Source organism: Manacus candei, unplaced genomic scaffold (assembly GCF_025592945.1).
Source record: "Manacus candei isolate 608988 ecotype Guabito, Panama unplaced genomic scaffold, ASM2559294v1 h1tg000193l, whole genome shotgun sequence".
Lineage (NCBI taxonomy): Eukaryota > Metazoa > Chordata > Aves > Passeriformes > Pipridae > Manacus > Manacus candei.
The window spans coordinates 4,994-66,134 of record NW_026138241.1 but is presented as its reverse complement, the minus strand read 5'-3'; the positions used below and the strand labels follow the sequence as shown (position 1 = coordinate 66,134).

Sequence of the window (61,141 nt, the reverse complement as noted above, 5' to 3'; positions counted from 1 at the left end):
CTCCCCAGCCCAAAGGCAGGGCTGGAGGAGGCCATGGGATGGGATAACTGGGGGGAGCTTCTCTTGGTAATTTAGGGAGTTTTTGGAAGCACAGTCCTGCCCTAAAGGTTCCTCAGCAGAGCCTGTAGGTGCTGAGCTGGTGTGTGACAACCCCCCCAGCACTGGGACATCATCACCAGGCTCCTTCCACTGCCCAGGACTGACCCAGTGACTGGGTCTGCCCAAGATACTGTTGGCTCCCATTCCCTTGGTTCCTAAACCAGAAGAGGGTTCTTCAATGTGATCCAGCTAAATCAGGTTAAAAATCCTTCTCCATCCCTTTAAACAGTTCAAATTCCACCTCTAATTAAACTCCCATTAACAATGCTCTGGGCTGTTTAGTTCCTGCAGCAGGATAAATCATTCCCTGAGCCTCCTGGTTTACTGGACTCTGCTAATCCAGCTAAAGCAGTCCAAGGATGTTCAACACAGTCTTTGCAGAGCTGGGATTTGTCTCAAGATGTACCAGGAGCTTTCTCTACCCAACCCAATGTTCTCTGGCTCGGACCAAGCCAGTCCATCCTTCTGCTGTGCAGTGTTTTCTCTCCAAGGGCTCAGAATAGTTTCCCAAGAAAGCCTGGCTCCAAACCCCCTGAAATGTGATAAAATGTATAGATTTATTGTGAGCTTCCAGCCAGGTCAGGGGCTGAGCTCGAGACGGGAAGTGGTTTTGGTTTTCTGAAATGCTGGGGGACTTGGCCAACACAAACTGAGCACAAGCTGTCCCAAACCTCTCAATAAGTCAGACCATGGCACTATCAATGCTGGGTTTGAGCCTGATAAAAGACTCTTTTTAATATGCCTCTGTTGCACTGCTTTTTCTTCTCCAAACTGATTTACTGAGGTGAGCCTCAAATACAGGCTGAGAACCAGCTCACACAAATACGTGCAGTGCTGCTCCACGTGTTGTTTTTAGTTTTCCAGTGCAGAGGAGAAATGAGCAGCAATTCTTTGATGGAGAGAGCAGATTGAGGTGATGGAGAGAGCAGATTGAGCTGATGATCTTTCATTGATGGAGAGAGGAGTTGAGGTGATGGAGAGAGGAGATTGAGCTGATGATCTTTCATGGAGGGAGTAGATTGATCTGATGATCTCAGCAATGACAGGACAGATAAGTAAGAAGGTCTTGACCAAACCAGCAACATCTCATGGAGGTGGAGATGCTCCAGGACTCCAGAGGTGTCCATCAGATGACCTGACTGACCTTGGAGCTTTCCCCCCACCTGACCCAGAGCAAAAGCTCCAGTGGAAAAGGGGCTTTTTGCTTTACAATTACAGAATCATTAAAGTTGGAAAAGAACCTCTGAGATCACCAAGTCCAACCATCAACGTGGAACCACCACCAAGTTCACCACTGTGCTTTATGTTGGATGCTGGAGGTGCTCCCATGCCCCATTCCCAGCCCTTTGGTCCAACGTTTGATAAACCTGTGCCCTGGTGGGAAATGTTTCCTTCTGATGGAAGCAGCACATGTTGCTCCAGCAATCCAAGCCACCCCTTTTTCTGTAAGAAACTCTTTGACATGGAAAACTGATTCTACATTTCTAAAGTGGAAAACAGTCAAGCTGATTCTACAAATCCTGCTGGAAGCTGAACAGCGCCAAAGCTGGCAGAGAATCCAGTGCCAGTAAAGCCTGGGGAGGATTGGAGGCATTTTTCTGGTGCTGGCTTCTTTCAGACTTGGAAATGGCATCTGGGAATGTGAGGGAGCTGCTGGAAACCTGGGGAAAATGATGTGTAATGCACCATGGGCAGAGCTGGGCAGGTCAAGCCAGAGTGATGGAAAGACCTCCCCAGCCTGAGTGGGTATAAACAGACCTTGAGGAGGGCAGAGACAGCAGCTTGGCAGCATTCCCTGGTACCTCCTGGAGCTGCCATAGCCCGTGGGCTGCCTGGCCAGGAGCGGGGGAATCCCTCCTGATGGATGTGTGGAATGTCTCCAGGAGGCTGATGGATGTGTGGAATGTCTCCAGGAGGCTGTCACAGCAGTGTCCTGCACCACAGGGGCTGTGTGTCTTGGTTTCAGGCTGCCTTGGTTCCTGATGGTTGGAATGACCCCTCTAAAGCTCCCAGGGTCCAAACCTGGCACAGGCACCGCTGTAATTGTTTCAATCAGAGCACATGCGAGGGCTTCACTCCTTGCAGACAGTTCATTAAGATAATTACTCACTTGTGGCAGTCAAATGGAGTCACTGCAAGTGCTGTCCCCAGTGGTGGGCCCAGGGTGACACAAACTGGCAGTGTGGTGATGCATCAACCAAAGCCTTTTCTTTTGCTTTCCATCTTCACACTCACCCATCAGCCCAGGAGCCCCCACGGGCTCCAGCTGAGGAACTCCCTCACCCATGTGTCTGCTCACAGGGGGGCTGGGACATTTCTGTCAGTGAAAGTTATTTTATAATGATGCTCCTCTTCCTGGGTGATCCCAGAGTCTTTATTACTACATCTCACTGGAAGTGTCCAAGGCCAGGCTGGATGGGACTTGGAGCAACCTGGATAGTGGGAGGTGTCCCTGACCATGGCAGGGGGTGGAATGGGATGAGCTTTAAGGTCCCTGCCAACCCAAACTATTCGAGGACTTTATGATTTCTACCCTGATCCTTTGGTGTGGTTTGCTTTAATCCAGCAGCTATTTTGGCTCATTCACCTCAGAGAAAACGAGCTGCCCACACAGAGACCACCTTCAGAACTGGCCAGTGTTATAGAGCTGTTCCATTCACAGAATCCCAGGATATGCTGAGCTGGAAGGGACCCCCAAGGACCATCCAGTCCAACCCTCAGCCCTGCACAGGCCCAGCCCCAAGAGTCACCCCCTGTGCCCCAGAGGATCAGCCAAACCCTCCTGCAGCTCTGGCAGCCTTGGGGCTGTGCCCACTGCCCTGGGGAGCCTGGGCAGTGCCCAACCAGCCTCTGGGGGAAGAACCTTTGCCTGAGATCCAACCTGAGCCTGCCCTGACACAGCTCCAGCCGTTCCCTGGGTGCTGTCCCTGCTCCCCCAGAGCAGAGCTCAGTCCCTGCCCCTCCTCTGCCCCTGCCCAGGAATTGGAACTGCACTGAGGTCTCCCCTCAGTCTCCTCTGCTCCAGCTGAACACACCAAGTGCCCTCCATCACTCCTTGTGTGGCCTCTCCAGACCCTTCCCCATCCTCATGTCCCTCCTTTGGTTGCTCTCTGACAGCTTTAGGCCTTTCTTATACCGTGGTGCCCAAAACTGGCCCTTCAAGCCACTTGTAGGACAGAAACCACCTCGGGGGCTCCTGGGCCAGCCCAGAACTGTGTCCCTGCACAGGTGGAGAATTCCAGGCCCAGAGGGAGGACCTGAGCTGCAGGTGCTCAGCAGGAGAGCCAGGAATAGTGCCCAGGAGGCAACTCAGTCCCAGGACGGGGGGTGGAATATGTGAGCATGGTTAACATGGCAAATAAAACTGATCCCTCTGAAATAAGTGTGACCCATAAAATACATAAACATGCCCCAGCCATAAACAGCATTTACTATTTACAGCATCAGAGCACGAGGATATTTGCCAGCTATTTGCAGCTTAAAGGATAAACAGCAGTTCCTTTGATCCTGGGCTGTTGGAAGGGTTATATTTAAAACCATTCATGTCTCCCCAGCCCTTCACCCTTTACATCATTTGTTTTATGCTTTGCACTCACCCCACTGCTGGAAATATCACATTCCCAGTACAGGGGTGCAGTAAATACCCTTTATGGGAATGAAACAGGTTGGGAGAGACCCCCCCTCCACTGTGCCAAACCAAAATAGAAAATAAATAAAATACAACAATCAGAGCTTGGACTAAAAGGCACCTTTTGTCACCGTTTCTCTGAGTAGGTGGGAAATGGAGCTGGGAATGCAGCTCAGGAACACTCAACCTGGGAACATCAAAGGGAGCCTGAAATGGGCAAGAAATGATTGAGAATTTTGCTACACCTTGGAGTTTTCTGATGGCTGGAGGGCAGGAAAGTTGTGTTTACTACGACCAACAGGTTTGTTTGGAAGGAAATAAGAATCAACAGCAAACCACTCAGAATTTGGCTGCTTGTCCTTCCCAACCAGAGGGACTCAGCCACCCTCCAGATCCCTTCTGAGAAAGGTTGGTGGGCCAGGGCTACAAACACTGGGCTTTTGGGGAAAAAAAAAAAGAAAATAAAGAAAAATGCAATATTTTAAAAGATTGGGAAAGACCTCTAAGATCATCGAGTCCAACCAGTCATCCCCCCCCACCATGTTCATCACTAAACCACGGCCTGAAGTGCCACCTCCACGGGGTTTTTTTGAACACTTCCAGGGATGGGGACTCCACCACTGCCCTGGGCAGCTGGGCCAGTGTTTGACCACCCTTTCCAAGAAGAAATTTTTCTTAATATCCCATCTAAACCTCCCCTGGCACAACTGGAGGTGATTTCCTCTCATCCTGCCTTGTGCTTGAGCCCTGTTGGAAGTCTGGAAACATCTTGAGATCACCAAATTTTGATTTCCTCCCCACCCCCCCTGAAAACTTTCCCATTCTTCTGGGTCATTTCCATGGAAGCCCCTCAGGGTTTTGATTTGTTGCAGTGTGAAATTTGTGCCGAGGTATTAAATGGAATGGCGAGGTGTTTATTGGAAATATGGAAATACAGCAGTAAAATACAGGTTTCAAAATAAAAACGTGAGCAAAACAAACGGCACGAGTGAAATGCCAAATCAAAACAAGGCACTGAAAATAAAATGTCATTTTTCTCGGCTTTGCCCATCTGAGCAATATTCCTGTGAAGTGTTTTGCATACAGTGATAAAGAATCTGCATTTATAGAGTTTTATGCCATCAGACTTGTTTGTCTGATGACAAATGAGAAGTTACCACCTCTCCCAGCTCTAATATTGTCTGTATTAAGATGTACTTGGGTTTCAGTACTTTCAGGACTTAAACTGGGCTTTGCTCTTTCCTGGCCTGGCCCAAGGCTGGCAGATTTGACACTTCAAAGAGTGAAGTGTCAAAGACACTTCAAAGAATGAATTTTGTCATTGGGATTTTCCAAACTAGGAAAAGGTTGTTAGTAAAATAAAGGATCCGAAGGAAGGTGCAGCACAGTGGAATTTTGGGGCATCACCCAGAGCTCTGAGGAGCAGCCAGGGAAGGAAAACCAAACCTCTCTCTTGGCTGGGTGCAGAGGATGGTGTTGGTCATGCTGGGGAGGACAAGCTGCATCTCCTGACCCCACCCTGGAATTGTTAAGGTTGGGAAAGACCTCAGAGATCAAGTCCAGCTGTCAACCCAGCACCATCACTGAGTTCACCACTGAACTATGTCCTCAAGTGCCACATCCACGCTTTTGTGAACTCCTTCAGGGCTGGGGACTCCAGCACTTCCCTGAGCAGCCTGTTCTGGTGCTTTACAGCCCCTTCCCTGAAGAAATTTTCCCAATATCCAATCTGACCCTCCCCTGGCACAGCCTGAGGCCGTTCCCTCTCCTCCTGTCCCTTGTTCCCTGGGAGCAGAGCCCGACCCCCCCCGGCTCCCCCCTCCTGTCAGGGGGTTGCAGAGCCAGAAGGTCCCCCCTGAGCCTCCTTTGCTCCAGGCTGAGCCCCCCCAGCTCCCTCAGCTGCTCCTGCTGCTCCAGCCCCTTCCCTGGACACCTCCAGCCCCTCAATGTCTTCCTTGTCATGAGGGGCCCAAAACTGCCCCCAGAATTTGAGGTGTGGCCCCACCAGTGCCCAGCACAAGGAGAGTCTGAACCACTTGACTTCAGCATGAGCAAGGTGGGACCAGGACCTCCTGGAAGAAGGGAGGAAAGAGGGGATCTGATATTTAAAAATCAGTCCTTTTTAAATCAGGAGCCCTGGCTGTGTTGGAGGAGAGGCAAACCCTCCTTGTGCCAGGACACGTGAAACCCCCAAGAGCAGCTCTGCCACTCTGGGGCCAGCACTGGCCATTAATGGTTTGTCTGTTTATGTTTCAACCAGGCTGGGGAAGAGCTTTTAAATGCATATTTTCCTCTCGAAAATATTGGACCCCGTGTTTGCATTTTTCGGGGGCCAGGGGGAAAAATTATGTTTCATATTTTCCAAACAAACAGTGCTTTTACAGAGGCAGAAACGCAGGCCCTGAGTACCCAGCACACCTTTGCCCTTCACAGGACTTTCAAAGCTTTAATGCTGCTTGTGTGCCATGAGCTCTGCTAGTGAAAATATTCACCTGAAATGTATTTATCTTCCTTTGCTAATTAACAGCAAAATGACACAGAGAAACTTTATATTTTCCTCGGCAAGAACAGCCATAGAGGCTTCATTTATGGAGGGCTCTGAATGATCCCTATTCATGGCCAGTAAGTACTGTCTGCACCAAGAGATCCTTGTCTGCAGGGCAGAGTGACAGAGAAACCTCATCATGGAGAGCTCAGGGGCAAAGCTTCCCAAATTTTAGGCTGTTATTTCACTTTGTCTCCTAATAGTTGTAAATGTGAGGGTGTAGGTGTTCTATATATCTGGGGAGAAAATGCAGCTCTGCAAGTGAAAACACACAAGGATAGCAGTGAATGGTGTATATATATATATTTATATATATTAGCACTCATCAAAATTCATGATTTTATAAACACATCCGTGAAAGGCTTGAATAGAGGAGTCATGTGCCTGCATGTGTGTGTATATATACATAGTTATATATATATATATATATGTAAACACATAAATGTAATCATGTTCATCACAGAATCACAGACTGGTTGGGGTTGGAAGGGACTTTGAAAAGTAATTCCAATCCCCTGCCACGGGCAGGGACACCTTCCACTAGCCCACGTTGCTCCAAGCTGGCCTTGGACACTTCCAGGGATCCAGGAGCAGCCACAGCTTCTCTGGGACACCTGGGCCAGGGCCTCCCCACCCTCCCAGCCAAGAATTTCTTCCCAATATCCCACCTAACTCTGTTTTCCTTCAGTGTGAAGCCATTCCCCCTTGTCCTGGCACTCCAAGTCCATCTAAAATTTCCCTCCATCTTCCTTGCAGCTCCTTCAGGCCCTGGAAGGGCACAACTAGGTCACCTTGAAGCCTCCTTTCTCCAGGCTGAACAATCCCAATTCTCCCAGCCTTTCCTTCCAGCAGAGCTGCCCCGTCCCTCCTCTGAAACATTTGTTCCTTCTGGCTAAAATTCTCCATCCAGAGATTGCTGAAAGCCTGTGATTGATGGTTTGTACCTGGGAAGACAGTGGGACAAACCCATGCTGGTTTTGCATGAGGACCTCACCATCTTTCAGTATTTTAATTAACACTTTTCATGTTGAAAGGGTTCAGAGCAGCCTGGCAGCTTCACTAAGGACAGGTCCTTTTTCTCCCTAATCAAAGAGCTTTTCTCCACAGGAGCTCTTGGGCTCTGTTGAAGAGCTTTTGGAGTAAAGAGAGACTTTGGATAAGGGAAGAGAAGCTGGGCTTTGAGTTAAAGGTGGTTTGCCTGGCACTGCACTAACACAACTCAGATTAAATGGCTGATTGATCCAAGGGTGTGTGGCTGGAAAGGTGAGCAAAGACTAATCCATCAGAGGAGAAGGGCTTTAATCAGCTGATGGTGTAAAACAGTAGTTAAAAAGAAGAAAACAGATGCACTGCTTTGTGACCAACCCATCATTAAATTCCTCTTACCCTGGTACAAAATCTCCCTGCTGCTCTCCCACAAAGAAAACACTGGATTTCAGCTCAACTTGCAGCATCATCAATCTTGTTTGTTAACTCAGATTATTGGCTTTTTGTGGCAGGAGCTGCATCTCCCTCCTGTGTACAGACCTGAACGCTGCACTGGAAAACTAAATCCAGCTCCTGATCTGTTTGTCTGTCCCGAGTTCCCTCTCTATTTATCCAGTTTGGGCTCCTGAGCCCTTTCCCCTCCCTGCTCTGCTGCACAGGGGCACAACCTCACAGAGAAGGAACTGTTCCCTGCAGGAAGAAACTTATTCTGCATCACACACTTTCTCCTGTGCCTGCCCAAGCCTTCCTCTCCTCTTCCTCTGCCCCTGAGCATTCCCCCTCAGACAAAGCCAAGGCAAAGCCCCCCAGTCCCACGGGCTGGTTTCCAGCACATGTAGGGACTGAGAGGTGATTTGTGTGATGCTGATCCCATTCCCCCCCTTCCCTGGGCTTTGCCAGAGGAAGGACACCAGCCCAGGGTTTGTGGCCAGGAGCTGCTGACTGACAGGTCAAGCCCAGTTCCCCAGGGCTGGGCTCACTGGTCCCACTGTTACGGTCCCAGATTCCCCACATACCATCCCGCTGCGGCTCTTTTATAGCCTCCCATCCCCTTCCAGCAGCAATGACGCCCTTGTGGAGGGGATGGGGGCAGGCAGGGCTGGACATCCCCCCCTCCCCACCTTGGGGCAGGGTTTTCTCCCTCGTCCCTCTCCCCTCGGAGCCCCCCCGGCGCTTCACACGTGTCAGGGGCTGGCTCGATGAAGGGCAGGTTAATACCTCTGGGCCAAGGCTCCTGCTCTCCACTCCCCATCCCGCCTCCAGCTCCTCCACAGCCATGGCCAGGATTTTCTCTGCCTTGCTGCTCTCTTTGCTGCTCCTCCTCCAGAGCTACACCGTGTGCGGGGCCCCTCCGCAGCCCAGAGGTGAGTGGGGGGCGCGTTGGGTCCTCGGCCTCTGCCACTCGTCCCGGCACTGGGAAGGAGGAGAAGGGAGAGGGAACGCCCAACATCAGCCAGGGAAGAGAAGGAACTTTCCCAACTGCGCTCCCAAGGCAGCAGGAGCTGGAGCTGGGTTTGTTTATGGCTGGTCCATGACCTCAGTGTGCTCTGAGGGACAGCGAGCTGGCACCGGCTCACCCCGAGCCCCCGGGGCGGCAGCCACGGGACTCCTGGGCCCGGCTGGAGAAGGCCCAGGTGGGAGAAGGGCTGTCCTCTGCCTCCCAAAACTTCTCCTGCGCCTTCCAGAACCGCTCCACTCCACAGCTCCACGAGGAGGGTCTGGCCAGGAGCTGGAGGAGGAGCTGGCCAGATCCCCCCGCTCAGCCGGGGTCACCTCCCCGGGCAGCAAGGTCTGGCTGAGGTCGATGAGGTTGATGAGAGCAGGACTTTCCTATGTTTTCCTTCATCCTGAGCAAAATCCTGCTCTGTTTGACTTTCCAAGTGGGGAGCCAGGGAGGGGAGCTGCCTGCTCTGTAGCTCACAGGGCTCTAACTCCCAGTTCATGTCAGCGAGTGCTGGACACCAAGGCAAGGGCTGCAGGGTCTGCTCCTGGGGAGCACCTTCCAGGGGCTCCAGCAAGCCTGGAGAACTCATGCCAGAGAGGCAGCCAAGGCCAAACTTACTTTGGGGCATTAAAAAAACGTTGGAATGGCCTTGTGCTGCTGCAGAGCACACATTTGGGGGCAGGCTGAGGGTTGTCAAGCAGGTGTGACAGGGACCTCAGTGTTATCTGCTGCTCACGGAGGGAGATTTCTGCTACACTGACCCGTTTCTCCTCAGCAGTTTGGGAAGGGAGAGTTATCTCTGCTGTGCTACTGAAGTCAGGAAATTAAACAGAGCAGGCATTCAGCTCAGCCCTTCTGCCACTTCTAAAATAAACTCCTTGTAGGTCTGGGTTACTCAGCAGCTTTCCTGCTCTTGGAATGAATATGGCAAAGATGCCATAAAAGATATTTTCTGCTAAATCAGGGCATAAAGTTCAGCTATTCCTGCATAATTCCTAGTGTGGATATTTTTTTTTTTAAAAAGGACATTTTATTTCTGGTTTAATTGAACTTTTAAATAAACTATGCCAAGATGTCAATCAGAGCAAGTGTCCTGTCTGTCACCTCCTGGAAAGGATCAAGGCCTGTGAGCAGACAGGTTGAAATCCCAAAGCTCCCACCTGATATCCCTTCTTTTCCCTTCCTTTCTCTGAAATATATTTTGCTCTCAAAAAAAAAAAAGAAGTTGAAAATGTTATTTAGGACAAAATCACAGAGCTTTCATGCAAAAAGAAATAGATATATTTCAAAATTTCTGTTGGATCCAACTATTCCTAAGGGAAAAAAAAATAACTTTTCCTCCTTGGTTTGTCAGTAAATCCAGAGGTGATTCATCAGCTACATGGGCAAAGGGGAATCTGGGCTTTATTTCTGCAGGGACTGATTGCAAAACTTTGAGCCTTTCTCTGTACCTTCATTTCTCACCTGTAAAATGGCCACAACCAAGTGAATTTTTCCTTCCTGTGCAACAAATTACAGTGGGAAAAATGAAAGTCATCCATATGGGAAAAGGTTATATTGCATTTTAGAGGAAATTAGAGCATCTGACAAAGTGACCACTGCCTGCTTCCCTTCTTTAGCATCTTTAGCAAGACCTTCCTGGGAGCCAGAGGCAGATTCAGCATTAGTGTCTCTCAGGAAACAAACCTGATTATATTCTTTATGGATATATCACAGGGTATTTATTTTTATCTGCCCAAAAGACTGAAAGCTCCATTAGATTTCACGCTGAGGACTTGCTATAATATTTATGTCATCATTTGGAACAGATTTGTTGGCCCCAAAAAGCTCCCATTTAAAAATCTGTCCACAGAAATTTCCTTTATGCCATAACTTCTGTAGTCCCTGGCTGCAGAAATCAAATATTAACAGAGTGTTTGATGCCCTGATAGAGACAGGCTAAATGATGGCACAAAATTAAAAGAACAGCATGCTGTAGATCTGGTGGGGAAAAAAAACGGGACAATTCATTTGGAAAACCATAAAAAAAAATATCAGCCCCTTTTTTTTATGTTTTGCCGCAGTTGAAAATGAAGATGGAAAATAGCAGGAAAATGGGAGCTTAAAGAAATAATAATAACAATCACTCAGCTCGTTGCACTGCTAATGCTTCCAGCTCCTTTCCACAGAGGATGTTTGTGGGGTTGGAGAGATGAAGTGTCAGTTCTGTGGGTTTGCAGCTCTGTGTCGTGTTCTCCCACCCCAGCTCACAGGCACAAACCCGGGCTGTGTTACCAAACACAACCTGTCAAAGGCAACACACGTTTTGAGTTAGGAAGATGGCCAGATATGGTGTTTTTCTGCCAAGAGACCGATCCACCACCTCTGCCCTAAACCTGTTTCTACTGAACCAAAGCGCAGTTTGCACTTCAAAATATTTTTCCCTATTTAGAATCATAGAATCATAAAATATCCTGAGCTGGAAAGGACCTACAGGGATCACCCAATCCAACCTGTGGCCCTGCACAGGACACCCCAACAATCCCACCCTGTCCCTGAAAGCATTGTCCAAGCACTCCTCGAGCTTGTCCATGGCTATACGTGTCCATGTCTAGCATGAAAATGGGAAATTAAAGAAATAATAGTAATAGTCCCCCAGCTTGTTGCACTGCTAATGCTTCCTGTTCCATGTCTAGCATGAAAATGGGAAATTAAAGAAATAACAGTAATAGTCCCCCAGCTTGTTGCACTGCTAATGCCTCCTGTTCATACCAGCTCCTTTCCACAGCCCATGTTTGGTTGGAGAGATTAACTGTCAGTTATGTGGGTTCACGGCTCTGTGTCATGTTCTCCCAGCCCAGCTCACAGGCACAAACCTGGGCTGTCTTACAGGAGTTTATTGGCAGTGCCATTAAATGAAAAACAGGGTTTTTTCCTGTTGAGATGGTCAGTTAATCCGGTGTTTCGATGCTCGGCTGAGCCTGAGCTGCTGAGCCTGGTGCCTGGTTCTGGTCGTGCCCGACGGAGATCCCATCTCATTAATTAATTAATATCTATGTGGGTGGTGGTGCCTGAAATTCCATAACCCCTTCCCAGGCTTTGTTTGGTGCATAAGTGCAGGCTCGGGTTCCACCTGGGATGGGGCAACCCTGGCTGTTCATAGAGACTGGGAATGAGAGGCTGGAAAGCAGGGCTGGGAAAGGGGCCCTGGTGGGTGCCAGTTGTCCCTGAGTCAGCAGTGCCCTGGCAGCCAGGAGGGCCAACCCTGTCCTGGGGCATCAGGGAGGGGATTGTCCAGCTCTGCTCTGCCCTGGGGCAGCCTCACCTCAACATTAGGGCAGTTTGGGGGGACACAATGGAGGGAAGGGATTGAGCCACTGGAGAGTGTCCAAAGGAGGGCAAAGAGATGGGGAAGGGCCTGGATTTGAAGCCATGGGAGGACACTGAGGGCACTTGGGGTGTTCAGCTGGAGCAGAGGAGACCGAGGGGAGACCTCAGTGCAGTTCCAATTCCTGGGCAGGGGCAGAGGAGGGGCAGGGACTGAGCTCTGCTCTGGGGGAGCAGGGACAGCAGCCAGGGAACGGCTGGAGCTGTGTCAGGGCAGGCTCAGGTTGGATCTCAGGCAAAGGTTCTTCCCCCAGAGGCTGGTTGGGCACTGCCCAGGCTCCCCAGGGCAGTGGGCACAGCCCCAAGGCTGCCAGAGCTGCAGGAGGGTTTGGCTGATCCTCTGGGGCACAGGGGGTGACTCTTGGGGCTGGGCCTGTGCAGGGCTGAGGGTTGCACTCCATGATCCTTGGGGGTCCCTTCCAGCTCAGCACATTCTGGGATTCAGTTCACAGCTTTCTCTCTCCCCTCTTTGCTGCCATAAGTGGATAAGGTTTCATTACTGACATCAGGGACAGCCTGGGGTGACAAGAGGTAGAGACCAAGGCTGAAGACACCAAGTGCCCTCAGTGTCCTCAGGCAGCTTCCCCTTAAGGCCCTTCACCCCCTTCATTGCCTTCCTTTGGACACTCTCCAGTGGCTTCAGATCTTTCTTATATTGTGTCCCCCCAAACTGCCCCAATGTTGAGGTGAGGCCGCCCCAGGGCAGAGCAGAGCTGACAATCCCGTCCCTGCTGCCCCCAGGACAGGGTTGGCCCTCCTGGCTGCCAGGGCACTGCTGACTCAGGGACAACTGGTCACCTACCAGGACTTGCTTTCCTAAGAAAGGCTAAAGAACATTTAGAATCATTAGGTTCAAGTGCTCTCTGAGACAGGCAGAATCTGTTTCTGGTCATGCCTGATGGAGATCCCATCTAACCAATTAATACCCACACGGATCGTGGTGTCCCAAATGCCACGACCCCAGAGAGGATTGAAGCTTCCTTGCTCCTCTCTGCTCGGCCACCGCTCTCCCAAGACCACTCTTTCCCCTCTCAGGACACTTTGGTTCTATTTTGATTTTTCCCCTCCCCTCCCTCCCCGCTGCAGGTACCCTGTGCAGGACCAAACCCACGGACCTGGTGTTCATCATCGACAGCTCCCGCAGCGTCCGCCCGCACGAGTTCGAGAAGATCAAAGTCTTCGTGTCGCGCGTGATCGAGGGGCTGGACGTGGGGCCCAACTCCACCAGGGTGGGGCTCATCAACTACGCCAGCGCCGTCAAGAGCGAGTTCTCCCTCAAGACCTACCACACCAAGGCCGGGCTCCTGCAGGCCGTGAGGAGGATCGAGCCGCTCTCCACGGGCACCATGACCGGCCTGGCCATCCAGTTTGCCATCAGCAGGGCCTTCAGCGACTCAGAAGGGGGCAGGGTGAGGTCTCCCAATTTTAATAAGGTGAGCCAGTTAAAAATTTCTTTTCGTTGAAGCGGATTAAAATTTTTTCTTGGTGGTTTCTCGGGAGTTTCCTTCTCGAACCGCTTATGAGGAGAGCGGTGGGGCCGAGGCGGAAGAAATGAATGGAAGCTGGAAAAAACAAAAAGATCAGACAGGTTTATAGGTCTGGTACTAACAGTGAGGGCGCTGAGAGAAATTTGAAAGTGTATTTGTGGTGTGTCTTCCCATGATGGAACACAAGCTCACCAGGGCTCTGGGAACTGGGGGAGTTCCAAGGAAAGATTCTGCCCATGACAGTGGACGAGCTGAGGGGTGACTTGAGCCACAAGATTCTTGAAAACAAAGCTCAGCTTTGAGACTTAGAGAAAGAAAATTTAAAAAAAAAAAAAAATCCCAATGTGTCAATGCACAGAAACATTTCTGTTCTTGAGCATTGAGAGGCAAATTTACCTCTCGCTGCTTCCAACATAACCTTGTAAAAATATTATTTCTCATCTCATTCTATTGTTGTTCCAATGTCTAGAAGGGCCAGAAGCTCCAAGCTTCTGGGAGGTGCAAACCTCTCAATTCTTCTTGAAAACAAAGCTCAACTTGGAGACTTAAGAGAAAGAAAAATAAAATAAAAAAAACCCAACTGAATTATTCAAATGCCAGACCACAGAAACATTTCTGTCCTTGAGCACTGAGAGGCAAAAGAGACATTTACCTCTCGCTGCTTCCAACATAACCTTGTAAAATGATTATTTCTCCTCTCATTCCATTAATTGCTGTTCCAATGTCCAGATGGGCCAGAAGCTCCAAGCAGGAGAGGGTTTCCAAGGTGCTTGTCCTCCTTCCAACAACGTCAGCAGTAGCTGCTCACTGTGTGACAGTAAATGAAGTAGGGATTAAGAAAGAGTTGGATGATGGTCCTGCCCTTGGAGAAGCTCAGCTCTTACCCGGAATATGATTATAGCTTTCATTTCCATGTCTCCTGTCATCAGACATCCACTCAAAGCTGTTGAGCACCTTTCTGGATGGATGAAGGTGCTGAGGGGTTCCAGTCAGGGCACAGAGCTTTCTTTTCAAAAGTGGGTAGAAATTTCAGGCAGTTGCTAATTTGCCACTAATTAGGAGCTGACAGCTCCAGGCAGCTCTTCCCCAGGTCCATCCCTTCCACCCTCATCCATGCAAAGGATTTAATAGTGGGAAAACACACTCGTGGACACCAAGGTGGCTTCTCTTCTCCACATTTGGCCTGGGAGCAGATGCCCAGCAAAGGGAGTTAAAACTGCTCCATGGATCTGTTCCAGTGAGGAACTCATGGCTGGAAAAGAATTCCAGTGCTTCCCACGGCACCAGTGATCCCACACGGAGCACAACCCTGACACAGCTCCAGGGCTCTGAGCTGGGAGTCATCTCCTCACCTCAGAGCTGGGGGAAATCAAGGAACAGGAAACCTGGGGGAAATCAAGAATAGGAAACCTGGGGCTCATCATTCCCCCTGGAATGGTGCCTGGGTCCCAAACGAAGGATCCTGAAGGAGGAGTTTGACTCCCAGTGCTGCTGCATGAAGGCAGATCCCATTGAATTTGCTGGTTTTCTTATTGTTTACCTTTCAAATGGAATAAATAATGGCATCCTTTTAGATCCACTTTCCTCCAGGACTGGTGTGCAACCCATTCATGCCACTCAGAAATGCCACCCTATTTCTTTATTTCTGCTGTCTTTACCTAATTCCCCTAAATGTCTTTTAAGAGACTGGGACCATATTTAGGTCAGGCCTGGCACATGGGTCAGGCCTGGCACGCAGCCCTGATTTATACAATTATATATATATATTTATATCCATTATAATACTTCCAGAATTAACCTCTAATTTTATTTCTGACTCATGTTGACACCTCACACACAGCACTGTGGATTGAAGAGACATTTTCACTGAACTGTCCATGAAAAATGCTGGATTTCCATCTCTAAGGAATCTCTTCCACACCATTAAATAACCCCTCTCTTTGTGCACTGTTTTCCTGCTCTTGTCTGCTCTGCATCTGTGCTGCCAGACAACCCAGCCAACACTCTCTTCCCATCCTTGCTCTTCCCTGTCATCCCAATGTTTGTGTGGGCAGCAGCACAAAGAACTCTGAAGCTGCTTTATCTCCTTGAAATCTTCTTTCCTGGACACCTAAAAAAAAGGCAGAAAAACAGCAGAGGTCTTTTGAATGATTTCTCTTAGGCATTAAACTAAGGGGAAAAAAGAAAATCACCTCATTTTGCCCTCTTTCTTTCTACTTTGGAGCTGAGCAAAGAAGATCACGGAGAGGTTGGGGTTGGAAAGGATCTCTGGAGGTCACATTGCCCAGGTGGGGCCACCCAGAGCTGGTTGCACAAGACCACACCCTGATGGCTCTTGGATATTTCCAAGGTGGAAAATTCCACAACCATTTGCACTTCTTGCATTTCCCTGGTTATTTTTGGTGTTTTTTGGTTTTTTTTTTTTTCCATTATGCCTTAAAGTCCAGCAAGTTTTTTCCCTTCTGTGACACAGGTGGTGACCCCACCACCTGCCTGGGAGGCTGCAGAGATTTAGGGAAGCTTCCAGAAACCCTGGACACGGTCCTTGCTCCTTCCCACTGCAGAAATCCAGCAAGACCTTGTGAAAATCCTGATTTTCAGCCGTGTGGGACGCTGGGCAAAACATCCCATACTGTGTTGTGCTTTGTGCAGCAAATGTCACCCCAGGGCAGGGAAAAGCACTATTTGTTTCTGTAGGAGCTCAGGGAAAAGTCTGTTCATACCTTTCTCAAAGCCCACAGGGGGCCCAATTACTCGGAGCTTTTTTTATTTTAGGCAGAACAACCAATAAATTGTCAAATTGCTGAGCAAATCAAGGGTTTATTTGAGTTCCTGCCCAATTCGCTGTTAGAACATCGTGTTGTAGAGAGGATAACGAGGCATCAGCACCTCATTAGCTGCTGGATTGTCTCCACAAGCAGCCCCGAGGTGGGAATACCTGGGGATGCCCAGGAATCCTCTGGTGTCTCAGTTAATCAGCAATAAATTGTGTCACGGGAACACGGGGGATTTCTGTGTGACAGAACAAACATGAGAGGGATCCAGAAAGTCAGGAATTCACTGGCTGGTTAAAAGGAGCACAAGATTTGACCTTGAAGAGCAGAATTTCTGAGCTTCCTTAGGGCAAAACTGCAGATCCTGCTCAGCTGAGCCAACAGAAAGGTTCAGCCTTTCTTAATTCCCCTCACATCACTTAGTCCAGCTCAGCAGAGCCTCTCCAGGATCCAGTGGCTGCTCCTTCCCAAACAAGGCACATACCAGGATTCAGCTTTTTAAATGAGACAAGGTCACAGAGAATTACAGAGATCCCGAGACTGCAAATAATTTGGAAGTAGGTTTAAAAAATAACAATAAAAGAATAAATAAAAAAAAAAAAAAGGACATTTTTTCACCTTGACTCAGGCTGGCAGGGTGAATGTGGGAAAAAATACGTAACACTTGGGGGAAAAAAAAAAATCAGGATTTCCTGATTATTTAGATAACCAAATATGATCTCAAAAATCCTTTTATACCGGTTTTATTTCTTACACTCTTTCTGTATCACCTGGTCCTGGCTGTAGTCCCAAACAGGCTGGTTGGTCTTGGTGCTTGGTTCATTTTCTCCACTGATTAATTCCTGATGCCAAATCCAGACTCTTTTGCCCCCCGAAGTTTTGTTTTTCCCCGACAGCAGGTCAGAAAGCGACGTGAATTTTGAGCAGCTTTTCACCCAGGCACATCCTGAAGATCTTCCCCCCACGATCCAGGTGTGGATGCTGCTCCCAGACACCTCCCGGGCTGTCTCTGGGGCTCAGCTGCAGGTGAAGATTGCCACAAGGAGATGGAAAGGAGCTCATTAAAGCTGGAAACCCACTTAATTTAGACAGAAAATAGCGGGGGGACACCCCCCCACCTCCCTCCTGTGCCAAACACTCGGGGCAGACGCTGCTCCTGACAGGAGCGCGTTCTCAGGGCGCTGTTCTCGCAGGAGAGACTCGCTGGTACATCTTGTTTGCTGACAGGTTGGGTTTGAAAGGCTCTAATTGGCAGCGCGGGAGGGTTTGCAGGAGGCAGAGGGCTGAGAGCTGAGCCGAGGGCTCTCTCTCCTGGCAGGAGGATCCACTGCATGGCTGGTTCTGCTCCCGCTCCAGCGACAACCCCAGTCCTCCCTTACCACCTTCATTCCCCTCTACATCGCACGCTTACATCTCCTTCTCCTTATTTCGGCCGCAATTAGAAGAGATAAACTTGAATTTCTTTATTCCCCCCCCCGGGAAGCAGCCAGTTGTGGAATTGGGGCGCTGCTGGGAGTTTTTGACTGTGCAGCCCTTCGGAAGTGCAGGGGAACAGCTGCACTTACAGACTGGAAAGCTCGACGTTTTTTCATGGTTTGGTCATATTTTGGACAGGAGGAAAGCTCTGAGCGGGGCAGGGGATTGCTTTGGAGCTGCGGGATTGCTCTGGGATAGGGGACAGTGGCAAGGGAATGGCTGGAGCTGTGTCAGGGCAGGCTCAGGGTGGATCTCAGGCAAAGGTTCTTCCCCCAGAGGCTGGTTGGGCACTGCCCAGGCTCCCCAGGGCAGTGGGCACAGCCCCAAGGCTGCCAGAGCTGCAGGAGGGTTTGGCTGATCCTCTGGGGCACAGGGGGTGACTCTTGGGGTTAGATATGAGGATATCTAACTGTGCAGGGCTGAGGGTTGGACTCAAGGATCCTTGGGGGTCCCTCCCAACTCAGCACATTCTGGGATCTGACAATCTGCTGACCTTCCTCCAGTGGAACTCTGCAGAGGAGCTTCACAGCTCCCAGACCAAATGGTTCAAATCCCAGGACACCATGGAGCCCCTGGAGCAGGAGCTGCTCCCATCCCATGGCAGTTCCTCCTCCACAACGCTCTCAGGGACAGGGGGGGATTTTTGGGGTGTCCTGGGCAGGGCCAGGAGTTGGACTGGATGATCCTTGGGGGTCCTCTCACCTCAGGATAATCAGCTGGAGGGTGGGCAGAGGGGGAAGGAGCCTCTTCCCCTGCATTCCCTGCACCCCTTGGACGTGTGGGGCAGGGAATCACACTCCTGACCTTCCCCAAGGTGACTTTTTTCCACCCTAACTGAGCAACTGGTGGGTTTTTTTCATCTTCAGAAAGATGGAGAGCACACATGGCATAGAGAACAGCAAATCCTGCCTCACTGACCAGCTGATGGCTCAGCCAAACTCCCTCTTGCTGCCAGACAGATTTTTTTTTTCCTGCCTTTTTGATGTTTCTTTGCTTTCTGTATTACTGAGGGTATTTGCTTGTGATGTGGAGGGTTTTTTTGCTTCACAGATCACCTGCTGCTGCCGATTTTGTTTCTCCATTCTGCATTACATCCCATCTGAAGTTGGCAGTGGGCTCACAATATAAAACAGTTGTAAGGAGAAGTGGCAGGAGCAGATGAATTGGCAAAAAAACGAGAATTAAGGTCTTGTGACAATGCCACTCTCAGAAGAAAAAGAAAAAGGAAAAAAGGACAAAACAGGAGCAGGAGTCTTGGAGGCTTTCCACTCTTTCAGGGCATCACCTAATCCAAGGTGAAATCCAGTTCCTGCTAAAACCAGCTGCCATTTAATGCTGGTGTTAACAGGGGTAGGATTTATTGTGGATTTATAGGACATCAGAAATCCTGGCAGGCAGGGAATCAGAAATCCTGGGAGAGGGAATCAGAAATCCTGGCAGGCACTGACACGCAGTGTGACCTGAGGCTCTTCCCTCTCTCTGCTCCAGCTTCTCCATCTATTAAAATGTGGACAAGTCTTCATCTCATGATGTTCCCACGACACTTCCTGAGATTCCCTGAAGTCCCATGTTGAGTTAGAGCTGTCCTGAGTGTCAGCTGGGTGTTCATGAAGACAGAATTTGGCTTGAACAGGAGTTTGTGTATGAAGAACATCACCTTTACCTTGGTTTCCTTAGGGGTGAGATGCACCCATTGTCCCTTAATTAAACCAGTTACATCCCTGGAAGAATCCCAGGATATGCTGAGCTGGGAGGGACCCCCAAGGACCATCTAGTCCAACCCTCAGCCCTGCACAGGCCCAGCCCCAAGAGTCACCCCCTGTGCCCCAGAGGATCAGCCAAACCCTCCTGCAGCTCTGGCAGCCTTGGGGCTGTGCCCACTGCCCTGGGGAGCCTGGGCAGTGCCCAACCAGCCTCTGGGGGAAGAACCTTTGCCTGAGATCCACCCTGAGCCTGCCCTGACACAGCTCCAGCCATTCCCTTGGGAAGTTGGTGGTGGGAGGTTAAAATTCGTGCCTCTTGTCTGCTCGTGACCTTGCAGAACTTTCCCCAGGTTTCACTCTTACTTTATATATGTTTTTGAGTCACAAATAATTTCCAACTCTGACTAATTAACTAAAAACACTCTGCCTTTTTCATTTCTACTTCATTTTACCTTGATATTTTAGCCTGGGATATCTAAAATTTCAGTCCAGGCAATAAAGGCTCTCGTGCCTGAGCTCAGAGCCTGCATGACCTGGTGGCTGAAGAGACAGAAACTTCCCAACCTGACCCTCCCCTGCCTCACCTTCAGGCCATTCCCTGCATTTAACCTTTTCAGCTCAGAGAGGAACTAACTTCACGTGGAAAAATGGCCTGTGTGGTGTCTGTCTCCTAAATTTTAGAAACGTGAGAGCTTTTTTACTGCCCCAGCCTTTCCACAAGTGGTGGTGTGTGACACTCCAGCCCTGGGAGCTGCAGGATCACGGGCTCAGACAGGAGTTTGACTTTAAAATATATAAATAGGGTTCTTTATACCTCGAGAACAAGCCACAGACTTGATCCCAAGAGGTAGTTTTATTAATTTAGGGGAGAAAATAAGGGAATGTGGCAAAAGGGCACCACACGAGCTGGACAAAAATGTTCCACCACAATCCTGACCCAGCACAGACTAATCCAGAAGACTTAAGTCAAAATTCAATCCCTCCACAACACTTTAGTCAAAGTCCAACCTCTCCAGCTCCCAAAGCCACCCAGAGCATCAAGAAAGGGGCAGAGAAAGAGAAGCAGAGGGAGCAAGAAGAGAGAAGGAGGCAGAGGGAGAGGAGGATTGTGAAGCTGCCACTGGAGCCTGGTGGCAGAGCAGCTCCCCCACGGCCAGAGGGCAGGGCTGGGGCAAACCTGGGCCTTTGGGGTCATCTGCTCTGGGCCCCATGGCCACCCCCCAGGGCCCACTGGCCACTCTGGGGGGCCAGGCCAGGGGGAGGGGCACTGTCCTCACTGTCCCTGCCAGTTTGAGCTGGGTCAGGGGCTGCAGGAGCTGAGGGTGTTATAGGGCAGTGTCCTCACTGTCCCCATATGAGCTGGGGGTGTTATAGGGCAGTGTCCTCACTGTCCCTGTGAGCTGGGAGGTGTTATAGGGCAGTGTCCTCACTGTCCCATATGAGCTGGGGGTGTTATAGGGCAGTGTCCTCACTGTCCCTCCAGGAGCTGAGGGGTGTTATAGGGCAGTGTCCTCACTGTCCCTGTGAGCTGGGAGGTGTTATAGGGCAGTGTCCTCACTGTCCCATATGAGCTGGGGGTGTTATAGGGCAGTGCCCTCACTGTCCCCATATGAGCTGTGGGTATTATAGGGCAGTGTCCTCACTGTCCCCATATGAGCTGTGGGTATTATAGGGCAGTGTCCTCACTGTCCCCATATGAGCTGGGGGTGTTATAGGGCAGTGTCCTCACTGTCCCTGTGGGCTGGGGGTGTTATAGGACAGTGTCCTCACTGTCCCTGTGGGCTGGGGGTGTTATAGGACAGTGTCCTCACTGTCCCCATATGAGCTGGGGGTGTTATAGGGCAGTGTCCTCACTGTCCCTCCAGGAGCTGTGGGGTGCTATAGGGCAGTGTCCTCACTGTCCCCATATGAGCTGGGGGTGTTATAGGACAGTGTCCTCACTGTCTCTGTGGGCTGGGGGTGTTATAGGACAGTGTCCTCACTGTCCCTGTGGGCTGGGGGTGTTATAGGGCAGTGTTCTCACTGTCCCCATATGAGCTGGGGGTGTTATAGGGCAGTGTCCTCACTGTCCCTCCAGGAGCTGGGGGTGTTATAGGGCAGTGTCCTCATTGTCCCTGCTGGGTGAGGGGCTCCAGGATGGGGCTGTTATAGTTTCCCAGGCTGTTTGTGACTGGCAGCTGCTCCAGCGCCTGGCACGAGGGACCCAACCCTCCGCCACCTCCGTGGGGTTCCTCCCATCCCTTCCCCCTCCCCACACGCTGCCCCCCGGGGTGGCTCTGACCCCCCAGTCACTGCCCTGGTGTCCCACCAGTGCCCTCTGTGTGCAGGTGGCCATCGTGGTGACAGACGGGCGGCCCCAGGACGGGGTGCAGGACGTGGCCGCCCGCGCCAGGGCCGCCGGCATCGAGATCTTCGCCATCGGGGTGGGCAGGGTGGACATGCCCACGCTGAGGCAGATCGCCAGCCAGCCCCTGGACGACCACGTGGACTATGTGGAGAGCTACAGCGTCATCGAGAAGCTGACCCAGAAGTTTCAGGAAGCTTTCTGTGGTAAGTCCTTGTCGCCAAGGCCGGGGCTTCCCAGCCGGGAGCTGTGCCAGCTGTTCATGGACACATGGAATGGGTTGGGTTGGAGGGACCTGAGAGACCATCTAGTTCCAACCCCTGCCATGGGCTGAGACACCTTCCACCAGACCAGGTCTCACCTGTTGAGTCAGCCTGGCAAGCAGGGAGGTCGAGCTGTGGTTTAAATGACCTTAAAGGGTCATCTGGACCTTCCACTAGCCCAGGTTGCTCCAACCTGGCCTTGGACATTCCAGGGATCCAGGGGCAGCCACAGCTTCTCTGTGCCAGGGCCTCACCTTGTGGGTCCCTTCTAACTCAGAATATTCTGGGATTCTGTGATAACTTGGAAAAAGATTCCTTGGATGGCAGTAGAGGTAACTCTGGCCCTGGGTGAGGATGGAGGGGAATTGCCTCTGATCAGATCTTGGACTGAAGAGGCAGAAGAATGGAAAAGGAGGGAAACAGAATAAAGAATAAGATGTTCAGAAATCCATCAGATGACCTGGACATTGCATTAAACCCATTCCATGAGGACCAGATGAGCTCCAGGGGTATGAAACTAAAAGAAATAGCAACTCTACTGGCCAAAATTTGGGTTTTCCTTGAAACCCTGTGTCTCAAGACAACAATTTTGACATAGCTAAAATCTCATTTCTGAGGTGATAAATGAGGCTTCCAGCTACACCCTTGGCTTCACCCCCACCTCACCTGTTGAGTCAGCCTGGCAAGCAGGGAGGTCGAGCTGTGGTTTAAGTGACCTTTAAGGGTCATCCAGACCATCCCCTGCTGTGGGCAGGGACACCTTCCACTAGCCCAGGTTGCTCCAACCTGGCCTTGGACATTTCCAGGGATCCAGGGGCAACCACAGTTTCTCTGGGCAACCTGTGCCAGGGCCTCCCCACCCTCCCAGGGAACAATTCCTTCCCAATATCCCATCTATCCTTGCCCTCTGGCAGGGGGAAGCCATTCCCCTTTGTCCTGTCACTCCAGGCCCTTTTCCAAAGTCTCTCTCCAGTCTTTTCCCATGGAAAAGACTTTTCCCTCATCCACCTGCTTCCTTGTTCCCAGGACATGTGTCCTCAGGGTGGGAGACAGATGTCCTTTAAGTTGCCTTTCCAGAATCATGGATTTTGTTCAGAGAATTCCAGGTTTTACTTGAAGTCTCCAGACTTGGCTGGCACAGCAGAGTTCAAACATGGCCCAGGTGCTCCTTGAGGCACTGAAAAACAACCAGGACAACGTGATCTTTGCACATCTAAAATAATTATTTTGATGTTTTTAAGCCTTTCTGAGCAGTTCTGAGAATTTGGTTTGAAATCCCCCCCCACCCCCCCCTCCAGTGTTGTCTCCTGAATTCCCAGTTCAGGAGGGATAGTTTCACTGAGCTGCCTTTTCCTGTTGGTTTTGGAAGTTTCATGAAGCAGGAATCTCTCCTGGCTGGTGCAGGATGTAACTCCTTTCTTCACAGCACATCAAAAGAGCCTGAGTATCCTACAAACACACATTCCCTCCTCCGTGAGCAGCTGAATGGAGTGAAAATACTTTATTACTTTCAAATGTACCCCCAAGGCTGCAGGAACGGTCTATAAATATCCATTTTATGGCAGTAAAGGAGACCTGGGGGGCTTCACACTCCCTTTCCCTGGAAGAAAAGATGTGTGGCAACACTTCTCCCGAGGTGTGATTCCACCCTGATGATTATGGCACAACATTCCAAACACATCCACACGGCTGGGACCTGTCAAACTCCCCGAGACCAATTTCTCCAGGAGGTGTAAATTCTCAGGATTCAACTCTCAGGTTGGAAATAATGGAGGTGAGCAGCTTTTCTGTCAAGGAAAATTGCCTCCCGTGTAGAAAGGAGGACAATTTGGAATACAGAGTGAGCCATGGATTATAATCAGGTGATAATATAAAGTGAGGGCTGTTTTATCAGGTGTCACCACAGCAGAAGCTCACAGAGGAGGGGAAGAAATATTTCAGGCTAAAGGAGGGAGAGAGAAAAATTGGAGAAGGTGGAATCCAGGCCAGGAATATTTGTGGGAGTTTGTGTTGGCTGCCCTGGAATCAGGAGTCAGCCAGACATGGGGAGGCCTCACGACATCTGTTGAAGTTCTGACATTGGTGTCACTCAAATAAAAATAAAGGGGAAAGAATACTTTCTGTGCCTTGCTTTCCAAATTCCTAAGGTGGGGATGTCAAAGCTCCTCCCATGGTAAAAGCCCTCAGAGGTGCATCCAAGGGAAGCACTGCAGGAACATCGGAGCACTGATGGACAGCCAGGTTGGCTGCTGGACCCTGGAGCAGCTGCCCCAAACCCACCCCTGGAGAGGAACCCAAACACCACCCAGCTCAGTCTGAGAGCAGGGAGAAGTCCAAGCTGCTTTCCACGTGCTCAAACTCATGAGGAAAAGGGATCCATCCAGTGGTAAGATCTCTGCAGGCTTCGGAGAACTAGGCCTGAGAGCTCAGGGTCACACAGCCCTGTGGGCAGCAATATTCCCAAGGACACGGGCTTCCTACAGGCTGGAAAGATCTACCAGACATAGGAAGGCTAAAAAAAGTACAAAATATGTGCAGAGCAGAACAAAAATGACTTGAAATAGCAAACAGAAGCCCCTTGAATCTGAAAGACTCTGCGTCACCTCCCATCAGTCGGATGAAAGTCAGTGCTTGGAATTCTGCACAGATTTCCCTGGTATTTGAAAATGAATTTGCTTCAACCAGATTTACTTTGGAGTGTGTTTTCCATCCCTGCTGGAGCTGGGACAGTGTTGTCACTCACCCAGTGCTGCAATCCAGCTCCCGTTTGCTCAGCCCCTCAGGAGTCACATCCAGGTGAAGCTCAGCAAGAACGTTTGTGGAGAGTGGATCTGAGAGCTGCACGTGTGAGGGGAGCTGTGGAGGGAATTCTGAGCATGAATCCCATCCAGGAAAGACAACTGCACATGGGGCTGAACTCAGTGATCATATCTGTAGTGCAGAGCTGGAAAAAATTGGGATTGGCCAGCCCAGATGGTGGGTTGGAAAGCAAATCTCATCCAGGAGCTTTGGAGAGGGAAGTGTGCTGTGATGGAAGTGGGCTGTGATGGAAGTGTGCTGTGATGGAAGTGGGCTGGGATGTGCTCAACACACAGAGGGGTTTTGCCCTCAGAGTGGAGACTATTCCTAGTCCTGGCTGTGCCTTGGAGTCAGGAGACTTGTCAAAATGTCTCCTTGCCTCCTGTAGCTGCTCTGTCCAAGAGCAAGGACCTGGATGTTTGTCTTGTGGCAGAGTGGCTTTGGTTCTGGGACAAATCCCGTGCTGTGGATGGGCTCGGGCAGGGCTGAGTGGAGAAGGCTTGGCCTGGGCTCTGATTCAGGACAAATATCCCGTGTTGTGCATGGGCTGAGCTGGGTCTGGGTGGAAAAGTCTTGGCCTGGGCTCTGATTTTAATCCCCCCTTTTTCTTTCAGTGGTGTCTGACCTGTGTGCCACTGGAGACCACGACTGTGAGCAGATCTGTGTGAGCACCCCAGGAGCCTACAAATGTGCCTGCAAGGAGGGCTTCACCCTCAACAACGATGGCAAGACCTGCAGTGGTGGGTGATGCTTTCCACCTGCACTGAGCAGAGCTGGGAGCTCAGTGGGATGGGGGGATAGGACTGGGCCAGAACAGCCTCTGTTCAGAGAAGGCACAAAAGGAAACCATGCACTTACATCATACTGTGTGAAAGGAAACCATGCACTTGTATACTTTTATAATATATAATTTTAAAATCATTTTGAAAACATTGCTGTGAACCGTTGCTGAGTTTTGATTGATTAAACCCATTTCCTTAGCCATTAAATGGCACTAAAATTAAATTTTCCTATGTAATTAATTGGGGACTTTTTTTTCTGTTTTCTTTTGCCCTCTCCCCACGTGTTTCCTCAGCTTGCAGTGGTGGGCTGGGATCTGCTCTGGATCTCGTTTTCCTCATCGATGGCTCCAAGAGTGTGAGGCCTGAGAACTTTGAGCTGGTGAAGAAGTTCATCAACCAGATCGTGGACTCGCTGGAGGTGTCAGACAAACAGGCCCAAGTGGGGCTGGTTCAGTACTCCAGCTCTGTCAGGCAGGAGTTTCCCCTGGGGCAGTTCAAGAACAAGAAGGACATCAAAGCAGCAGTGAAGAAAATGTCCTACATGGAGAAAGGGACCATGACAGGCCAGGCTCTGAAGTACCTCGTGGACAGCTCCTTTGCCAGCATCAACGGGGCCAGGCCTGGTGTGCCCAAGGTGGGCATTGTCTTCACTGATGGCAGGTCCCAGGATTACATCACAGATGCTGCCAAAAAAGCCAAAGACTCAGGTAGGCCTCCTCAATTCTTGGTGGCTTGTTTCTCCCTCAGACCAGGTACTGCCTCGTGTGTCAACCCAGGATTCTTTCCCTGGAGATGCCTCTTCCTTAGGGCACAAACAGGTTCCTGCAGGTGTGTGGAGACATTTCCTGCCTGTGCTTGGATGCTCACAGAGAACTTGGAGCCACCCTGGCTGGGCTTCAGGTGCATCTTGGTTTGCCAGTAGCAGGTTTTAGTCCTCTCTGGCTCTTTGGTTTCAGTCTGCTGGAGGTGTTTCTGCTGGGCAGGGTGGAGTGTCCCACACTTGGGATGGGATGGGATGGGGTGGGATGGGATGGGATGGGATGGGATGGGATGGAGTGGGATGGGGTGGGATGGGGTGGGATGGGATGGGATAGGATGGGATGGGATGGGATGGGGTGGGATGGGATGCACACCAGTCATGCTAAACACAAATGTCAAGGAAACTGAAATGCCCCATCCCTGGAAGTGTCAAAGGCCAGGTTGGAGCAACCTGGACTAGTGAAGGTGTCCCTGCTGATGGCAGAGATGCACTTTAAGGTCCTTTCCAACCCAAACCATCCTGTGATTCTGTGATTTGTCTGGGGTTGGCAATGAAATCCAGCTCTCAGTGGCACACGTGGTGAGGCAAAGATGACCATCAGAGAGCCCCTTGGAGAATAACAGGAGCTGCAGGACCAGGTGTGGCTTGGCTGTCTCAACCTTGAGGCCTGAAAAAGGAAAATAAAACAATAACCAAAGCAGAAATACAGATTAAGAATAACTATGGACTCCCTGGCACCCTCATAAGAAACTTTCTTCAGCTTCTCTTGTTTAGTAAAAGTGCCCAGTGGCCACATATTGATACATTAATTTGCCTAAACCCCATAAAATATTAATACCTGGAGATGTGCCCCTTTGCTGACCTGCTGAGCAGGTTCCAGTCTCTGCCATCCCTGTGTTAAATGGACACAGCCTGTGTGAACTCACTCATGAATTGCTAAATCCTCTCCTTCCTTTTAACTTCGGGCTCCGCCACTAGATGGGACTAAGGGCCAGCACATCATCACCAGGGTCAGGGACCAGCTCTGAAAAGCCAACGTTTACAGAGCAACTTGACATGTTGTGAGGATGTTCAGCTCTTACAAACCAGAAGGTTTCTGCATTTACAGAATTTATTCCCCTGTGATGGTAAAATTTTATGCCTTGTTTCTTCCTCCTCTTTTGAGCCTGCAAGGAAATCTCCAGTCTCTGTCCATGAGTTCTTTCTGTGGGATGAATAACAAGGAGTTTCTAACGAGACTCCAGACTTGTTCTTTGAGTTTAACTTGGGAAAACAAACAAATATTTGATTCCTCCAGAGCTGGAAAGACAAGGCAAAAAGGGGAGGAGGGGAAAGGATTGCCAAGAAAAGCTCAAGGAGCGTTTGGAAACTGCTCTCAGGGATTGTTGGGGTGTCTGTGCAGTGCCAGGAGTTGAACTGGATGCTCCTTGTGGGTCCTTCAAGCTCAGGGTATTCTGTAATTCCACGAGTCTAAGCAGAGACTAATATTTTGGACCTGGGGTTAATTGGTATCATCATCCAAAATAGGCAAGCTGGGCTTTGGTTCAGCAGAAACAAGTTAAAGGCATTAAAGCACAATAGCTGGACATGTTCTGAACTCCCAGGGCGTGCTGCTTTTGACAGACTGACTGACTGCAATTTTAGGAGGAGAGACAGCTCTAGCACAGAGGACTTTGCCCCTCATGGGCTGGTCAGTAGTGGCTGCAGCCTGTTTTGGAAACTTCCACTGTTTCCTTTTGCTGTGTTATCTCTTCCTTATCACTTGGATGCATGACCCTGTCGGGGTGTTACAACCATCTGTCCTTTCTTTAATCTCCAAAACCCTGTTCTTGTGGTCACAGTGGCCACCACTGTCCTCCCCATCCCCACAGCAGCACCTCACAGTGACCACATCCTGCACCAACAAGGAACTGCAGCCCCTTCTCCCCACCCACCCTACCCTTGGACCACCACCACAGCTCATCCTCTGGCCACCACATCCTCCTCCATGCCCAGGCTCGAGGTGATGAAGATGTTCACAACTGATTTCCAGAGCTTTGGGAAACCCATAAAGTTGGTCTGAGCTGGGATCAGGTGTAGTGAGTCAATAAATACACAGTCCCAGCTTTGGAATCAGAGACTGGAATACTTTATTGGACTTACAACTTGATATTTAAGGGGTTTAGGGTCTACATATTCAACAGGGGGGTTGCATATTCATTTTATTACAATTGGGGGTTTCACAATGATGAGGTAATAGGGAAAAACCCAGGTTAACAAATCTTGGGGTCTTACATCACAGGAAAAACCCACTTTATCTGGGGGGATTTCCCTGGGGAAAAAGGTTTTGGGTTTACAGAATGAAAGGATTGAGGGAACACAAAGGAAGAGATAAAACACAAAAGGTTTTCTGCACAGGTTTGATGAGCTCAGGGCTTGGTTTCTCCGGGCTTGGGCAGGACATTCCAAACCCATGACACCAATGGATCCTTGTCTGGACTCTGGATGAGGGTTTTTTCCCCAGTCTCTGTCAGCCCAAAGCTTTTGTTTCAACTTAGCAGTTTTCTTTTTCTCATATCCAAAATCTGGAATCCAACAATCAGGTGACCAAACCAGACTCGCCTGATAAATCCCAGTAAGGCTTTGCCTGCAGACATAACTTTTGAACCCCGGCTGGAAGGAGCTGGAACAGTAAAAGTCAGGGGGTTAATTTGCCAGTTAACAGCTGGAATGGGTGGAAGTGGGGGTGCAGAAGGGGTGATCCCATCCCAGGTGCCACTGACAGGATCCCGTTGCTCCCAGGCTTTCGGATGTTCGCGGTGGGAGTCGGGAACGCCGTGGAGGACGAGCTGAGGGAAATCGCTTCCGAGCCCGTGGCTGAGCACTATTTCTACACTGCTGACTTCAGAACCATCAGCAAGATCGGGAAGAAGCTCCAGATGAAGATCTGTGTTGGTGAGGGTCGGGGGATTGGGGAGTGGGGGGGGTTAATCACAGTGTTGGAAGGCTGGGAGCAGAGGGACAAAAACGCCCCTGTTACAAAAAGGGTGTTTACAAAAAGCTCTCTGTTCTCAGGGCGTTGAGTTGGCAGGTGGAAGGATCAGGGGACACCAGTTTTGGGTGGTTACCTACACCTCAGCAATCTCCCCCTCTCCCAAACTCCCCCTCCTTCCCTTTTCCTCCACCTTTCTCCCCTTCTCTACCTTCCTCCTCAGAAATTACAAATTCAGGCTGGGCCAGCTCCTGAGAGCAGCCAAAGGTGGCAGAAGAGATCTCTTAAAAGAGAAGCCAAGGCTTGGTTTATTTGGTTTAATATGTAGATCATCACCAAACTGAAGCTTTCTAACCACTGGCTGCTTCTCCAGGCAGACAGGCACCACGGGGGTGACACATTCCAAGTGGAAATAAGCTCCTGGGACCTTCAAAATGACTCATAGGTGCCTAAATTTGGGCAACATCAATGCCAAGTTGCTCATGTTTGGGCAGCCCAGTGCTGCAAAGGCTGAGAGAGGACTGAGAGGGAGACAGCTGTGACCAAATTTAAAGAAAAGTTGACCTGTAAATAACCTAAGTCTAGAAATGATTTAAAAAAAAGAACTAACACAGCTATTTTAGGTGTTTGTTTGGTTTTTTTAAAGGAATCACATGCCTCCTATGAAATATTGGCCCTTTGTGATGCAGCTGCTGGTTTGAGGCAGATGCTGGTCTCTTTTTCTCTCTGGATGTAAATTAGAGAGAAAAATCACTCAGGAAATTAAGGGCTTTGCCTCAGGAAAATCAGATTTGGATCCTTGCACCCTTGTAGGTCATTATGGATAAGTGCCTTGTCCTCCAGATTCCTAAAAATGGGATTTTCCTTTCCTCTTGGGGACGTCTAAGAGGCCCCAGTGGAAAATCACACTGCTTATGATTAATTAAAACATTTAATTAGAGAAGTTGTTTGAAGGATAGATCACTTCCAGCACGCTCCAGGGCTCTTCAGAGGATCAGATTTGCAAGACAGAGACTTTCTTTGCCACGACTCCTCTGAAAAGTAGGAGTCAATACAAGAACAAAGTGATGGGAGCTGTGTAAAAAAACCTCAACATGTTGTATTTAAACATCTTTTGAGCAAGCAGATACATTTTGGCTTTGGCATTTAAAAAAATAAAAAAAAAAAGCAAATTTCAGAAAAACTATTTGTTTGCAAAAAAAAATATTAAAAAATCAATTTGGGTAAATATATTAGTATTTGAGTATTTAAAAAAAAATAAAAGAAAGGAAAGGAAATATTTACATTTGTTTGATTTCCAGTGCCAGCTTGTATTTATCAACAGATGGCCAGAAATTCTTCTGGTAATATCCACCATTAGTTTACTCAGGACTTGAGGGTTTGTGTAAATGATGTCCTTTCCTTTAAAAAGTCTTACTCTTGTTTACTCCTTCCATTTCCTTTCTTTTCCCAACCATTTTTTACTCCTTTTTTACCCTTTTTTGCTCCCATCCCAGTTAATTTTTCTTGAAGAGCAGATGGAAATTATTGACAAATAATTTCAGGTTAACAAAGTGATTCATGCCTGTTACTCCGTCCACTCAAGGACTGGAAAAGTGAAGCAAAGCTCAACCAAGTGTTGACTCAGATGGTAACCAGGGCCTCCAGTTTTCATTTGATGTTATTTGGGAGATTGTTTGGAGTATCACATTTGCTCACATTCAAATATTTGGGGCAAACTTTAAGCAGCAGCAGAAGAGCTCAGTGGGTTTTTAGGAAAGTGGAAATCTGGGAGAGATTTTCCTGCTCAGAGCCCTGGCCTATAAGACAAGAAAACGTGACATTCTCTGGTCATGTGAGAGCCAGAAGTGATCAGTCAGATAATTAGAAGGGATGATAATTTGATTTCCTTCCCGTTTCTGACAAAGGAACTAAGAATTGCTTTATTTCACTGATCTCAGTGATTCTGATTAAATCCTTTTTTTTTTTTTTTTGGGGGGTACCACCTAACTCATCTTCTCCACAGAGGAGGATCCCTGTGAATGTAAATCCATCGTGAAATTCCAGGCCAAAGTTGAAGATCTCATCAATTCATTGCAGCAGAAATATATCCTTTGGGAGCTGGGTTTGTCCAGCCCTTGCTGGCTTGGGTTGTGCTTTCTGCTGGGACCAGCAGGGAAATTCTACTCCTGGGGGAAGGAGGTTGGGAAGGAAGCTGGAAACAAGACTTTTGGGTTGTTGGATGTGGCATTTTATGCTCTAGTCTGGTTGACAAGGTGGAGATTGGTCAAAGGTTGGACTTGATGAGCTTGAAGGGCTTTTCCAACAATAATGGTTCTCTGATTCTGTGAAGGTGGGTCTTTTATGAGACTGCAAACTGCAGGGTTTGTCCTCTTGACTGTATAATCTGGATAATTCAGATGGACACATCCAATAGCCAGATCCAAACTGGGCTAAAACTCAGTTCTAGGAGATAAATTCTCACGTAGCTGCTCAGTGCAAACAGCTCCAGCCAGGTGACTTTGATCCCATCGTTGGGAAATGCCTTTTTCCATGCTGGGTCCTGTCATGTTGCACAAAGATCATGAATAAGGTGGAAAGAGAAACAAGAAAACAAAAAAAATGTTGTGAGAAAGCTTCAAACTTCTCCTGGAGAGAGGAATTTGTAAAGCCTCACACGGGGCTGGGGAGGTTTTTCACCGCTGAGAATAAGGAGAGGGTGTGATTTTAACAGCTGATGTTCTGATTTATTCACACATTTCCTGCTTTGCTGTGTCACTCGCTGGTTTAGTTTCCACTCTTTGAGTCAAACCGAGTGAAATCCGTGCCTTGTGTTCAGCAAAAGGTCACAGGAAATCAGCACTTATCACCCAGGGTGTCGCTGCTCCCCAGCCCATGGTGAGAAGCAATTAGTGAAACGAGCAGAAAATTGCTACGACACCCTTTGTAGCTCCGAGAAAAGCACTTGGCTCCTCTCTCCAGGCTGCTCAGGGTCAGGAACTCCCTGTCAGCCACTCCAAACACCTCACAGGTTTTACTCTTCCCTACAAAGGTGTGACAGGGGTGTGCACAGACCTTTCCTACCTTCAGCAGAAGGTCAGCAGCTTGAATAGCTGTGGAAATGCCAGAGTGGATGAGAAATATCCTGTGCTCTCAGCAAGGCAGCACCAGCCCACTCCTTATCAGTCAGGGAGGACTGGAGAAAGGAACTGTGGAATCATAGAGTGGTTTGGGTTGGAAGGGACCTTAAAGCTCATCCAGTTCCACCCCCTGCCATGGGCAGGGACACCTTCCACCAGCCCAGGTTGCTCCAAGCCCCGTCCAAGCTGGCCTTGGACACCTTTCAGCCCAATGCTGAGATCTAAACAGGTTGTGAAGTGTAGGAACCTGGAGGTGATTTGAGGTCAGACTCTCCCAGAGTGCTCTGCAGGAAAGAACAACAAACCCCAGTGTTTGGAAGGTGCAGCAAGAGGGAGATTCCGTCACACATTGGCAGTGGGAATGATGAGCCACTAAAACAAACAGTGGAAGGTCGTGGAATCACAGAATCCTGGAATGGTTTGGGTTGGAAGGGACCTTAAAGCTCATCCAGTCCCTCCCCTGCCATGGGCAGGGACACCTTCCACCAGCCCAGGTTGCTCCAGCCTGGCCTTGGACACTTCCAGGGATCCAGGGGCAGCCACAGCTTCTCTGGGCAACCTGGGCCAGGGCCTCCCCACCCTCCCAGGGAGGAATTTCTTCCTAATATCTAATCTGTCTTCGTTTGGTTTAAAACTCACTGTCTGTCCATGTCAAAAGTCACTCTCCCAACGTGCACTGTCATTTTTCCTCCTTAACTCCTGCCCACTGGAAGCTCTGGCAAAAAGGATCGAGGCCCTGGAGAACAAGATCATCTAAAGTCCCAGCACAGGATTTTTTACCTCCTTCCTAGAACTCCTCCACTTGTCAGGGAGGGCAGCTCAGCCACAGAGCTCTGGCCAGCTTGTATTTGAGTTCTAGAATACCTGCATTTGTTTAAAAGGGAAGAAATATAACAGTAGAGCATTGTATAATGGGCAGAGCACTGTGTGTTGCATCATATAGAGTGCATATATTAAAACAAAAAAAAATCTGCAAAGATTTGTTTTTGATTTAAAGCTTAATATATATATGTGTGTTAATAAGTCCTGGATGATGAGCTCTGTGAATCCTCGCTGTGTTCTTCTGCAGCTTCTGTTTCTGTGCATGAGATAATTTAATTTAAAAGTCAAAGTGACTTCAAATCACCTCAGCTGCTGAGTGGAAAATGCCAAAGCTGATCACCTTGTTGTTGGGAACATGAGTCTGGCAGCAAGAGAAGCACAGCAGCGAGCCCTGAGCGTGAGCTGCGGGTGGGATGGGATAGGCTGGGCTTACCCAGGGCTGTTGGACAGGGTAGAAGGAGAAAAGCTCAGCTTTCCCAGCCAGTGGATGGTCTCTCAGTGGCCCAGGGATGGAGCTCCTGCTCTGGGTGAGTCCTGACAATGTGCAATGATCTGGTGGCCTTGGCTCTGTGTGAAAACAGCCCAGAAGTCTCTCCACACCCTCACCTGGAGCTTCAAAGCATCATCAGCACCTGAAACCCAGGGAACTGCTGCTGGAGCTACCCATGGAAGAGGTGACTCCATTGCTGCATCATCCAGAGCCTCACTGGCTCCTCCTCAGCCCATGGAGTCACAGAATCCCAGGATGGGTCAGCTTGGAAGGGTCCACAGCGGCCCATCTGGTCCCACCTCCCTCCCCGGAGGACAGGGGAGGTTCCCCCACCTCTAAGCACCTTCAAAGCCACCAAGTTCATCTCCAGAGCTTTCAGCCCCTCCTCCTGCCCCTGGATTCCCAGCACTGGCAAGACAAAGCAGCAAGGTGGACTGGAAGCACCTCAGACCTGCCTGTCTCCTGCAGCTGTAGCCTGGAATTCAGTCCTGGGAGGAATGGGGGCCCTGGAGCCCCATGGAATGGTCACAGCCTTTGGATGGGAGCACAAGGAGCTGGGTTTGGGAGGGGGGTGGGTGGGGTGTTGTGGTTTTATTTTTTGTATCAAAATATTTATACTTGAGACTACGTGAAAAGCTTTTCAGAACGACTTGGCCTGTTCAGGAATGGTGTTTTGGGGGAATATTAAAAGTTTGCTGTGAATTTTAAAAGTGAATTTCTTCTCTTTTTTTTTTGGTGTGGGTGTTGAGGTGGTTGCCTGACAACAGCAGCTCTCAGGAATGGGGAGGAAAACCCTCCATCTCGTGTCACAACCTCTTATTTCAGTGCAAGAGAAGAAATGGGTCCGTGGAGGAAGCAAAATCCTTCTCTCAAAATAAGAAAAAGCATCTTTTACAATAAAAATCATCCTACTCTTGGATGTGCAGGGATGAGTCAAGCATTAACTCAAGGGCTGCAGTCAGTTCTTGAGAGCAAAACCTCACCCTCTCAGCCAAATCTTGAGCACCCCAGAATCCAGGGGACCCCCCCAGCTCCTGAACTGCTGAAGATGAGATTCCTGTTTCATTTTACACACATAAAATCCAGGGCTGGAAGATTAATGTTAATTTGTGTCTCAATAGAAAGAGATGCACAGGGTGCACTTGTCAGGATTATCCAAAGTGCACGTTTAGTACAGCAAAGCAGCACCTGAACCTTCTTTTAATAAATCTTTCTAAATTATAACAACCCCTTCAGATGTGCAACTGGCTCTTAAACACCTCACCCAGGGTGAGAGAATCACCTCTACTGCCCTCCAAGGAATCCTTTTCCAAGTTATCACAGAATCCCAGAATATTCTGAGTTGGAAGGGACCCACAAGGATCCTCCAGTCCAACTCCTGGTCCTTTTGAGACCAAAATGAGAATCCAATTCTTAGGTGATTTATGTGGAATCACTTCAGAAAAACCTCCTCAGGAAGCAGAGGAAGCTTCTGAATATTCTGATTTTCAGGGGTTTTTTTGACCAGGCCCTCAGAAAGTGAGTTCCTGCCACAGAGCATAACCTCACCTGGCTGGCAAAAAAATGGGGTTACAGTCAAGTGATGATTAAAGGGGGGCTACAAGAAAGCAGGGGACAGATTTCGTAGCAGGGCCTCTGCAACAGGACAAACTAACAGGATTTTAAACTAAAAAAGAGCAGACTGAGACCAGAGAGGTGGAAGAAATTTGTTATGATGAGGGTGGGCAGGCCCTGGCACAGGTTGCCCAGAGAAGCTGTGGCTGCCCCTGGATCCCTGGAAGTGTCCAAGGCCAGGTTGGAGCAACCTGGGACAGTGGAAGGTCTGGGTGACCCTTAAAGGTCACTTAAAGCACAGCTCAGGGGCTGGAAACCTCCCTGCTTGCCGGGCTGACTCAACAGGTGAGGTGGAGAGGAAGTCCTTGAGTTTTATTTATCACCTCAGAAATGAGGTGAGATTTTAGCTACGTCAAAATTGCTGTCCTGTGACACGGGATTCCAAAGAAAACCCAAATTTTGGCCATTAAAGTTGCTGTTTCTTTTAGTTTCATCCCCCTGGAGCTCGTCTGGTCCTCATGGAATGGGTTTAATTCAATGTCCAGGTCACTTGACATATTTCTGGACTTCTAATTTTTTACTCTGTTTTTCTCCTTTTCATTTTTTCTGTCTCCTCAGTCTTAACAGCTGATCAGAGGCAATTCCCCTACATCTGATAAGATGACAACAGCATTATTTTTCTTTTCTTTTCAGCTCTAATCACTTTGCCCATCACGGAAATGAGCTCCTGTAGTTAATTTTCTTCTGTGCCTCTTTATTCTTGAAACGCCTTAAAAGCAAAATTTAATCGCCCCAGGAGCTAAAAGATGGATTTGATTTTAATTTGTGCCATGGAAATGTCTCTGTGTTAGGATATTACTGTTGTCATCCTGCAGATGTTTGCCTGACTTTTTCAGGGGATGGGATAAATCCCTGTAAATCATATATATATATATATATAATATACCAAAGTATATATAATACATATATATATTTATTACACAAAACTATATCTAAATTATATTGTGTAATTTTATATAATTATATAACTTTATATAATTAAGATACTATATTAATATACTGATTATAATATTATGGCTTGATATGGTAATTATATAATATTATGCAACATATAATTATAACTTGTATTATATTATATTATATATTATATATATAAAATTATATTATATTTTATATATATACCATAGTATATATAATACATATATTTATTATATAAAGTATATATAAATTATATCGAATAATTTTATATAATTAATATAACTATATAATTAAAATATGATATTAATATACTGATTATAATATTTATATAACTTCGTATAATTTAAATATGATCTTAATATACTGATTATAATATTATGTCTTGATATGGTAATTATAATATTATATAATATTATGCGACATATAATTATATCTTGTATTATATAATATATATTATATATTATAATTATATTACATAATAAATATTATATATTATGTATTATATTTTATATTTTATATTTTATATCTGTCATAGTATATATTATATATATTTATTATATAAAGTATATATAAATTATACTATATAATTTTATATAATTTATATAACTATATAATTAAAATACGGTATTAATATACTGATTATAATATTATGTTTTGATGTGGTAATTATAATAGTATATAATATTATACAAGATATAATTATATCTTGTATTATATTATATTATATATTATATATTATATTGCATATAAATATATATGTATAATCTCCATAGGTATATATAGAGCATATATATATATATATACACACACACATATATGGATATATACATATATATGTGTGTGTGTATATACTCTATACAGAGAGTATATACATATACATATATATATAGTGTGTGTATATATATATAAAATATATATATTTTATATATATATAAATTATATTATATATATTTTTATATATATATTATATATATATTATATATATTTTTCTATATTTATATATTATATATTTATATATATAATATATATATTTATATATTTATATATTTTTATATATATAAATAGTCTATTTCTCTACACTGTGGTCATTAATCATTCAAAACCTCAAGCCAAGGCAAACTTCTGCCATCACCAGCCCCTCTTCCCAGTAAAATCCTCCTCAAGGAACACTCAGAGAGGCCCACAAAGAGGAAATAACAATAAAATAAAGAAACAGAAAAGAAATCTTTTCCTCCCGGCGGCAGAGGGCTGTGTTGTCAGGCGGGGAATTGCTTCGGTAACCAAGATCGTGGTTTGTGTTACAGATAAAGCAGAACTACACTAATTAACAATTATTTTTTTCCTCCCCTGGCTTTAAAACAACAGCAGAGCTCCTGCCTCTCCACGTCAATTAGTCACCGCGCTGGAATACAGCTAATTAGGCTTCATTGATGGATCGCCAGCGGGCAGCAAGGTGGAAACCGCTCCACCAGCCCCTCTTTGCTTTCGGCTAATTCCGGGCTTACCTTGGAAACAAAGGATGCTGCACGAAAGGAAAAGCAAACACTTGCACCTCCCAAGCCCTGGAGTGATGGATTTGTAGCAAAGCTCCTCCTGGAGGCTGGGAAGGGAATCTTGGGCAAAGTGAATCTTCTGCAAAGGGAATCTTCTGCAAAGTGAATTTTCTGCAAAGTGAATCTCCTGCAGAGTGAATCTCCTGCAGAGTGAGCCTTCTGCACAGGCGGGACTTTTCTCTTTGTTCTCCGTGATAAACAAAGTCTCGAGTTTCTATAAGTTTCCAATAACAGTTTATTATCTGGTAAAAGCAAGCAGCCGGCTGGGTGACAGAAATGGGAGCAGCTTCCCAAATCTGCACACCCCTCCTACAGGGTACATTTAGTATTTATCTTAGCTGCTTCATGCACATTAATTATATCATATCCATAGACATTCTACAGGTTTTTGCTAAGTATTTAATTTATGAGTTTTCTTACAGCTAAAGCTAAAAGGGTTCTCTCTACAACCAGTCATAATTCATGCATTCTTGGACAAACAGGCACCTAAAGATTTAAAGTTCTACTGTATTTTATTCTTAGGATAGTAAGGAGGTTTTAGGCCTCTTGACCTTGTGAGGGTCTGTTTTATTTCTTTATGGGGGCGTAATTAAGTTTTACAATCAGTTTGTTTTATTTTGATGTAATCACCCCATTTGTTTCACGAATCACAATTATTTATATATCACATTTTCTCTTTGCTGCTGCACCCTCGGGTCGCCCAGAGAGGTGGGAGATGCCACAGGCCTGAAAACATTCCAGGTCAGCTTGGCTGGGGCTCTGAGCCACCTGATCTGGGGGAAGGTGTCCCTGCTCCTTGCAGTGGCTTGGACTGTGTGATATATATAAATAATTGTGAGAATTTTGTACACGAGGGGTTTCTCTTCTCTCTTTGGGCTAAGAACAAAGGAAGAGTCATCAATTTTGACAGAGGACATCCAGTGGCCAACTGGAAAGAAGGGAAAGCCCCTTTTCAGAGAAAAGAAACCTTTTTAGGCAAAAAAAGGAGAATGTATTAAGCTTGTTTGAAAAGGGTGGGGATTTTGTGAAACTATAAAATGTGTGGAATTTAAACCAACTCGGTGTGAGAAAGACCCAACGTGTTGAATAAATTCTTCCTTGTTTCTTTGTTCTCTGAGTTTATGCTGTCCTTCTGAATTTAAAAAGAGGGATATTTCCCACAATCCCACATAGGACCAGTCCTTCCCTCCAAATCCCACCAGATCCCGCGTTCCTTTGGTGAAATAATTTCTAAAATGAAGTCCTTTGGGTGTGGAAAACATCCTTTGCCACTTTTTCCTGCCCTTCCCTCCCGTGCTGAGCGTGCCAGGGAAATCCTGGAGCCTCCCAAAGCTCAGCCTTCCAGCAGAGCTCTTTTGCCAACACGAGCCCTCTGGGGAAGCAATTTTCTCCTGCAGGTCCTCGAGATTATAACACAGGGCCATTAGTAATCAAATAAAAAAGTGCTTTGGGTTCAACTGAGGGCTCGGAGCTTGGTAACATCTTTCAGCAGCAATTTGTAACACTAATGTGGTGTAATTGCTGCTAATGAACGGGTGGGTAGCAGACCAGTTATTATTACCATTTTTTTCCCAAGCAACATCAGGCACCGAAACCTGTCTGAGGCTCTCTGAATTTACTGCTCCCGGTGAAAAACCTCCTCTTGGTCCTCTGAGGTAACTCGGTGAACAGACAGCTTAAGGTGCTTTGGTAAAATTTATGTTGTGCAAATTATTATTTCTCACTTCATGTCCGACTTGGGAAGAAGCTCCAAGGAGGCAGAGTTGCCCTCCCCTGCGTAATTCCTTCCGTGATGGACTTGTTAGGGATCAAAGCTCTGGCAATAAATTGTAAGTGGCTTTTTTACTTCAGGTAGTGGTTTGGATTTATCTGTTTTTTAATCACCGACCGTGGCAGGAGCTGTTCTTTGTGGGGTTTTACAGCTGTTGGGGGGTTTTACTGCTCTGTGGACTGTTATGCACTGCAGAGGTTGGACTTGAGATGCCAAAAAATTCCCTGTGCTCAGGCAGGGCCGTTCCATGCTGGGGATCAGGTTGTCCCTCTCCTCTGGATGGAGGAAGAGAACCCTCAGGATGCAGAGCAGGTGCCACCATGAAGCTCTGGGGGCTGTAGGGATGGGTGGGAAGGAGGGTCCTGGCTCTCCAGGGCTGTTCTAAGGCAGGTGATGAAGCCCACAGGGAATTTTCTGTTCCCTTGGATGGCCCAGTCCTGCTCCTGATGGTGTTTGAACACCTGATGAGAGCAGGAAAAGAAAGACCCTCTTTGCTGTCACGTGTTTGGGTCCCCAGGCAATCCCAGACACAGAATTCCTCCCAAAATTCCCAGAAGGAGGTGGGTTAATGCAGCCACTGGACCTCTGTTCATTTTATTGAGGATTTGGGAGCACAACCCATGGATTGCAGACCCGTTCCCTGCATTTTTGCAGCTGAGGACATGACAAAGGAGAAAGGAATGGTGCCTGGCTGTGGGAGGGCACATCCCAAACATGAGGGTCAGGCTGGGGAAGCTCCAAGGAGCAGCTGGAAAGCACAGGGGGATTTTTTTCCCGGGATGTGCCCTTGCCATGAGAAGTTCTTTTGATGCTGAATGGCACTGAACACACGTGTGGTCCTTCCTGCACCTCTGGGCACATTGGATTGTCCATCCTGGAGGGTGAGACCTGTCCACAGGCCACACACAGCAGCTCTTGGCACAGCCTGAGGTGGAACTGGTGTCCCTGAGGTCACAGCAGCCTGTCCCAACCCCTGCTCCCACACTGGTGTGACCTTCTCCCGAGGAAAAAGTCCTCACTGTGGAGAGAAGGGTAAAAAACCAGCTCCTGTCTTACCAGCAAGGGAAGGATCCACAGGTACAGAGGGGTTTGGGGGTAGAAAGGGACAACTCCACTTCCATCAGTCAACTGGAAACAGGATTTTGGCACCATCTGCCACAGGTTGGGGTAACAACAGGGAGCTCCTGTGCCAGAATTCCTGCTGAATTCATGTGGACAAAGGAATATTGCAGTGGTTGCCCCCAGATCTGTGCCAGGGCTCCTTGGAATCTCGTGGGTTCTCCTGTTGGACCTTCCAGAAAGGCAGGTATATAGTTAATAAATTATTATTATAAAGTTAATAAACCACCAGAAAGGCAGGTATATAGTTAATAAATTATTATTATAAAGTTAATAAACCACCTCCACGGGGGAAATCACTCCTTGACCTTTCGTGCACCTTCAGTGCACCCACCTGACACTTCTGGATTTATCACTGGACCCACAAATTGGCCACAGGGTCTCACCAGTTAATGAGAAGAAAGTAATTACTGGTGCTCCATGTAGAGCTGATAGCAAGGGCTACTTTGGGAAATAAAGGATTAATTTCCAGTGTGTGGGTAAGAGATCTTGATAGCAGCAGGTGTGAGGGGAAAAGAAAATGTGAGGGAGATGTAAATTGGGGAAGGGAGATACAACAGTGGAAGAGGAAGGATATTTGGAGCTAAAGTGGGATTTTTTTTATAGCTTGTGATGGAAGTTTCTCAGACCCACAGGCCATTTCCTTTGGTAACAAGTGAACAACTCACAGGGAGGAGGTAGTGACAGGAAGATGGGTTTTTTTCATGTCCCCAAAATCAGAGTGAGGGGCCAGGCCCTGCTCACAGGGCACACCCCCTGCCCCACACCACATCCCACGGGATGGAGCCTGGTGAGGAACCCTCGGGGGTGATGTGACTTTGGGGAAGTCCTGCCCTAGGCAAGACACAGCAGCCCCTGAGAGAAACCCCCCGGTGGGTCTGGGGGCAGCAGGATGTCCCTGAGCGCACCTCCCTTGGCATCACCAGCTGAAGGCGAGCGGGGCAGCAACAAAAGCGGCATCCCAAGAGAACGAGAGCCTGTAAATGAGGTTTTCCATCCCTGCCACATGCCCGGGACGCTCAGGCTCTGCAACGTGTCGCCGCGGTCACTAGATGTCCCCAGCTGAATACAAATCACACCCTCCCCAAAACCTGCCGGCCCCGCAGAACCCCCCCCCCCCCCCGCCTGTTCTCCTTGACAGTAATTAAAGAGAACACCACTTAGCCTCCTGTCACCGGCACTGAATCACCCGGGTTTGATTTGTTTAACCTTTGCAGCCAATCACGGCGAATAAATAAATAAATAAGCAGCTCCGTGCCAGCGAGGCACCGCCGGGGGGGGCAGGGGGGTGGCATCGCTCCTTGGACCCCCTGTGATGCCCCCTGGTCACATCCTGCATCCCGGGGGCTCCTCCTTTGCACGACCTTCTCACCCCCGTGCTCGGATCTGGGAAGGGAATGCTGCTGGTTCCACCCCCAAATGATGCCAGACCTGACCATGATCAGGGTCTCACTGCTCATTCCCGGGGCGTTAATTAACCCCCAGGGGCTCATTAATTAACCCCGAGGGGCTCAGGGCTCTCTGATGGCTCCCCAAGGAGCTCCAGGGCAGGGAAAAGACAGAAGTGATGGGAATTCCCGGAGTTTAGGGAACCGTGTTGGAGGCAGAAAGAAGGATGGGCAGAGGGAAAGACTCTGCTGGGGAGGGAGAAAACCAAACAGCACCAACTGGGCCCAGGGGAAGGAGAGATGTGGGGTTTGCAGTGCTCAGGGGGTGCTGCAGGGGGGGCACTCAGTGTTTACTTTTCCCTTCTGATGTTTCTGGGATGTGAGAAATGATGTCTTGCAGTTCCTGGACGTCTTTTGGGATCAGCCTTGTCACACAGCCCCTTCCCAGATCAATTCTGTGATCTCTCTTTGGAGGGAGAAAGGAGAAAAAAACGTCCCCCTGGGGCATTGTGTGAGAGCACTGAAAAAAATCAGGGAATAGCTGATCCCAAGGGGAATAAACCACTGCTCAGGTTGTGTTTGCCCCACTGGGGGCAAAGTGCAGAACCAGAGGACTCCAGAAGTTCCCTCCATCCAAAGCAGCTTCTCTCAGACTTTGGGAGTGCTCAGAAAGGTGGGATTTCCCCTCATCTGCATCCATCGGTGCACAGGCATAGGCTGGACCTGCTGGACAGACTCTTTTCCCAACAGGCATAAAAAACCATGATGTGGGCAGAGCAGAGCTCGAAGGATGTACCTGAAAAGACTGACAGGCTTTCCAGTGAATTAACCCTATTTTCTGGAGGCAAAGGCAAAGACTGAAGCTGTTGGTGGAGCCTGAAGGAATGTGAGTCCTTCAGCACGTCCTTAGAGAAGCAGTTTTTTGCCCTCCCCAGCTTGCAAGGCAAAGAGGGCTCAGAATGGGAGAGTTTGTGCTGATACCAAAGGGAGTGGCCAGATCCAGGCTTGGAATTGCCACTTCCTAAGGAACACCAAACCATTGGACAGCCAGAACACCTTGGCCCGTGGTGGGCTGGGTCACAGACAGAGATGCAGGAATCCAGGCTGTTCAGCAGCCCTAAGCCATTCCCTGCTGTCCCTGCTCCTCTGGCCAGCCCCTCTGTCTTTTTTTTTTTTTTTTACCTGGCTGCTTATCTCAGACTTAATATTTCCAGGTCATTTAAGCTGCTTTATTTCCTTAAGGAGAGGCAAGTGGAGATTGTAACCAGAGTTGATAAATCCTCAGGCTTTGACCTCACCATTTATCTGCTCAGGCTGATGCTCTCATTTCTCCAGGCTGTGCAGGGAAGTAGCTCCATTTCCCTGGGAGACAGGCTCGTGTTTGGAGCTAGGGGATGACCCCATCTTCTCCCCTCTCCTGCTCCTGGCGTTGCTGATCTTTAGGCTCAGGCTTTATTCACCTTGGGACCAGCTTTTCCCTCTTCGATGGCCTGATTTTGTCGTGCTCTCACACAATGCCCCGGGGGGGAGGTTTTTCTTCTTTCTCCCTCAAAAGAGAGAGAGATCACAGGAGCGATCGGGGCTGTGTGACAAGGCCGATCCCGAAATGTGTCCAGAAACTGCGAGACATCATTTCTCACATCACAGGGGGGAAAAAACCCTCCTAAAAGCTGCTCTAATAGCAGCCCATTATCTCATGACAATGGTGCTGTTAACACAGGCGAACCCTTCCGAAGCGCTTAGAAATCCGAGACGTGAAATGAAAGGTGCTGTCGCCGAGGAGAGCTCGTGTTTTAGTGTTCCTGTCCAAGCGGGGAATTGGGAAGTGGCACTGGAGGCGCCGGTCCTGCAGGCTGAGAGGAATAGATGGAAAAAGGCATTTAGAGAGAGGAAACGGCACCAAACAGCGTCGCCTTTCAGCTCATTTGGGATTCTGGTCAGAGCGGGGAGGGTTTAACTTGCCAATCAACATCTTATTTATTTCCTCTGAACGGGATATCTTTATTCCGCGGCTGTCCCTGCCTCTGACGTCCGCGGAGATGGCAAGATGAAGCAGTGCGGGTTTGGGGGTTGTTTTGTTTGGTCCAGAGCAGCTTAAATAGTAGGGAAATGTGGATGTGAAGGATCCTCCTGGGCAGGGTGGGAGTGTGGGCAGAGTCACCTCTGGGTCAGCCAGCTGTGTCTGCTCAAAAACCGGGATTACAGGGTGGGCAGGCTGGAGCTCGGCTCAGACTCAGCTTCCCAGGGATCTCCTGGAGAGAAATCCCTGCCTGAGTGCCTTAGGCTGGGCTGGAAGGGGAGTCTGGAGCTCAGCTCAGGATCGGCCTCCCAGGGATCTCCTGCTTGATCCTGGGTAGAAATCCCTGCCTAAGTGCCTTAGGCTGGGCTGGGAGGGGAGCAAAATGATTTTAGAGGAGGACAAAGACAGGCTGGGAAAGAAAATCCAGCTTTCCTGCCTTCCTCACCCCGGGAAGGGGGATCCCAGAGGGTTCATGTCTGGTGGCCACTGGGACGTGAGCAATGGCCCAGGGGACCAAACAGGGACCTGCTCTCAGGATCCAGAGCCTGGGGGGGCTCTTTAAAGTCCAACCTCTGCCCTGCAAGGAGTTTGCAACCCAAGGGAATGTGGCACCCAAGGGAATGTGGCACCCAAGAGATCCTGGTATCCAAGGGATCATGATACCCCAAGGATTCCACCATCCCCAGGGTTTCCAGCCCCCTGGTGCTGGAATAAGCACGTCCCTTCATGCCAGGACCACCTGGATGTGCTCCTGGAGTATCCCCAAGGCCTTGTATTCCTGGAGCTCCCAAGAGCCAGGGATGGTCCTGAGCTGTAGCCACAAGGACAAGGCCTCAAGTTGTGCCAGAGGACGTTCAGGTTGGAATTTCTTCATGGAAAGAGTGGTCAGGCATTGGAAGCAGGGCAGTGGTGGAGTCCCCATCCCTGGAATTGTTCCAAACCGAGCAGATGTGGCACTCAGTGATATAAATATTTTTCCTTATTTCTTTTATATAATAAATATAAATGTTTGTTGATTTATTAGGCTGAGGTGTATTCAGTCAAAGGTTGGACTTGATCTTGGAGATCTCTTCCAACCTCGATTCTGTGATTGCCCAACAGTCTGGGCATCCAGAGGCTTGGAATTGTTTCAGGGGAGAACAAAACAAACCAAAGCATTTCTAACAGAAACAACTGTTGGAGGTTTGCTCTTCCTTTGTTTTATTTTGGGGTTTTTTTGAAAGCTTTTTGCAGAACTCCCAGGGTGGGAGAGAGCATTCAAATCCTCATTTTCATTCTGCTCAAGAAAGAAACCTTTTCCTGCAGTTGTTCCCTCAAAAAAGAATCTGATTTTTTTTCCCACTAACCCTCCCTGAATCAAATAATGGAAAAAAAGGTCATTTAAATGAAAGCTGGTGCTCAGAAGGTTTAATACATTAAATTAGATGCAGTGAAATAAAACCACACTGGACCTGTTTCTTCAGTGAAGTATTTAGATAAAAGAGCTCCCTATTAAAAATGTTTTGCCACTGTTTTCCTCTGAAAATATTTGAACTCCAGTATAAAAGGGAAAAAAAAAAAGCTTTCCATTAAAAAAAAATCAGAAAATAAGTGTGGTTTCAAATTAATGCAATGTTATGTTTTGTTTGGGGTTTGGGAACCTGAAAAAAAGAGATGTTTTTGCAGACAATACAGTAAATGCAAGACAGTGGGGAGGAAGCCACATGCAGGAACATTACAACAGAAAAATGCTTCTTGCTTAAAACAAAAATCAAGATTCACAGATTTGGATGAAAAGAAACAAAAAGCACCATTTCCATGTGTCAAGACAGCCCAGATTTTTGCCTTTTAGGGCTTTTGTGTTTCACTTTGTTCTCCCAAGTGTCTTGTTCCTCACCCTGAAAAAAATGAAACCTGGAATAACAAACTAATCCCCCTCACCTGACAAACCAGACAAAGGTTTTCCTGCCTCTTTTGCTGGGGGGAAGGTGTTGGTTTTCTGAGGAGCTCTGTGATGGTTCAAGCCTGTCCATGGACCTGTGCCTTCCACACCTCCTGCCCATCACCCTGCTCACTCCTCTGTCAGGATAAAGGTTCTTCCAGGCTCTCTGGCACAGCTGGTACCAAGATCAACACTGAATTTCTACTAAATGAAGGTCTCAGGCTGAAGAACCTCAAAAATGCTCCTTTATCTTCAGTTCTGCACATCCCATCACCATTTCAGTCCATCACAGCTCCATCTCCACTGGCACCAGCTCTGCTTCCACACTGCTCTGCTGCAGGTCCCAAAATATTGGAGATGCCAACCCATTGCACCATCCCTTTCATACAGTCACAGAGTCAGTGAGGTTGGAAAAGAATCCCAAGACTGTGGAGTGCCCCCTGTGCCCAGTGCCCCCCTTGTCCCCCAGCCCAGAGCACTGAGTGCCAGGGGTGGGCACTCCAAACCTCCCTGGGCAGCCCCTGCCAACACCTGACCACCCTTTCCATGGAGAAATTCCTGCTGATGTCCAACCTGAGCCTCCCCTGGCACAGCCTGAGGCCGTTCCCTCTCCTCCTGTCCCTTGTTCCCTGGGAGCAGAGCCCGACCCCCCCCGGCTCCCCCCTCCTGTCAGGGGGTTGCAGAGCCAGAAGGTCCCCCCTGAGCCTCCTTTTCTCCAGGCTAAAGGAAGACTGGAGGATTGTCCCCTGCCCTCCCTGGAGGTCTGTTTTCTCTGCCATGGGCTCTTTTAGCTCAGGGTTGTGCTGTGGGCTGGGGGACAAGGTGGGCATCAGGCACAGGGTGGGCTGGGTGAGCCTGGAAGGCTTTTCCAGCCTCACTGATTCCAGGATTCTCAAGGCTGGTGTAACTTGGGGGAGCACTGAAACCCCCTCACAGGAACTTCTGAGGGAAAAAAACCATTGTACCCTTTTCCTGAGGGGGTGAAAGGCAGCACAGGAATGTCCCAGCTGAAACCCAAGCACCACAAGGATCTACAGAAGCTGCATGGCAAAGCTGCAGAGGAACCAGTGGGACCCAGAATTCCCATTTGCCTTCTCAGCCCCACCCAGAGTGGGTGCTGCTTCTTTCTTTCCTTTCTCTCCTTTGTTTCATCCTGCTGGGAAAGAAAACAAGATAAAATCTCAGCCCCTTTTCAGCGTGGGGCAGGAGGGAAGGAATCTCATTGATAATAATAAGTGCTGATGAGGAGGAAGCACATCTGCAGAGGATACTTTTTCCAATGGATTATTGTCTGCTGGGTGTCTCCAGCCCATTTCCTCCCATCTGAATTCTGCTGGTGGCAGCACTGCCGAGAGAGAGAGAGAGACACAGCTCCACATCTGCACACAACAGCAGAGCTCAGAGCTCTCCATCCTCCTGCCTTTCAAAGTGCCAGTGATGAGAGGAGAGCGGGGGAGTCCAAATTGCTGCTTTTATTAGTGAAATTTCCCCCTCCCACCTGCTCCTCCTGCCACCATCCAGCCCGGAGAGCAGCATGAAAGTGCCAGGACATTCCTGGAGCCTGGTGGCAGAGCAGCCTCAGGGGCTCAGTTGGACAGTGCTCCCAGTTCCAGGGCTGGAGGACCTTGCTGAGCTGCCTGGAGGGGATGATCCATCACCCAGTGCCCAAGAAAGGTGTGGAAGACGCCTGGAGAGTTCCCAGGGTACGTGGGGAAGGACAAGGCAAGAGGAACATTCCCCTGTTTAATCCTCAGCAGCTCCTCAGCCATCCCCTCTCCCAGCAAAGCCGAGCTGCCCGAGGGCAGAGCACAGCCCGGGGCAGAGCAGGCTGGAAAAGAGGGAGCTGTCAGGAGATCCAAGGGAAGAGCAAATCAGCCAGGCACGGGCAAGGTCAGGAATCAAAGATCTCCTAAAGCTCCCTGGCAGGGCAGGAGGAGCAGCTTCAGTTTGCTGAAGGGGAGGGCAGGGAGTGAGGTTTGGCTTTGCAGGGGGAGTTCCAGAAGCTGGGGCTCAGCTGGCTCTGTGCTGATGCTCCTCTTGGTGACTGGTGCTGCCATCAGGGAGCAGTCATTCCCAGGAATTCAGGCAAGTGTAGCTCCCCAGCTGGGACCAGCGTTGCCTTGAATCAGAGAAGTAATTCTCTGGGCAGTTTTGAGGAGAGAAAGGCAAAAAGCAGCTCTTTAATTGTGGTGACCGATGCACAAAATATATTGCACACTCCCATAGGCCTTTACAATTTTTATAATACCTTCTAATTAGAATATTTGGATGTTACCTCATCAGTTCCACCCAGACCCATCCCTTCCATCAGACCACCTTCACCACACCTCCCGAATTTGAGTCAGCGATCCCAAAACACCCGCCCTTTCCTCCCAATTCTCATCACCCTCATCATCTCTGTCCTTCTAGGAATGGCTTCAAGGCTTCTGAGTAGATTTTACTGGCCAGATCAAGTGGTTGTGTCTTACTGTAAGTCCATTTCTACCCCCAAGCTGTTCTTTCACTTTGCCAACATCTTTGTCCATTGGAATTCTCCACGAGGAACATCAAACACTTTCAGGAATCTCAGACAGAGGTGCTTGGGGAGCTACAAGTGCTCCACTGAAATTTTATATAGTATAGATTTTAAGGCATCACCAGGAAGAACCAGTTCATGAGAGGACCTTGGGCTGGGGGTGCAGCAGCTCCCACCCCTCCCTCAGAGCCCCCAGCACCAGCCCAGGGCAGCAGGAGGTGACCAAGCTCCTGGGCTGCTTTGGCACAACCCAAAATCTTGTCAGGTGAGTTTGATTCAGCTGCAGTTCAGGCTCTCAGAGCAGTGATCTCTGAGCCTGCAGACAGTCCTGGCTCCCCAGTGACCAGGGAGTGACTTGTGGGACATGGGACAGTGTCCCTCCAGTGACCTCAGGCCATCAGCTCATTTCACAGGTGTCAGTGCTGGTCAGCACCAGCTGCTGCTGCTCCCAGCCTGCCAGCTCTCAGCATTCCCACCCTTTTTTATTTTTTTCCCTCTCTTATTTTTTCCCTTTTTTTTTTTCCAATTTTTTTCTTTAGTTTTTGGAGATTTCTTCCCCGAGCCAGTGGGCTCAGCTGCAAAGCAGCAGCTCCTCCCGGGGATAGAATTTATCCCCTCAGAAATGAAGCAGCTGGGAGATGATCCAAGAGTGGGAATGTCAGCAGGACACCCAGGGCAGGCACCAGGGGCAGGACAGACAGGAGGAGTGCAGTGCCCTGATCCTGGAACTCACTGTTGTCTCTCCAAGGCTTCTCCTTGGGGGTCACCAGTTCCTGGGAAGCAAGTTTAGGGTCCATGTACACCAGGGCATTTTGCAGCCACTGGGAAGGGCCTGTGGAAATCCCTGTTGCTGGTTCTGTACTGGGAGGTTAAACTGGGCATCACACAGAGCTTCCATGCAGGGCACTGTGCAGTTGTGGGGGATAATTGTACCTGTGCTGCAGAGCTCCAAAGGCTGCAGGTCCAGCAGGAGAGATGCTGGAAAGACCCAGACCTGCACTAATTAACACCCGAATCACTGGTAAGATTTGATTCCTGTTGTGAAGGGTACAAACAGCCCAGGGGGAAACGGGCAGGAAAAGAAGGTTGTCCAGTTTTACACCTAAAAACCCACAAGACTCACCCTAAATCCCCAGAGAGCTTCAGGATTCTCTCCACTGTCCTGCAAGACTCTCCTTAGACACTACACACACTCTATTAAGAGGACAAAGCCATTCCCAGCTTGAGGGTAAAAGGATTTTTGTCCTCTCCGTGGCCCCGGTGCCACCCAGAACATGTGACACCCATCAGCACCAGCAGCAGTGATGAACCTGCACCCTGAGGGGGAAAAAAACCCAGCAAACCCTGAGATAAAAGTGCCCTCGTGTAAAGGATAATACAGTTAAAGCTTTTAATCAATCCCATTAAGGAGAAGTGGTATCTACTCTCCTGTAATCAAAATCCTGCCAGGCTGGCTCAGACAAGCTCGTTCCTCCTGGCAGCCTTTTCCAGATGTAGGGATTGCCTTGTGCTGAGGTGAGATTGAATTGATTCAAATCAAATTTTAGAATGTTTCAGGCATTAAAGTTCTTTGGGAAGGTCAGTGGTTATGTGGTACAAGCATCTCCTTTTCAATCTCCCCTTTAGTTTCAATCTGCAGTCGTGCAGGGGAAGATAAAGTGCTCTGATTGCAGGGTTTAGGGGGGAGTAAAACAAACTTGCTGTCAGCTTGGGCAGAAGTCTTTGAATTGGACTGTAGCAGCTCCTCTGGTTGTGTCAGTGGCTGGAGCTTGGATCTCATGCCTAAAAGCCCCCTCTTTGCAGGTGTGAGATTAAAAAGAAATGCAAACCCAAAGATTCGTTGCTGCACTTGGATCCTTCAGGTGGAACCTGCTCACCTCTGAGCACGTGAGAGGCCACCAGTGGACCCTGTGAAGTCCAGAGGGAAGGCAGGGGAGTAGGAAAGGTGAGGGAGAGACTGCAGGAGCTCTTGAATGACGAGTGGGAAACAAGGTCTTACATCTGATCCTTCCCAGGAGCTGCTGGGGAGGGAACGTGACAGGGAATGATCCACGGGATGAGCCGCTTTGTGTGAGCCCCCATGAAGTCATGGCAGGAAAGTCTGGCTGCTGGAAGTCTCCTGGAGGATGGTGTGGTGATGGCAGAGTGCTGATGAGATAGATGGAGTAGTGAGATGGATGGAATAGTGAGATGGAGGGAATAGTGGGGTGGATGTGCAAGAGAGGAAAAACAGGAGTGGTGCTTGGACCACGCTGGGCTAAGGAGACAAGGAGAGGAAATAACACCCCTTTGAGAACATCTGGTGTCACTGAGGGCAAAAATGAGCAGCTTTTGAGCACCCAGACATGCAGAGCTGTGGAAAAGGAATTGGGTGAGGGATTCCAACCCTTCTAGGAGAGGGAAGATGCCACCGTGTGCCACGGCTGGCAGAACTCCTGCCTGCTGCTCCACACAGGCAGGGTGCAAAACTCCTGAATCACAGTGGAATGACTCACATTCGCCATATTCTTGTGTTTATTGATGTAAATGATGGCAGCAAGCTCGGGACAGATGGAGCTGGAGCTCTGTGGAGCACACAGGGGACGTTTCTCCACTGCTGCTCTGCGTTATTGCCCAGCAGTCAGAGATCCATCGGGGCACCGAGGCATCCAGGAGATGCATGGGCAGCATGAATCACCCCAAATATCCTCGGGGTGAAAGGCAGTGTTCTCTATTTATGGAAGAAGGGAAAATTCACTTCATAGAAAGCAAGCTGGAGGCAGCTCTCATTGCTGGGGCAGCTGCTGGAGGGAGGCATTGCCACGATCACTGCCCGATTTTATAGAGTCACAGAATCATTAAGGCTGGAAACAAGCACTTCCAGGGATGATGATCCTGCCACTGCCCTGGGTAGCCTGTTGCAGTGCTTAACCACTCTTTCAACGAAGAAATTCTCCCTAATATCCCACCTGAACCTCCCCTGGAGGATCTTGAGGCTCTTTCCCCTTGTCTTATCATTACCTGGCAGAAGACTCCGACCTCACCTGGCTGAAAACTCCTTCCAGGGAGTTCTAGAGAGGAATAAGTCTCCCCCCTGAGCCTCCTCTTCCGCAGGCTAAACAAACCCAGTGGCCTCAGCCCACTTGGTGGCAATATGGCCACAATCTCCCTCCAATAATGAGCAAACACAGGAGAAAAGGACCCGCCTGAGGGGCTCCCCCACTGTCTCCACTGCTCCAGGTTGTTCTGGGAAGCCTGAACACCTGATTTTTCAAGTGTTGAACCTCCAACCTCTCCCCTCCTCTGCCCTCTTTGCCCCGCTTTAAGGACGGTTCCTCCCCATGTGACATTTCTCTCTTTGATGGCTCCCCCTGCAATCCCCGGGACCTTTTGCTTTCCAACTTTTCCAGCTCGTTTGCAAACGGAATTGCTCCTTTTATGTCTAAACAGGGCTAATGACCTCTCTTAGCGGGGCAACTTGGAAGTGGAGCTTGTCTGCAGGTTATTTTGCATTTCAATGCCAGCACGGAGTGTAAAACACCACAATAAACTCTTTTATTCAGCAGCAGATTGATTGGTTTCGAGGACCTTTTCCCTTCACCCCCCCCCCTTTTTTTTTTTTTTAATTTATATTATATAAAAAGCTAACAGGAAAAAATTTTAACTTATTATTTGTCCTTTGATAAAAAGGATAAAAACAGACCAACTAAGATAAACTACTGTGGTTAAGTTTTTACAGAACAAAGCCACGACTGCTGAATGAATTCCTGCTTCTCTGACCACCCGTGGCTGGGTTTAGGTGGGAGTGTAAATTGTTTGCCCTCCCTTTATTAGGACAGAAAGGAAGAGCAAATTTGATGGAAATACCTGAGACTTGAAAGCAGAAACAGACAATTCGGTTCACCTCACTTGTCTTTAGAGAAAGCAGGAGCCATGAATCCCATGGAAATGGCTTTAATCTTGCTCTGGATTAATATTGTGAGTGAAGGAACACGGGTCTCCACTGCTTCCTGCTGTGTTCATAATTTATCCCCAGCCAATTAACTCCTGCTGCTGCACAGAATTAATAAACTATTATATTATTGATGCCAAAAAATGAGTTTGGAGTTCTCTGTCTTTCTGACACTGATGTGAAAAGTTGTGTTTGTAACAACTTTCTGAGTTCCTCTTTTGTCTTGAGCTGTGGGAGGTGACACTGTGGGAATCAGCTCTTAATTCTTAGTCCATTATTCCCTCACCTGGCTTTTGTCACAATGCTGGAACCTCTGCAAGTCCCTCAAAGCTCCCAGAGTCAGTGCTGAGGTCAATTAATGAGGTCAAACAGTGGGTTTTTCACCAAGATGCACTTTAGATATTAAATAAACAAAGGGAGCACTTCTGTTCAGTGTGGAGTCATCCCTCTTGGACAGAAATGAGTGAAGGGGGTGGCTACAGCTGAAATAACCCCCCAGACTCCTCTAGGATTGAAGGGAGACACTGTGAGGAGCAATCCTTCCAACCAGGGTGGACATGGATTCCAAGGTGAGACAAAACACACCCTGGATCCACATCAGAGAGGCAGGGCAGGCTTAGGTTGGATCTCAGGCAAAGGTTCTTCCCCCAGAGGGTGGTGGGCACTGCCCAGGCTCCCCAGGGCAGTGGGCACAGCCCCAAGGCTGCCAGAGCTGCAGGAGGGTTTGGGTAACGCTCTGAGGGCCAGGGTGGGATTGTTGGGGTGTCTGTGCAGGGCCAGGGGTTGGACTGGATGGTCCTTGTGGATCCCTTCCAGCTCAGGGCACTCCAGACCTCTCTGCAAACATCTCCATGTCCCTGGAGAACCCCCCTGCTGTGCAATCCCACCACTCTCCCAAGGTCACCCCACCACCTTCTCTGAGGTGTGGAAGGGAAGGGAGGATCCATGACTGGAGGATCCATGACTGGAGGATCCATGACCAGAGGATCCATGAGCAGAGGATCCTGCTGCCAACCTTCCCAGCAGCCAGGTTTGGGGAGGGGGAGTCTCAGGAGCCAGCTTTGTCACCCCCAGCAGGGCACAGTGATCCCAGAACCCCAGAAGATTCCGAGTTGGAAGGGACCCACGAGGACCATCGAGTCCAACTCTTCTGGGGGGAGGCAGCCTCTGACCGAGGGCATGAAGTGCTTTGTGACCCCAAGATCTGCAAAATGCCACATCTAGCCCCAAGAGGCCTCTGCCATCCCCTTCCTAATGTCCTGCACAACCACCCACCCATCACCCAGAGAGTGCTGGGGGGAGCTGCCTCTGCCTGCTAAGTGTTCATGGCCTTTGTGCAGCACAAAAGGATTTTTAAAGCAGTAAATATAAGATATTTCCACCAAAAAAGCCCTTCTGCAGTGCCATGACTCCCAGTCCCTTTTCTGTTCCTCAGATCATCCATCCCCCACCCTCACAGGGAGCTCTAAAGCAGTGGATGGTGTTGGCCAAAGCCAAGCAGATTGTTTAGAAATATGTTTGTTTAAACCTGATTTTTTTTAAGGGCACGCGACTTTTCTGTTTGCAAAAGTTTCTCAGACCTCTAAAAACTTCTTTTCTATCAGCCAGGAATTGTCAGCAGGGCCTGACAGCCCGTGGAATCAAAGACCTGTTTTCTTCTTGGTTATGACTGAGGTCAAAAGGCTCCGGGCTCCTTCTGCAGTGGGACCTGGACCTTCTGTGCTCCAGGGAAATGCTCCTGCTGCCAGCTTGTCACCTGCTGGGATGTGTGACCCCGCTGATGATCTTCTGCTGGTGCTTTTCCACTCCCCTAACTGAGCCTTGCAGTAGGGACTGCCTGTGCTGAGCACCCAAACTGTCACTGCCTCTTCCCAGGCACAATTCCCAACTTTTCTAGTCTCTTGGTGGGGAAAAAGAAAGCAAACCCCACCAAACAAATGACTCACCAACAAGCCAACCGAACAATCCATCCTCCCTGCCCAAAATGCTTCATGCAATGCTGAATAAATATTAATGAACCGAATAAATATTGATTAGGTAAATAAAGAACCAAATGTTTAAATAGCTGTGCAGTTTCTTGCAGTGATTAAACCCCCTCCCTCCCTGCTCTGCAGGGGGCTGAGGGATCAATCCTGGTTGGTGAAAAGTTTCATTTCAAAGCTGCAGAGTTCCATGTAAACCAAGTTGAAGGGCTGTTTCCAAAGGCAGCTCCGGGCTGTTCTCTATGGAAACGTGGCAGGAGGCAGCTGTGGAGCCATGGCAACAGCTCCACCTCCCAGCACACTGAAACGCTGGGAAGGCTCCAAAACCTGCAGACAGGGATGTCTTCCCACTTCCCAACTCCCAAGAGGCAATGGGTGTTTCCCAGCATCACCTGGGACGTTTTTGACCACGTTCTTCTTGTTTCTGCTCCAGCCTGTGAACAGAATCGTCCAACCACGGCATGGGTTGGGTTGGAAGGGACCCTAAAATCATGTCATTGCAATTCCATCCCCTGCCATGGGCAGCAACACCTTCCACTGGCCCAGGCTGCTCCAAGTCCTTCTCCCACAGGACTCCCCTGCAGGAATGTGCTGGGATGGTGATAAATGCAGCCCTTTTGGGCCTGGGTTCCATCACTCCTTTGTTCCTAAATTGCTCCATTCCTGCCTCCATTCCCCATGCCTGGAGAAGAGGACAACCCAAGGGCAGATGACACAGAAGCCCCTGCAGAGCTGTCACTGCCAGATGCACAGCCAGCCTTAGAAAGGCAGAACATCCTCCAGGACTTAATTCGACGTTTAATTCAGTTTAACTCAGGGTTTGTCTCGGTCACCATCTTCCACGAAAACCAAAATGAACATTTTTCACTTTCCAAAGGAAAATCTCTCCCCTGGATGAGGATGAGCCTCACGGTGACCACTGAGGCCATGCTGTGGGGGTTTAGAGAAAGCCACTCCTTGATGGTGCCCCACAAAGTTCACAGGCCCTGCAGGTCACAGGGGGCAGATGAAGCCGAGGGGAACACGTCCCATCCACCTTCCCAGACAGCAGCAGCAATTCCTGCTAAAAGGAGGGATCATCTGGAGTGTGTTTAGGCCTCTCCACCCACCTAAGGAAGGTTCTCAGGCACAGCAGGTCTCTGGTGTGGAGCTCAGGGCCGTTTATTCCCTGAAGACACCAAAGCTGTAATTTCCCCCAGTGAACAGCAACTGCTCATTAGCTGATCTCTCCCTTCCCAGTTTTGGTTTTTATGTGATCCCAGCAGAGGCTGCAGGTGGGAGACAGGAAGCAGACTGAAAATAGGAAGACATGATCAGAAAAATGCAGTAGGAGAAATAAAAAAAAAAAAACAAACCCCAACAACTAGGCAGAAAGGGATCAAGGAAAGTGCATTCAGGAATGATTTTCCTCTCTGGAGGAGTTATTTCAGCCTGACTTACCTGGGGGTGGGAGCACTGTGGGTTTTGGTCTCCTCCCCACAGCAGTTTGTGGCTGATATTGCAGGATGTGGCTTTTCGAGAACCTGGCAGCCTCCCCCAGCCACAGTCCCTCAGAGATCCCTCTCTCCCAGCATGGATCACCCATGTCCACTGTCCCTCAGGGGTGTCCCTGTCCCAGTATGGATCTCCCACAGCCACAGTCCCTCTGGGGTGTCCCTGTCCCAGTATGGATCTCCCACAACCACAGTCCCTCAGGGATATCTCTTTCCCAGCATGGATCACCCATGTCCACAGTCCCTCAGGGGTGTCCCTATCCCAGCACAGGCTCTTCAGGTTTGTCCCTGTCCCAGTGTGGATCTCCCACAAACACAGTCCCTCTGAGATGTCCCTGTCCCAGTATGGATCTCCCACAAACACAGTCCCTCTGGGATGTCCCTGTCCCAGTATGGATCTCCCACAAACACAGTCCCTCAGGGATATCTCTTCCAGCATGGATCACCCATGTCCACAGTCCCTCAGGGGTGTCCCTGTCCCCGCACAGGCTCTTCAGGTTTGTCCCTGTCCCATCAGGGTCACCCACAGCCACAGTGCCTCTGAGATGTCCCTGTCCCAGTATGGATCTCCCACAACCACAGTCCCTCAGGAATATCTCTCTCCCAGCATGAATCACCCATGTCCACAGTCCCTCAGGAATGTCCCTGTCCCAGTATGGATCTCCCCCAGCCACAGTCCCTCAGGGGTGTCCCTGTCCCATCAGGGTCACCCACAGCTACAGTCCCTCAGGTTTGTCCCTGTCCCAGTATGGATCTCCCCCAGCCACAGTCCCTCAGGGATATCTCTCTCCCAGCATGGATCACCCATGTCCTCAGTCCCTCAGAAGTGTCCCTGCCCTGGGTGTGTCACCCCCAGCCCAGCCCTACCCCTGGGACTGACACCAGCCCCAGAGCAGGGACTGCTGTCTGAGCCCTCCCAAACCCTGCTGGGAGGTTCCAGCATTCCCGGCGGATCCCTGGGATGGAGACAGGGATATTAATATCCATCCTGCTGTCACTGCAGTGAGATGACAATGGACTGATTGCATTAAGTGCCCTGTCAGCTCCTCATTAAATGCCTGATTGAGGACTGTCACTGATGACGTTTCTCTAATTAAGACAGAAGGACTGGGAGGTGGGTGGGAAGCCGGATACGGATCCGGCTGGCACAGCTCTGAGCTCCTGCTGGGCTGGGGGATCCAAGGACAACCCTGCGCCCCACTCCCCTCTCTCCCCCCGATTCCGACTTTGGAGAGTGTTAATTAAAAACTGTGTCAGGGATTCATCTGCTGAGGGTCCTTTTTTAATTAGCACACCCTCTTAGCAGGAAAACAGGGAAACACAAACAAGGTTTTCCATCCCTTCCCGTTCCTTCTCCCGCACTTACCGGAGCAATAACAGAGGGTAGATGATCCAAGGGGGTTTCAGCTGAAGAGGAGCCAAATTTTGGCTTTCTCTGTCCCTTTCTGTCTGGGTGTTAGAGAGGAGGGAGATTCCAGCTGTGTCAGGGACCCCGGGATGTGAAGCCTGTGCCTGCAGAGGGCTCTGCTGGAGGGCTCTGGCTGGCAGTTGGCACACACTGGGCATGTTTACACGGGGAAAACCCTCTCCCAGAGGTGCCCCAAAGACCAAACCAGCAAAGAATAAATACACTGAGTGCCACAAATGGTTTTGGCAGGGCTGAAGGACATGATCTCTGCAGGGGACAGCACCAGCCCCTCTGGAAATCAGGGAATTCCTCATTTGGGCATTCCAACGGGGACTGGAGAGAGGAACACTGAGTTTGGACAGGGTTTGCTGGGTGTCCTGGGTGAGGCCAGGAGCTGGACTCCACGATCCTCGGGGGTGCCTCCCAACTCAGGACATTCCAGCCTCTCTGCCAAGATCTCCCTGTCCCTGGGGCAAGAGCTGTGCAATCCCAGCGCTCTCCAAGGCTCAGCCACCCCCTGATTCTCTGCCCTGCTGTGCAAAGCTGAGCTGGCTTTGGGGGAGCAGCGGGAGGTGGAGCTGGGAATCTCCCCCTGAAGTGCCCAAACCACCTCTCCAGACTCACACCAGGGGTTTTGATCCACAGCCTCTGGCTTGGAATGATGGAGGGCGGCAATTTCGGAATTCTTCAGAGGAATACAAAGCCCTGATATAATATTCAAGCACGGAGTCACCAAAAACCCTATTAACGGGCTTCTCTTCATTATTCCTTTGATTTGCATAGTGCTGTCTTAATGCAAACTAAATGTAATTATTTCTCGTTGTTGTTTTGCCTGTATTAGTAAAAGGTAGTGCCACAGGGCCTTGTTCAAAAACTACCTGTATAAATATTGTTAAAAATAAATGCATAACATCAATTCTCCCTCGTTCAAGTCGCTGTTTATTTAATGCTCTAAAAAGCTAATTACCACTAATTTTATTCTACATCTTCTTCAGGTCTTCCAGTCCCAGCACCGTAAGATAAAAGAATTAATTGTTAATTAGCATAGCTTTTTTGGAAAGCACTTTTTTCTTTTTACTCTTTATCAGAGATTACAAGAGGAGGAGGAGGAGAAGGGGGGAGGGGAGGAAATGAAGCTCTCAATATTCCTGCAGGCTCCAGAGCCAAAATGGGCTTTTTCTTAGACATCGACACAAAGCTCTTCTCTGGCCCTGGGGAGGAGAGGGACCAACTGGGTGGGGGGAAGCCAAGGAAAAGCATCAGGATTATTATTGGTTTGCCTTGCACTGGATGTCTGAACACGTTGGTCCTGCCTGTGTCTGCAGCCTGATGGAGTGGGAAACCATCCCACCCCACAGTGCCAAAATGACTCCTGAACCCTTCATATAATATAATACATAATATATAATATATGACATATAATATATAATATATAATATATAATATATAATATATAATATATAATATATAATATATAATATATAATATATAATATATAATATATAATATACAATATATAATATATTATGTATTATATATTATATAAATTATATATTATATTATATATATTTATATATAAATATATATATTATATAATACATAATATAACACATGATGTATATATCCACACATATATAACATAACATATACATTGTTTATAATTTATAAATGTTTATAATATATAATATATTATATATAATATATAATAATTTATATTTATATATTTATATAGATAAATAATATATAATATATAATATATAATACATAATATAACACATGACATACATATACATACATATATAACAATATATATTGTTTATAATTTATAAATGTATATAATATATAATATATAATAATATATATATTTATATAATTATATATATAAATAATATGTATTATATAATATATAATATATAATACATAATATAACACATGACATATATACATACATATATAACATAATATATATATTGTTTATAATTTATAAATGTATATAATATATAATATATAATAATATATATTTATACATATTTATATATATAAATAATATATATATTATATAATATATAATATATAATATATAATACATAATATAACACATGATGTACATATACACACATATATAACATAACATATATATTGTTTATAATTGTACATAAGGGGTATGTATAATAGTACATGAATATAAATATTGCATATATTGTGTGTATACATAATTCTATATAATGTGTATCATGAATAGAATTAGAATATACAATATACAATATACAATATACAATATTCAATATATAATATATAATATATAATATATAATATATAATATATAATATATAATATATAATATATAATATATAATATATAATATATAATATATAATATATAATATATAATATATAATATGCAATCTATTTATATAATATATAATATGTTTCTATAGTAGGGGTGGAGAGGGTGATATAAATCCCTCCAGAGCCCGTTGGCACAGCCCACACTGCCTTTGGGCTCACCCCACAAATGGTACCTCTTCTCCATCCTGAGGACATGTTCCTGCATGGAAAAACCACTGGAAAATGGAGACTTTTATATGGTTTGACCCTTTCCTGGGGCCTCCCTCCATCCCCTTCCCATGCCCTTAACCCTCCACTGCATCAAGGACCCCTTGGAGCTTCACCCTTGGGTGTCGTGGTGGGATCTGAGCCAGAACAGCCTGGGTGATGGTTTTGTGCTTGCCTTTCTCTGCAGTTAATTGGAAATGTTGGGGAACTTTTAATTTGTGACAATGAAGTGAAACTCTCCCGCCTCCGTATTTACATAAATTAGGGCGAGTTTGCACACAGATATTTCCTAGAAGAAAAGACAAAAAAGAAAACCAATTTCAGGATGAGTTTCCCACTTGAAATATTCATGAAGTCAAGCATAAAAATACAGTGGCTGATTAGACAGGCTTGTCAAAAATAAGAATTAAGGGCAGAGGTGTAGGGACAGTTTAGGAGCATGTCCTAGGAGGGCTTCTTCTGGGTAAGGCTGGGAGAGCTGGGGGGGTTCCTCTGGAGAGGAGAAGGCTCCAGGGAGAGCTGAGAGCCCCTGGCAGGGCCTAAAGGGGCTCCAGGAGAGCTGGAGAGGGACTGGGGACAAGGGATGGAGGGACAGGACACAGGGAATGGTTTCACAGAGACAGAGAGTAGGTTTAGTTGGGATATTGGGGAGAAACTCTTCCCTGGGAGGGTGGGGAGGCCCTGGCCCAGGTTGCCCAGAGAAGCTGTGGCTGCCCCTGGATCCCTGGAAGTGTCCAAGGCCAGGCTGGACACTGATCCAGTGGAAGGGGTGGAATGAGATGAGCTCTGAGGTCCCTCCCAACCCAACCCAACCCATTCCAGGATTCTTGCCCTCTCCACGGAATCGTGGTGGACTCTCCTGCCCTGGGTTTGTCCCAGCAGAAGGGGACAGTCCCTTGCACCACGTCCATGCTGCCAGCACAGCACAGCTGGGCTGTCTGTCCAGAAGGAGACAGAAGATTTGGGAGTGGAAAACGAGCATTTATTCAGCAGCAGGAACCAGTGGATTCTGTCACTTCTCAGCAGGAAGGGACAGCCTGAAAAATTCAGTGCTCATGGCCTGTCCTTGCTTTAACTGTCCACATCCACAGCTT

The 61,141-nt window shown here is 48.4% G+C and overlaps 1 protein-coding gene across 1 annotated transcript; it reads left to right on the top strand.

Moving 5' to 3' along the window:
• Positions 1–8,535: 8,535 nt before the first annotated feature.
• Positions 8,536–33,690, top strand: MATN1 (matrilin 1). The gene is made up of 8 exons (XM_051774228.1): positions 8,536–8,623; positions 13,156–13,502; positions 21,837–22,059; positions 25,530–25,655; positions 25,991–26,404; positions 29,239–29,391; positions 31,434–31,514; positions 33,255–33,690. The coding sequence occupies exons 1-8, from the start codon at positions 8,536–8,538 to the stop codon at positions 33,302–33,304; spliced, it is 1,482 nt and encodes a 493-aa protein (XP_051630188.1). The 3' UTR covers positions 33,305–33,690.
• The last annotated feature ends 27,451 nt before the right edge of the window (positions 33,691–61,141 follow it).

What these genes read in the sequence shown, in the direction of transcription:
- MATN1 (XM_051774228.1), top strand. Translation starts at nt 8,536, where the DNA reads ATGGCCAGGATTTTCTCTGCCTTGCTGCTCTCTTTGCTGCTCCTCCTC. An exon ending in GTTTCAGGAAGCTTTCTGTG is followed by an intron (nt 22,060 to 25,529) that starts GTAAGTCCTTGT and finishes TTTTTCTTTCAG; the next exon opens with TGGTGTCTGACCTGTGTGCC. An exon ending in CAAAAAAGCCAAAGACTCAG is followed by an intron (nt 26,405 to 29,238) that starts GTAGGCCTCCTC and finishes CGTTGCTCCCAG; the next exon opens with GCTTTCGGATGTTCGCGGTG.